Here is a 72,089-nt window from a genome sequence, read left to right on the forward strand (position 1 = left end):
GCTTTCTTGGACATGCCAGATTCTATCGAAGATTCATCAAAGATTTCTCAAATATAGCAAAGCCCTTGAGTAATTTGCTCAACAAAGGTACGCAATTTCTTTTTGATGAGTCGTGTCTAAAAGCATTCCATGAGTTAAAAGAAAAACTAGTCACCGCACCCATAATCGTTGCACCTAATTGGACACTTGATTTTGAACTTATGTGTGATGCAAGCGATTATGCGGTTGGTGCGGTTTTGGGTCAAAGAAGAGCTAAAAAATTTCATGCCATACACTATACTAGTAAAGTTTTAAATGAGGCGCAAGTCAATTATGCGACAACCGAAAAGGAGTTACTAGCTATAGTGCATGCATTGGAAAATTTTAGAGCTTACTTGATCGGGTCCAAAGTTGTAGTTTACACCGACCATTCGGCAATCAAGTATTTGCTAACCAAGCCGGATTCCAAACAAAGACTAATTCGTTGGATTTTGTTATTACAAGAATTTGATTTGGAAATCCGGGATAAAAAAGGTTCCGAAAACTTGGTAGCGGATCATTTGTCCCGATTGGTTAATGTGGAAATAACAAATAAGGAAGAAGAAGTGGGGGAAGAATTTCTGGACGAAAAGCTTTATGTGATTCAAGTGAGGTCTTGGTTTGCCGATTTTTCTAATTATAAGGCAACCGGTTTGACACCGGAAGACCTCACTAGTAATCAAAGAAAGAAATTCTTATCGGATGCAAAGTACTATGTGTGGGATGACCCGTATTTGTTCAAAGCGGGTGTGGACAGTATTTTAAGAAGGTGTGTGACACTTGAAGAGTCAAAAGACATCCTTTGGCATTGTCATAACTCTTCGTATGGAGGTCATTATAGCGGTTTGCAAACATCCACTAAAGTCCTCCAAGGAGGATTTTATTGGCCGTCCGTGTTTAAAGACGCACATGAACATGCAAAGAATTGTGACACATGCCAAAGAAGCGGAGGGATAGGTAAACGAGATGAAATGCCTCTAACCAACATGTTGGAAGTGGAAGTCTTTGATTGTTGGGGCATTGATTTTGTTGGCCCATTCCCCTTTTCCTTCTCTAATGAGTATATTCTTGTAGTTGTTGACTATGTGTCAAAGTGGGTGGATGTAATTGCTTCACCTAAGGCCGACTCCAAAACCGTGATAAGATTTCTAAAGAAAAACATATTTTCACGTTTTGGTGTGCCTAGTGTGTTAGTAAGCGATGGGGGATCACATTTTTGCAATACACCCTTGGAAAAAGTTTTGGAACATTATGGTGTAAAGCATAAAGTGACTACTCCTTACCATCCACAAGCAAATGGTCAAACGGAAGTGTCAAATAGAGAAGTAAAAAGGATACTTGAAAAAACTATTTTGAGCTCAAGAAAAGATTGGTCTTCAAAATTGGATGAAGCTTTGTGGGCGTATCGTACCGCCTACAAAGCTCCTATTGGACTAACCCCGTCTCAGATGGTTTATGGGAAGACTTGTCATCTCCCGGTAGAGATGGAACATAGAGCACTTTGGGCTCTTAAATTCTAGAACTTTGACTCCACTCTAGCCGGTGAGAAAATAAAAGAACAACTCCATGAATTAGAGGAATCACGGAACAATGCTTACCACTCAAACAAACTTTACAAGGAGAAGGTGAAAGCATACCATGATGGAAAGGTCCGTCACAAAGAGTTCAAAGTTGGACAAATGATGCTCCTTTTTAATTCAAGACTCAAGTTGTTTCCGGGTAAGTTGAAGTCCAAATGGTCGGGACCGTTTGTAGTGAAAGAGGTGCGAAATTATGGAGCCATTGTGGTTGAGGACCCAAAGTCAAAAGAAAGTTGGACTGTGAATGGGCAAAGATTAAAAGTCTACCATGGTGGAGAAGTAAACCGAGACGTCTATATCGTTTCGCTCACCGGACCGTGAAGTATCACTGAACTGTCGAGCTCAAACGATATTAAACAAAGCGCTTGTTGGGAGGCAACCCAACTTCGTAAGCCTGCATTTCAATTTTTGTTATTTCAGTTGTGCAAGATATTTTGTTTTGGTTTTCTAGAGAAGAATGGAGGTCTGTCCAATTTCCAATTTTTTTGAAAATTCCTTCAGTTCGCCTCGAGAACAGCTTTCGCCCCGCGAACTGAGCATGGTCAACCCTTTTAATTTCTGTTTTGTGTTACTTTTGTTTCCTTATTATATTTTGTAACTTCATATCTCTCTTCACCATTTTCAGTCTCTCACTTCCAAATTCAAAGTTAACCCTCTCAATCTCAATAATCCCAATTTTTAGCAAGAATCAATTCAATCTCCTTCTCTCATCAAGGTATATGTACTCTTTTTCCCTTTTCCTTCTTTGTCTCTCAGCAAAGTGAACTAGGGTAATTTATAGAGAATGATTTGTTTGTTGAAATTCACTTTGCATGTGTAGAGATGCTTCAAATTAGGATAGATTAAGAGTTTATGGTTTCAATTATGAAAAAAAATTGAGCAGTAGGAAAACCCTAGGGCTGCTGATTTTTCTGGTTCGCAGAGATCGCGACGCGATCTGGCCTTCGCGCAGCGAATTGGGAAAATTTTAGCTTCAATTTTTGTTGATTATGTATGCTGACTTCAATCTTGGCTATTGTGTGGTTGCTTGTGGTTTTATTGCAGATGTCCAAACGCACAAAAATAGTGAGCTCCAGTCCTTCAAGATCCGTGCGAAGATTCATTAGTGATGAGCACGAGGAAAGGTTTGAAAAACTGATTAAGAGGACCATTCAATCAGAGATATTTATTCGTTTGTCACCAGGTGGCAACTATAGGAAGCTGGTGGCAAACTTTGAAAGGAGAAAGTGGAGCAAAATCTGTGAGCCGGAACCGGAGATCAACTACGACATTGTGCGTGAATTTTACGCCAATGCTCTTCAGTTGGAGGAAGGAGTAGCATATCATTACCAAACCAGGGTGAGGGGGAAGATCATCACCTTCACTAGGGATGTAGTCAACGTTTATTTGGGTCATCCTCTCACTTTGGCGGATAACGGGCGGTGTGAATATCGTGCCAAAGAAATGGCCAATGATTGGGATCTTCCTACTGTGAGTGCTCACCTGTGCCTTGAGGGAAGGACATTTGATTTGAATGATCAAGGATTTCCAAAGTCTTAGAAGACAGAGGATCTGAATTTGGAAGCAAGGGCTTACTTGGTGCTTTTATTGAATAATATTCGGCCATGGAGCCATAGCACCACAATTCCACTGGATGTCGGATGCCTCTTGTATTACATCAAGATTGGGAAATCAATGGATGTGGCATCTATCATCGCGGGGGAGATGCGAAAAGTGGCGACTAGTGGAACAAAGTTCGGAGGGAAAGCCAGTGTGCTAACATATCCGAGGTTGATTATGGGACTTTGCCGAAAGGCAAATATGCCCATTCTGGATGAGGTGCAACTTTCCATTACCAGTGTAATTAATGATGCATTTTTGAACAGGTTCTGCCAGAGTCAAATGGATAGAGCTGAAGGAGCAGACATGGAGGATGTCCTTGGGTCCGTAGGCGGTGGACATGATGAGGAGGATTGAAGACTTTTCTTTGAGTAGTATTAGATTTTTATTTTTAGTTTTTTTATTATTATTGTTTTTATGTTTTAAGTATGGTTGTAATTTTGGTGGATCTCGTTTCACCGTAAACTTTGGTTTTGTTAATTGCATGGATCTTTTTGTGAGGTTTAATTGTGTGTTTCTATGAACTTTGATATGCCCCATTTGTTTGTTTAATTTTTCTTATTCTTAAGTTAAGCTTGAAGGAACCAAGTGATGCTTGCAAGGAAGGAAGCGTATGACACTTCGAGTGGTGATGATAAGAATTGGTTGTCGGCATTTCAAGGTACACTTTATCGCTTTCTAGACTTAACATGGATAGTTTGATGGTGTGTTGCAAATTTCATATCATAAATTCCTTGAGATACTTGTCAATTTTGAATTAAAGTAGAACTTAACCAATTGTGAGGTAGCTTTCCATTGTGCACTAAATGCGGGAGACCGAAAATTATTTCAATTCATTCTTATCATGCTAAATCATGCATTAGTCTATTTTTGTGAAAATTGTGAAAATGATAGATACATTGTTTGTTATTGAGAAAAACCACTTGGCCAATTTTTTTTGAATCAACTAACCTTGTGAGGAGTGATCCTTAGTTTAACCCCTTTGAGCTTGTTTTAGGATTCATTTGATTGATAAGTGCAAATTCCATTGAAAATTTTGCAAATAAATGAATCCTAAGTTCTTTCATTTCAATTGAACCTTCAACCGAGTTTTTTTGCAAATCTTGTCTTTTGCTTATGTCTAAGTAGGGAGCATTATTGCATAAATTTGGTCTTGAAATCTAAAGTTGGGGAGAGTAAATTAGAAGAGTTGATAAAAAAAACTTGAAAAAGTGATGTTTTAGAAAAGGTGAAAGTGTGAAAAGAAACAAGAAAAATAAGTCACCTTTGAAATTATAGAGCAAAGAAAAAGAAAACAAAAAAAAAACAAAAAGAGAGTTCATGGTTGTGTGGATGTTGAAAAATAAGAAAAGAAAAAAATTGGGATCAAAAACGGAATTTGTTATTGAGTTTGAATTTATGGGAATGCTCCCTTGGGATAAACATTTTTGTTTTGAATTCTCTTAATCATATCCTTTCTTTGTAACCCAAACCACATTACACCCTTTGAAAGACCTCTTGATTCTCAATTTTTCACATGATTTAGTGTTTGCTTTGATAACCGCATTATTCGAATTGATGTTGATTTAATTGTTCAAATGAGTGAAAGAAAACCCTCATGTTTATTCATCATTACTATGATGTGTGTGTAGGTTTGATTCAATTTTGACATTTATTGCTTTGAATTTCATGGTATGTCATTTGCACCCAACCATTATTCTTATTCATGTGTTGTCTAGAATTGAGGTAAGTGGATTGAGAAAGGGTTGTACACTTTTGAACCATTTGAGTGTCTTTGGTTAATCCTTGTTTCAATCTATTGTTTCATTACTTTGGTCACTTTGGTGAAAACTTTTGTTTAGGGACAAACAAAATGATAAGTTGGGGAGAATTGTTAGGGACCAATTATCACTACTTTTCATATATTATTATTGGTCCCTTTTACCATTTTCTTATTGAATTACACACTTTTATTCTCACAATTTAGTAAATATGCAATTAAGTTTAATTTAATTATGTTTTGAGTAGATATTTCACTTAATTATTAGTTTTGTAGATTTTTTGGACAAGAGAGCATTGGATTGCACAAGCATAAAATGGAAGGAGTTTGATGGGCATTTTGGAAGCATTTGAAGAACAAAGCTTAGAAGAAATGATGTGAAGGAAGCTTGCAAGGCAAAGAAGCTGAAATTGCTTCAGTTCGCGCCACGACCAAGGTTGGCGCCGCGATCCCTGCGAAGACTGCAAGCTTCCTAATTATTTTGGGCCACTAGTTATGTTTTAAACCCAACTTAAGTGTGACCGTTTTAGAACATTTTTAGATCACTTTTCTGTTTTAGACCAAAAGGAGTTATTTAGGGAAAGTTTGAACTCTTTAAACTTACAATGGGAGAAAAGGAGAGATAATCACAAGTGTTGGAGAAGAAAAACAGAGGTTATTTTTTGTATTCCATTTGCTGTCAAATATGATGATGAGAAGCTAAACCCCATTTTGTCAAGATTGGAGGTAGTAGCTATCCCTTATTGATTATGTATTCCTATTGACTTTTGTATGTGACAAAAGATTATTGATGTAATGATTGATATTTTTGCCCTATTTTAAATATTCAGATTTGAGTTATTGTTGAGAAAGATTATTCAAGTCTTGACTCAAAATATGCTTTCAAGTAGTGAATAAATTGTAGAAATAGATTTATACACTACTCTTCTTTTGTATCAAATATTAAAGATTGTTATATTAATAGTTAGGTGGAGAAATCGTCTAACGATTAATATAGTGATTATCATAATCTCATTTAGAAATAAATGTTATTGAGAGGATACTTGAATATCATCAATAATTTTAAGTCCATATCATTGTCATTAAGGAAACATAAGAAATTTGAATAGTGAACTCCAATCTTGCCAAGCCTTTTATATTTGATTTTAAAACTAATTTCATTATCTTAGTGTCATTTTACTCAAGAGATAATAATTCATTCAAAAACAACTTGATTACTTTTTAAACTTACAACAATTGAAATTATAGAACGGCGGTAATATCAACCAATCTCTGTGGATACGATATAAAAATATTTGCCGGAAATATACTTTTCAACAAATTGGTTCGCGGTTCACGGCGCAAACTTTAATTTTCCATTCAGTTCGCGGGGCGAAAGCTGTTCGCGAGGCGAACTGAAGGAATTTTCAAAAAAATTGGAAATTGGACAGACCTCCATTCTTCTCTAGAAAACCAAAACAGAATATCTTGCACAACTGAAATAACAAAAATTGAAATGCAGGCTTACGAAGTTGGGTTGCCTCCCAACAAGCGCTTTGTTTAACGTCGTTTGAGCTTGACGGTTCGGTGATACTTCAAGGTCCAGTGAGCGAAACGACATAGACGTCTCGGTTTACTTCTCCACCATGGTAGACTTTTAATCTTTGCCCATTCACAGTCCAACTTTCTTTTGACTTTGGGTCCTCAACCACAATGGCTCCATAATTTCGCACCTCTTTCACTATAAACGGTCCCGACCATTTGGACTTCAACTTACCCGGAAACAACTTGAGTCTTGAATTAAAAAGGAGCACCATTTGTCCAACTTTGAACTCTTTGTGACAGACCTTTCCATCATGGTATGCTTTCACCTTCTCCTTGTAAAGTTTGTTTGAGTGGTAAGCATTGTTCAATGATTCCTCTAATTCATGGAGTTGTTCTTTTCTTTTCTCACCGGCTAGAGTGGAGTCAAAGTTCAAGAATTTAAGAGCCCAAAGTGCTCTATGTTCCATATCTACCGGGCGATGACAAGTCTTCCCATAAACCATCTGAGACGGGGTTAGTCCAATAGGAGCTTTGTAGGCGGTACGATACGCCCACAAAGCTTCATCCAATTTTGAAGATCAATCTTTTCTTGAGCTCGAAATAGTTTTTTCAAGTATCCTGTTTACTTCTCTATTTGACACTTCCGTTTGACCATTTGCTTGTGGATGGTAAGGAGTAGTCACTTTATGCTTTACACCATAATGTTCCAAAACTTTTTCCAAGGGTGTATTACAAAAATGTGATCCCCCATCGCTTACTAACACCCTAGGCACACCAAAACGTGAAAATATGTTTTTCTTTAGAAATCTTATCACGGTTTTGGAGTCGGCCTTAGGTGAAGCAATTGCTTCCACCCACTTTGACACATAGTCAACTGCTACAAGAATATACTCATTAGAGAAGGAAGAGGGGAATGGGCCAACAAAATCAATTCCACAATAATCAAAGACTTCCACTTCCAACATGTTGGTTAGAGGCATTTCATCTCGTTTACCTATACCTCCGCTTCTTTGGCATGTGTCACAATTCTTTGCATGTTCATGTGCGTCTTTAAACACGGACGACCAACAAAATCCCGCTTGGAGGACTTTAGTGGCTGTTCGCAAACCGCTATAATGACCTCCATACGGAGAGTTATGACAATGCCAAAGGATGTCTTTTGACTCTTCAAGTGTCACACACCTTCTTAAAATACTGTCCACACCCGCTTTGAGCAAATATGGGTCATCCCACACATAGTACTTTGCATCTGATAAGAATTTCTTTCTTTTATTACTAGTGAGGTCTTCCGGTGTCAAACCGGTTGCCTTATAATTAGCAAAATCGGCAAACCAAGGCCTCACTTGAGTCGCATAAAGCTTTTCGTCCGGAAATTCTTCCCTCACTTCTTCTTCCTTATTTGTTATTTCCACATTAACCAATCGGGACAAATGATCCGCTACCAAGTTTTTGGAACCTTTTTTATCCCGGATTTCCAAATCAAATTCTTGTAATAACAAAATCTAACGAATTAGTCTTTGTTTGGAATCCGGCTTGGTTAGCAAATACTTGATTGCCGAACGGGCGGTGTGAATACCGTGCCAAAGAAATGGCCAATGATTGGGATCTTCCTACTGTGAGTGCTCACCTGTGCCTTGAGGAAAGGACATTTGATTTGAATGATTAAGGATTTCCAAAGTCTTGGAAGAGAGAGAATCTGAATTTGGAAGCAAGGGCTTACTTGATGCTTTTATTGAACAATATTCAACCACGGAGCCATAGCTCCACAATTCCACTGGATGTCGGATGCCTCTTGTATTACATCATGATTGGGAAATCAGTGGATGTGGCATCTATCATCGCGGGGGAGATGCGAAAAGTGGCGACTAGTGGAACCAAGTTTGGAGGGAAAGCCGGTGTTCTAACATATCCGAGGTTGATTATGGGACTTTGCCGAAAGGCAAATGTGCCCATTCCGGATGAGGTGCACCTTTCCATTACCAGTATAATTAATGATGCATTTTGGAACAGGTTCTGCCAGAGTCAAATGGATAGAGCTGAAGGAGCAGACATGGAGGATGTCCTTGGGACCGTAGGCGGTGGACATGATGAGGAGGATTGAAGAATTTGCTTTGAGTAGTATTAGATTTTTATTTTTAGTTTTTTTATTATTATTGTTTTTATGTTTTAAGTATGGTTGTACTTTTGGTGGCTCTCGTTTCACCGTAACCTTTGGTTTTGTTAATTGCATGGATCTTTTTGTGAGGTTTAATTGTGTATTTCTATGAACTTTGGTATGCCCCATTTGTTTGTTTAATTTTTCTTATTCTTAAGTTAAGCTTGAAGGAACCAAGTGATGCTTGCAAGGAAGGAAGCGTAGGACACTTCGAGTGGTGATGATAAGAATTGGTTGTCGGTATTTCAAGGTACACTTTATCGCTTTCTAGACTTAACATGAATAGTTTGATGGTGTGTTGCAAATTTCATATCATAAATTCCTTGAGATACTTGTCAATTTTGAATCAAAGTAGAACTTAACCAATTATGAGGTAGCTTTCCATTGTGCACTAAATGCGAGAGACCGAAAATTATTTCAATTCATTCTTATCATGCTAAATCATGCATTAGTCTATTTTTGTGAAAATTGTGAAAATGATAGAGGCATTGTTTGTTATTGAGAAAAACCACTTGGCCAAAAAGTTTTGAATCAACTAACCTTGTGAGGAGTGATCCTTAGTTTAACCCCTTTGAGCTTGTTTTAGGATTCATTTGATTGATAAGTGCAAATTCCATTGAAAATTTTGCAAATAAATGAATCCTAAGTTCTTTCATTTTAATTGAACCTTCAACCGAGTTTGTTTTCAAATCTTGTCTTTTGCTTATGTCTAAGTAGGGAGCATTATTGCATAAATTTGGTATTGAAATCTAAAGTTGGAGAGAGTAAATTAGAAGAGTTGATAAAAAAACTTGAAAAAGTGATGTTTTAGAAAAGGTGAAAGTGTGAAAAGAAACAAGAAAAATAAGTTACCTTTGAAATTATGGAGAAAAGAAAAAGAAAAGAAAAAAAACAAAAAGAGAGCTCATGGTTGTGTGGATGTTGAAAAATAAGAAAAGAAAAAAATTGGGATAAAAAACGGAATTTGTTGTTGAGTTTGAATTTATGGGAATGCTCCCTTGGGATAGGCATTTTTGTTTTGAATTCTCTTAATCATATCCTTTCTTTGTAACCCAAGCCACATTACAACCTTTGAAAGACCTCTTGATTCTCAATTTTTCACATGATTTAGTGTTTGCTTTGATAACTACATGATTCAAATTGATGTTGATTTAATTGTTCGGATGAGTGAAATAAAACCCTCATGTTTATTCATCATTACTATGATGTGTGTGTAGGTTTGATTCAATTTTGACATGTATTGCTTTGAATTTCATGGTATGTCATTTGCACCCAACCATTGTTCTTATTCATGTGTTGTCTAGCATTGAGGTAAGTGGATTGAGAAAGGGCTGTACACTTTTGAACCATTTGAGTGTCTTTAGTTAATCCTTGTTTCAATCTATTGTTTCATTACTTTGGTCACTTTGGTGAAAACTTTTGTTTAGGGACAAACAAAATGATAAGTTGGGGAGAGTTATTAGGGACCAATTATCACTACTTTCATATATTATTATTGGTCCCTTTTACCATTTTCTTATTGAATTACACACTTTTATTCTCACAATTTAGTAAATATGCAATTAAGTTTATTTTAATTAAGTTTTGAGTAGATATTTCACTTAATTGTTAGTTTTGTAGATTTTTTGGACAAGAGAGCATTGGATTTGATAAGCATAAATTGGAAGGAGTTTGATGCGCACTTTTGGAAGAATTTGAAGAACAAAGCTTAGAAGAAATGGTGTGAAGGAAGCTTGCAAGGCAAAGAAGCTGAAATTGCTTCAGTTCGCGCCGCGACCAAGGTTGGCACCGCGAACCCTGCGAAGACAGCAAGCTTCCTAATTATTTTGGGCCACTTGTTATGTTTTAAACCCAAATTAAGTGTGACAGTTTTAGAACATTTTTAGATCACTTTTCTGTTTTAGACCAAAAGGAGTTATTTAGGGAAAATTTGAACTCTTTAAACTTACAATGGGAGAAAAGGAGAGATAATCACAAGTGTTGGAGAAGAAAAACAGAGGTTATTTTTGTGTTCCATTTGCTGTCAAATATGATGATGAGGAGCTAAACCCCATTTTGTCAAGATTGGAGGTAGTAGCTATCCCTTATTGATTATGTATTCCTATTGACTCTTGTATGTGACAAAAGATTATTGATATAATGATTGATATTTTTGCCCTATTTTGAATATTCAGATTTGAGTTATTGTTGAGAAAGATTATTCAAGTCTTGACTTAAAATATGCTTTCAAGTAGTGAATAAATTGTAGAAATAGTTTATACACTACTCTTCTTTTGTATCAAACATTAAATATTGCTATATTAATAGTTAGGTGGAGAAATCGTCTAACGATTAATATAGTGATTATCACAATCTCATTTAGAAATAAATGTTATTGAGAGGATACTTGAATATCATCAATAATTTTAAGTCCATATCGTTGTCATTAAGGAAACATAAGAAATTTGGATAGTGAACTCCAATCTTGCCAAGCCTTTTATATTTGATTTTAAAACTAATTTCATTGTCTTAGTGTCATTTTACTCGAGAGATAACAATTCATTCAAAAACAACTTGGTTACTTTTTAAACTTACAACAATTGAAATTATAGAACGGCGGTAATATCAACCAATCTCTGTGGATATGATATAAAAATATTTGTCAGAAATATACTTTTCAACAGTAGATCACTCAAGTGAATCCAGTGATGAATCTATCAAGGTGTTTATTGATGTTTTTAGTAAAAAAATCACAAGTTTTAATTCACTTGAATGATTAAACTCCAAAAAATCCTAAATACACTTTATGTGAAATGATTGGGAAAGTGTGATAGTGTTGTAAGATTTTATGTTTGAATTTGGATAAAAGTTTAAAGAAGTACATACAAAAATATTTGGATGGATAAAAGAAATTAAGAAAAACTACAAAAGTAAAAAAAAATGGGTAAAGAATGCTCGAATTAAGAGTGAGACGAAAGTTTATACATTTTTTAGAAATTCTTTAACTCTGTGACTCGGATGTGTGAATTCTAATGAGAGTAAAATGAAATGCGAACATCCGTTACAACATCGAAATCTACTTATATATTAGGTACATTAATAATTGTCAACAACAGTTAACTGTCTAAAATTTGACATGTATCTTGCGATGTGGGCTTTTGTCTTCTTATGTGTTTCTATGTGTCTTCAGTTCTTTAACTGCTTTAAACTGTTACCGCCTAATCACATTAGTCAAAAAGGTCCACTTGTCGAAAACGTCTTTAAGTTTTTATTTGTCGAATTTGCAACTTGGTGTTGATAATATGACTTAGCTACCTATGCTTAGTATTTATATCCATTTTCTTTCCCACATTCATATAGAAACAGCTAAGTCAAAAATCTGAAGCTAACAAATGTCCCTAAAAATGCTATTTTCGATCATATTTACAATATAGAAGAAATATGGTGTTTTTTTTAGTAAACTCACAACACTATTCAATTCATTTTGCATATGTCATCATCATGACTACCTATACCTAGTTGTCATGTCTGCAATCGTGCAAATGCCAGCCAATATGGCTCCGATTTCCAAGGCCATCACAGGACACATAAATTAAACATATTAATATAAAAGAAAATTATTAATTATTAATTATTTAAGTCAAAAAATAAAAATGCTAGTGTTTTAATTTATAGACGGAAAAACTGAAAAGTTTCACTCCAACAACTATATAACATATGTTTCACTTTTTCTTCCACTTCACCATATTTTTCTCTCTTCTGAACCCTAAAACTCTTATTTTCTGCAACATCCATTTCACCTTCTCTTCTACTCAAGTTCTAGAAAACAAATGGCTTCCTCTTCTAGTATAACAAAATAACTTTTGATCCCTTCAATTGTTGATATTCAAGGTCATATCTATTCTAACAATCATACTTACATACTTGAACCACCAATGAAGAAAGAGAAATCTATCATTTGGGCTTCCCAGGTATTAATTCCCTTCTCTATTGCAAGTAGTGCTCATGCATACTTGTGTCTTTTACCCAAATCATCTGTAAAACTTGCTAAATTGAAAAAGTCATTTCCTTGTATACCCTATTTGCAAACCTCGTGCATTTGAGGATAAAAGCTTGGAGTTAGGGTTCATGGAGCAACTCCATCGCGTATTATTTTCTTCTCCTAACATTAACAATTAAGCATATATCAATTGTCTTAATAGAGTAGAAAAGAAGAAAGGGAATTTCTGGCAAGATCAAGGCATCTTCGACCTAATTCAGTTGTCACGGACTGGGCCAAAGTACAATGCCAATATGCTCATATATGCCCTTTATTTTTGGGAAGGTTAAAATAATACATTCCAGCTTCGTTGTGGGATGATAACCCTCACACTTTTTAATGTTGTTTCAATTACTGGTCTTCAACCAATAGGAGAAACTTTAAACCCCGGTCTCAAGAACAAAATCAAACCTAGTCTTACCTTTGACCATCCTAGCTTCACCACATACATTAAAGACCATCATGGCCAAACTGAATAAGTCTCAGACTCCGAACATATTGATGTCCTTATCCTCTGGTTATCTCATTTTGTTTTTTTGTTCTATTTCACTTCAAATAGGTAAGAAGTTCATATCTTTAGCAACTCAGATTCATGAGGGGAGGCATGTTTGTCCCGGTAGGTTGATCATGTGATGTCTTTATATTACATCTTTCCTCTCTTGAACTAATTTTTTTTCCAGCTCTAACAAAAATCTTCTGATTTCTAGTCCTATGTGGCTCTTGCAACTCTAGCTTAATTCTACTTTTGAGCCTTCTCTAAAGGTTGAAGTTCCACTTGACATGGTAAGACAAGTTGAGGGCACTATACTTACTTAGTTAACTCCAGAAGATGATGACTTATCGACTGAAGAAACCTTCAGAAAATAGTTTTTTATGTACTCGGATTGTGCCATATTCGTTTCTTCTATGGCAACATTTTTCAATTAAAACCATGAACTAGATTGGTTCAGAAGAGAGTTTCCAACTTCTTCACTTGAAAACTAATATGAAGCTCTCGACATCGGGGTAGATTTCCTTAAACCTACTATCATATCGACCAAAATTTCAATGGGGAAACTTGGCATGGAGCTTGTTAGTTATTTTCCAAATTTGGTGGTTAGATAATTTGGTTTTAGCCCGTTTTTACCAAGATCACTTTTTAATAATGAAGACGAAATCTGCTTGGCTAATACCACACTAACAGAAAGAGAATACAAAGCGTGTTTAGACTTCCATGCCCAAAAAGTCATTAATCTGAGGCTATTCAAATTTGAAGCTTCTTACCTTTGTACCAAAGAATTCGAAGAGTGGTGGTCAACATATCATAATGATGTTTCTATGGATCACTCAATTTTGTTGCAACGTCTGACCGACGCTTTTTCCTCTATACAGAAACAAACCAAAAAGAATGTTCGAGGTACGCACATCAAGGATATTCGAGCTCTTCAAAATCATTTTGAAATTGTGTATAATCCTTGTCAACTTAGTCAAATTATTCATCAGACATATTTTTCTTTGAAACAAAAAATTATCGAAAAACATTCCAAAACTTAATTTTCCCTCTTACGTAAAAGATAGATATGAATTTGCTTTGAATTTAACCTTCCCAAATTTTTATCATTACCAACTTTCGAATTTGGCTTTGCTTTCCAATTGCCACTTCCAAAATGGTATTTTTTTTTTGTGTTATGAAGACTTACAAAACGCATTGAAAAAGCTTGCCTGGAGAGTAATTTCGACTAAGTAACATATAAACAATTATCCATGGCCTTCTGAGAGTCGATCTCGAACACGTTCGAGTCAGATCCGCCATTTTAGAAGGTGATATATATGGACTCTCTAAACTCACTAACTCCTCTTTTGTGTTCATATTATATACTTGTGTTAAAATTTTGTAGCTCGAGCTCTTGTTCCTCCAAAAGGGCCAAAGAAAAAGAAGCTTGAATTAGTTGGAGAAAGTGAAGAATCTGGCCCAGTGCTTGGCCAGTAAAAAGAAACAAAACAAGTATTTGAAAATTATCCTTTGAGAAGATTAAGGATAATAATAATTGAAAGTAAAGTTTTTCGAATGAGTTCTATTCAAAACCATCGAGTACAATCCTTTCATTGTATCTGACATCAAGGATTTGTTGAGGCAACTTAATGGTCAAGATTTTCCTGATACCACTATTGATTTCGTCCTAGAGTTTGAAACATTTCTCGATCAAACCACTCAGAATGTAGAAAGGAAGAAAGAGTCTGCAAGTAATCTTAGGAAAAATAATGATGATATATCCCAATAATGGAACCTAGTGGCTCAGTCTCAAAACTGAGTTGATAATTTGGAGGCCCAAACCACAAAGAGTAAATACCAGACATCGGCCTACAATGAAAAATTTTCAAATAGGATGAAACAAGTTAAAGAACTCCAATAGAAGATTGAGGACGAGCAACGAGAAAAGGCTAAAATAAAAAATTCTTGACTAGTTTCTCTTGAAGAAAAGATAGTTCAAGAAGTCAACATTGGTCTTTGGTATACTTAGCTTGCTTGTCTATTGGAAGAAGAAATTCAAGCTCTAAAAACAGAAGATTAAATGAATGACACGAGGATCAAACTTGCAAAGAAGCACTTGGAGAAGATTAAGGATAATTTTCCTTTTTGAATGATCAACTTTGTGTTTATTAGGTAACTATGTGATGACAATATGCCATTTTGGCACTTTTAATTATAATGCCATTTTAGCACTTTTATTTCCTATGCATTATTCTCCTGTTATTTGAATCTTCTGCAACATAGCTTTGTACTTATTTAAGTACTTACCATTTATTCTTAGAGTTCGAACTTCAGGACCCAACTCTTTAACTTTGTAGGCATTATTTGAAAATACTTGGCTGATTCGAAATGAACCTTCCCAATTTAGTGACCATTTACATATAGTTTTATCTTTTCGATCCATAGGCAAAATAATTTTCCAAACGTAATCAACAATTGTAAAGGATTTTGACTTAACCTTCTTGTTATATGGTTTTAGCTATTCATTATTTTAGTCTTATGAGAACGTTCATGGCAGCTAATCTTTCCTCGTCCAAATCAACTCATTCATCTAACATCATGTTCTAATAATGGTCAGAAGGAGTTTCAACTTGCCTTTGAATTCTAGTTGACTATAAATAAATTTTGAGAGACAAAAATGAATCATGACCAAATGTTAGTCAAAGTGGAGTATAACTAGGTGCCTCCTTTAGGAGAATTTCGACAAGCCCATAATATTTTGTCTAAAGTCTTATGGAAATTCTTTAGCTTTTGACCCACATGTTTTTTAATCAGGACAATTATAATTTTGTTAGTTGCTTCAACTTAGTCATTTTATTGAGCATAATAAGGAGTAAAAGTTAAAAGTTTGATTCTTTAGTTTGAAGCAAACTCAACTATCTTTTAACCACTAAAAAATGTGCCTTGATTAGTGGTTCAAGTTTCAGGAATTCCAAACCTATAGATAAAGTGATATTGAATAAAATTAGTTATTGCTTCCTGATCTATATTGATCAAAGGAACAACCTCTATCCATTTGGTAAAATAATCTATACCAACCACAATGTATTGTGACATTTGAGTGATGTAGGTTGAGTCTCACTAATTAAATTTAAAGCCCAACCTCTAAATGGCCAAGATTTAACAATAAAGTGTAACTCACTTGCAGGAACATGTTGAATACCTGCATATTTATGACATTCTTGACAACCTTTCGCAAATTCAATACAGTCCTTCGACATAGTTGGCAAGTAAAAACCTTGTCGAAACAAAATTCATTTCATATTGTGGCCTACTTGTGATGCCACATGACCCATCATGGACAACAAAAGTTTCTAAATAAGTTACACTCTCACTAAGGTATTTAAGAAATATTCCATCAAGAGTCTTTTTAAATAATTTGTTCCCAATAATAAAATAACTTAAAGCCTTATATTTGATTTTCAATCTGTCACCCCTATTGGATTTTTCAAAAAAATAAACAATTGATTTTCGCTAATCATTTGTCGACAGATTTTCAATGGAAAAAATTTCTATAGAGTTTTACAATTCATCAAACCCTTTTACCCCCCCCCCCCCCCCCCCCCCCCCCCCCCCCCCCCCCCGTCAATTTTAACTTTGACAACTCAAAAGGAAAAGGATTGGTCAAAATTAATTCTCTTTTACCTCGATTAATTCTTCTAACCTTTCCTTAGAAACTTTGTAACCATAAGCAATTTGTGATAACTCACTAGGTTCTTGGTTTTCGATTCGAGGAACATGTTTGATGTTGACTTCATCAAATCTTGTTAATAATGAATTGGTCTTGACAAAGTACATCAACAAGTTCCCTTGATGCATTTTTACTCTTTTGTCAGTTGTTTCACAACCAATTCTGAATCACCTCTAATTTTGACTCCGTTTCACCTAGGTCCAAAATAATTTTGAGGCCTGCAATCAATGCTTCATACTCAGCCTCATTGTTTGATCAACAATCTATAATTATGAATTTGAACTTAGTTGTAATTTCTTTAGGAGAAGTGATCGGAATTCCAATATCAATTCCTTTTTTTTTGCTTGGAACCATCAAAGTATAATTTCCAAGGTTTTAGACTGACATAACCTTGTATTACTTCGACTATTGCATGATCAACAATAAAATCAGCAACATCTTGGCCTTTCACAACCTTCAAATGTGCATATGTTAAAGAACATATCGTCAAGGCTAAATCCCATTTCACAATTCGACTCTATAAAATAAGGTTTGATAACATATGCTTAATAACATCAAAATGGGAATAAACAAAAACATCAGCAGGCTTTATATAACATTTCAATTTAGTACAAAAGAAATACAAGCAAATGCATAAGTTATCTATTTGGCTATACCTAGTTTCTGGTACAAATGGCTTTGCTTTGACAAGGCTCACCGTTGGTGTTGAGTTTGAGGTTGAAATGAAGGTTTCAGTTCTTGACATTTCTCATTCACAATTCATAGTTTTATTTTTGAATAAAAAAAAATAGTTGGTTAATGTTGATTATTCTTACTTTTTGTTATTTTTTTGGATGCAGGTTGAAGATTTAAACAATTTTAACCATGAGAAGGATTTTTAGGGAATGGATGAATAACGGATCTAAGGATTGGGGATCAACCATTTCCCAACGAATTGGCAGTCCAAAGAGAGAATGACTTGGAGAAATTGAATAGGAAAGGGCGAGAGTTTAAGGGAGTGGGTACAAATGAGCAACCAGTAGAGAAACAATGTTTCTTCTGAGGAAAACAAGGATCAACCATGTGCTTGAACTTCTGGGATCATCCCTCATGAATTTACTTCATCACAACTTTATGGTAATATTTGTGGATCAGTATCTCATGCTGCTTTGAGATGCATTGATGAAGAGTTATTGCGGGTTGATCATGTGGGAGCCAACATGAAAATATGTGGTTGTACTCTTAGAACCTCTTATGGTTTTCCTTGTGCTTGTGAGTTAAGAAGATAGACATTTGATAGTATATCGACACCAATAGATATTGTTCATGTTCATTGGAGGAAACTAAGCATGGAGGTTGATTTGGAGGTAAATGTAGATGATGAATCGGAGGTGGATATGAGTAATGCAATAGATGAATTGTGGAAAAAGTTTAGGTCACTAGATATTGTTGAGAAAAGATCATTAAAAAGTAAGGTTTGTGAAATTGCTTACCTCACAATGACTTCAATGTGCCCACCACCTGAGAAATTAAAAATCAAAGGAATGGTGAAGAATAAAGGGAAGAAACCAATGGGATATGATGTTTATAGGGATCTTTCATATCGTAAGTGTGTTGATCAATCAGCTCAATCTTCAAAGAGACCACATACACAATTATCTCAATCATCCCTGACTTCAAAGAAGCAATCACAATCAAAGGAGCAACCAACTTCAAAGAACTAATTCATTCATCAATTTCCTAATCATTGTAGGCCATATATTAAAGATGTAGTTAATGTTGCATCAGATGGAAATTGTGGATTTAGAGTCATTGCATTATTGCATGGATATAAGGAAGATAGTTGGCCAATGGTTCATCAAGACTTGGATAACTAAATAAGAGACTATGAAAGATCAAGTTTATATGAGAAATTATTTAGAGCTTGGTTATCAAAAGTGAGAGAATATTTGATGATATGAACTTTAGATCCTCATCCACTAGAGAAATGGATGATGCTGTCCGATATGGGTTATTTAATAGCGAATCATTATAATGTCGTTCTTGTCTGTTTAGGCAATCATTCACTCCAACTTATAATAAGCACCCCTGCAAGAAAGGACATGCGATGTTGCCTTACTAAATGGTAACCCCAAGTAATCAACAACAAGACCGAATAACCTTTTTTAAGACTTCTAGCGGCTTTCAAGAACATGATAACTTACTTGCATAATTTTCGATTTGATGATTGTGGACTGGATAACATGGTTAAAGTGTTTCGATATATGAATTTTTTTAAGGCTCAAAAGACTTGTAAAAGCGAACGAGGGAAAAAGAAAAAATTGAAACAAATAACTATTTAAACATTGACATTTTGGTCAAAGTGGTATAATGCATGGGTAAGGGGATAAATATTTGGGTATGAGGTAAATTTTTTATTTTTGGACTTCCTTATTAACTTTTTAGGCATAATATTAGACAAGTAAATCATAGTCGAGGAATCTTCCTACCACCCCCCAAATTGAACCTGACACCCACACATTTTTTCATAATGGCAAAAATACCCTTGTCAAAATTTAACAAAAAAGAGCCAACAAAAGATCGATAGTACAATTCGAAAAATCCAATACGCTTTATAATTTTTCGATTTTCTTGAAAAATTTGGTAGTTCATTTTGATAGGCGAAAAAAATTCAATAGTGTATTTTAAAAAATCCGGTAAAAATTTGATAGTGTATTTTAAAAAATCCGATAAAAACTCATAGATTTTTTAAAAAATCAAGTTAAAAACTCGTATTTTTTTGAAAAATTCGATAAAAACTCAGAGTTTTTGAAAAAATCGATAAAAACTTATAAGACTTTCTAAAAAAATTGTAAAAACTCATGATTTTGAAAAGTCCGATAATATATTTGAAAAGTCTAATAGTTTAAATTCAATAAAAATTTATAAAATTTCCCAAAACCAATAAAAACTCGTGAAATTCTTAAAAAATATGTAAAAACTCAAAAAAAAAAAAAATACACAAAATTTAAAAATAATTTGTTGAAAAGACATAGGGTGTGTGGGTGTTAGATTAAATTTAGGGGTGGCAAAAAGATTCTGGTTATTCTCTTTTGACAGGAAAATAAGAAAAGGACATATTCTCTTATATTATGGATACTACTAGAACATTTGAGTTTTATTCTCGAAACTCCTAGATCTCCCACGTTTCTTCTCAAACTTCCCATATTCTTTCTACCCCCTAATAAATGCCAATTGTTCTCCATTCTCAATCCATTCATAACAAATAAGCAATCTGAAAGAAAAACGTGCGACAAACACAAAATATTCCTCCAATACAAAAGAGCAATGGATTTCAGGCTAATGGGTTTGGATTCTCCACTGTTCAACACTCTGCATCACATAATGGATCTCACAGACGACACAACCGATAAGAACTTAAACGCTCCAACAAGAACATACGTACGCGACGCAAAGGCAATGGCTGCAACTCCAGCGGATGTGAAAGAGTATTCAAATTCGTACGTGTTTGTGGTGGACATGCCTGGGTTGAAATCTGGTGACATAAAGGTTCAGGTGGAAGATGAGAATGTGCTATTAATAAGTGGCGAGAGAAAGAGAGAAGAAGAGAAAGAAGGTGTTAAGTATTTGAAGATGGAAAGAAGGGTTGGAAAGTTAATGAGAAAATTTGTGTTACCTGAGAATGCGAATGTTGAAGGTATCTCTGCTATTTGTCAAGATGGTGTTCTTACCGTTACCGTTAATAAATTGCCTCCACCCGAACCTAAGAAACCAAAAACTATTCAAGTTAAGATTGCTTGATCGGTGTTCGATTTCATGTTTGCAAATCAGAAGGAATGTATGTTTTTTTAGTTGGTTTGTGTAGCAGTGGTTTTGTGTGTTTTCTTAGTTGCCTTGCACCTATAGGATGCGATGTAATCTGTAACAATATGAATCTGAATGAATTTTAATTACCTTGGTTTTTCTGCTAGTAACATTCTTGTGTTTTAAGTGTGGGAACTTATTCATTTCTGGTTTGAACCTATTTGGATATCTGTTAATATAGATCAAATAATCCTCTACAAATATTGAGAATATCAACATTTGTGGCCACTATCAATGTTTTGGAGACACATTGGTTGATCCATTTGAACAACCACTTATTGTAACTTTTTTATTATACAACAAATCGGCACCGGAATACCTGATATCGTATTAGTACTCAAATTGTAGAACTTGTGGTGACAATTCAAATCAAGATGACATTGTAATCTAAATTCATTCATTCCTTGCTGCGGTTGAGTTTTCACATGTTCATATGAGTATACATATATAGTTATTCATTAAATTATCAACCTAGTATTAGGGGTTCACTTTTAAAAATCTAAATTAAATACTAATGTGAATATCTAGTTTTTATCCAAATAAAAACCAATAACTATATATTTGTTTCATGTTGATATACATATTTTAAATTAATTTTATGTTTTGAAGTTTTAAAAATTTATTATTTAAAAATTTATAAAAAAATTTATTTTAAGAAGATTCAGGATTCTTTTTTTTTAAATGATAGAAAAAATTACAAAATATTCTTTTTTCTCTTTTTTTTTATTTGGAATAATTTTTTTATTTATTTTCAAAAAAAGATGACAAAGGAGCGTCAAGAATGGTGAGCAAACAATCCATCAATGGCAGCAGACCATTATTAGCAACAACCACCCTAACCTCACCAAGCATCTACACTACGAAGAATTTCTTTAACTTGAACCCATGAGTGGGGGCCTTCAATGGAGTACAGTTCTACAACAAATAAAACATAAATCATCAGTTACTTTTAATTAACCACTAATAAATAAAAATAACTTAAATTAAAATATGTATATTTCTTCTTGCCTTAATTTAAACGCCATATGATCGGAGTACCTAATGAGTAGGGTAGGATCAGAGGGTCCTCTAGAAAACCCCTCATATGTATCAGCTTGAACATGAACTTATGTATCAGTCTGAATTGGCACCTTCGTATCAGTTTGAATCGAAACCTTTGTATTAGTCTGAACAGGCATCTCTGAATCAATTTGAATTGATCGCTTTGTATCGGTATTAATCGGCACCTATGTATCATCCTGAAGAATCATTTTTGTCTCAACACCATCAATAATGAAAACATCAGTCTAATCATCATGATCTTTGGACCGACCAGTTATACCTCTTCTATGGTAGAGAGTATGTAGTCCACGAGAATGATTAATCCTCTTGCGGCGAGAACCGGTGGTAACTATTTTATCCCCTTGCTTGTAGATGATTGTTTCCATCATCTTCGTTGTCTCCACCATAGCACTCTACAGCATGTCTCTCGCTCAATCTATGTATGATTTTTCTATTTCTTCCTCTTCTCCTCACTAAAAAGATAAAAGATCAAAAAAATATTTTAAAAAAGTATTGGTCTACCGAATTTTAGAAAAATTTGACCACAACACCATGTCTATCAAATTTTTTAAAAAATGGTAAAAACTCATAGTATTTATACCAAATTTTTAGAAAAATAGGTATAAATGTATCCAAAACTTTGAATTTTATTAGATATTCTTAAAAATTTGGTATAACCTCACAAATTTGATACCGTTAATTTCAAAAATCCAATAAAAATATAGTTTAAATGAAAAATCTGATATATTTGCAACAAAAAAATGCAGGAGAAACACATAGATTTTTTTTTCAAAAAAATCCAAAATAATCAATTATTCAAAAAAATTATCAAAATAATTAGGTTTTGTAGAGGACGCGTCAGATGATTTGGCGCATCCCCAATGCATAAAGAGGAGGCGTCAATAGCATTGACGCATGCATTGGGCTTCTCATGAGGAGGCGCCAATGGTAGTGGCGCATATGTGCATTTGGTTGGTGTATGCGCCAATTCATCTGGTGCATACACCCCTTGCTGTTTTTTTTATATATTTTTATTTTTTTTAACTTTTTAATTTTTTTAATTATTAATATTTAATTTTTATTATTTAATAAATAAGAAATAGTAATAAAAAAAATCATTGATGATGTAATAATTGGTTACATTGGACTGACAATAAACTAATGACCGGCCCGATTATAACGTCCTCATGTTCCACATCTCGGTGTGTTAGTTTGTCTCCGAGGTCTCCCACGATTTTCTTGAGGTGTTTGGGGTCTTTGTGTGCTGACCTGATCGTGTGATGGCTGGTTGAAAGGTCCAACGGAAGTTCCAGCGGCATTTGACAGATGTGTCATCATTTGCTCCCAATATCCGGAGGGGCTATGGCCAACGGCGCTTCCATAATGGAGTTCGGTGCCCATGCCATCGTAGTTAGGGCGTTGGGGTTGGGTGAATTAGGGACGGTATAATTGCCCAAATTGGGCCATTTAGTCGTTTTGAAAACGAAGCAATGGTTCCTGGGGCGTACTATAGTTAAATAATGGTTTGGTATTATGTTGATGGGATGTTTGGGTGGTCATTGATGGGGGGCTACGATGAAGTGACCCATATGAATCATCTGGGCTATAGACGGTTGTGGTTGCGGGGTTTGATTCTTGGTTTTGTGTTTGAGTGGGTGGTATGAATGGATTGCGACGTTGGATGGTTGGTTGTTGGGTGGTTGGCATGAACAGGTTGTGATATTGGGTGTTTGGTTGTTGTGTGTATGTGGTTGGTTGATGTTGTGTGGTTGGTTGTTGGGTTTGGGCGGGTTCACATTGTTGTTGGATGGTGAATTGTTGTGGGGCGTACGATGACGAAGCAAGTTGGCGTGGATCCATCAAATATCGCGGCTCAGATACAAATTGCTGAGTTGTTACCGACCTAAACCATGCCATATATTGTTGAGTCGGTCTTGCACCATGGATGACTGGTTCGTTCAAGATGTGTTATCGTCGATTCCTCCATTGACGACACATCTCTTTTGCAAAGTCTCTCCAGTCAGAATAATCTCATTGTGCATCAATCTTTTTTTGATGCCAATCCCCAACCACGTGGGAGATTTTGGAATCTATTGTAGCATTCTGAACTTCAGTTTGACCCGGTCACTCTGGTGCATTTCCACCGTAGTGAATTGGATAATCAGTGTCTTCGCTGTCCAAACTGCAGCATCGTCATGATTCACATCATGATCCAGACCCAGATATGGCCTCTAGACAAACTGTAAAACAATACGAAACAATTAGATGGAAAATAATTTGAGAAGTATTTTTAAATTAAAATATGGTTGGGTAGGATTATTACATCGTCATGTCCAATGTGGTCCAATAGATTGCGATAGACTACAATAGCATGTTTCGGACACCTGCTGTAGTTCATTCCCCTTACTTACCACCTAAGATAAAAAAGAAGTGAAAATATTATTTACTGTTAATTATAATATAAAATATAATTAACTAAATGGTGAACGATAAAGTGTTAGACTTACTTGGCTGCAAACGGGAACACGAATGGGCGCTCATTTATCGGGGCAAGCGACGGCATTCTTGACCAACCCCAAGCTTGAAGCAAATACGCACATGAAAGAAAAGTACAAGTATTCTTTTTTGCAGTTCTACACATTGCACTATATAGATGGGCCAACACAGTTGAACCCCAACTATAAGTGTTTACCTTATTAATGTTGCGTAATAAAGGTAAATACATTATATTTACAGAATTACATGTACTTTCTGGAAACAAAAAATTACCAAATAAAATCATAATGTAACACCGAGCTTTTATTATTTTCTCATACTCGGTTGAATCTTCGGACAATACTATACTGACATAATATTGTTTAAGGTATTTTAAATTTATACATTGCCCCCTTGCTTGACCGGATGTGTCCCCCTCAGTTTCGTCGTCTAACAAAGGGGTCCCCAATAATTCATTGCAAATATTATTGTCTTGGTTAACTCGACCATTCACTGCCTTTCCGTCTATGCGGAGACCCAACAACATGTACACGTCCTCAAGTGTGACGGTACACTCACCAGTCGGAAGGTGAAATGTGTGGGTTCTCGGGTCTCCACCTCTCCAACAAAGCCAGAATAAACTTGTAGTCCACCGAGTACAAAACAATGTTGAGTAGATTTCCAAATCCATATCCTCTAATATATGGTTCTATTAAAGGATCGTGGGGTATATATTCATGTACACGACATTTAAACCGTTTCGGATCCTAATAACAAAAAAGTAAGAAAATACAATTAGAAGAAGAAATACATAATCAACAAACACAACTCTATAAGAAATAAGAAAAACATAGATAACAAAGGTATAATACTAAAAATAGAAAAAGTAAAAAGAAAGAGATAACATACAAATGCCGGGATATTCTCGAGTGTGCCTTTATGTTCATCGCCCATAGTCAACAAAGACATGATTTGATTTTGCAAAACTTGAGTGTGGTAGAGGAAAGAAGTGTGGTAGAAGAATATAATTGAGTATTGATGAAGATGATTTGATATTGTTGATATGAGAGTCTATTTATAGATGAATAAGTGAGTAGGTTTGCAACCTAAAATGAATGTGATTGGTTGCATGGAATGGAAAGAGAAGACAAGGGAATGACAAACTTCAGAAAGCATGTGAGGAATCTCTCTTCTAGGCGCATGTGAAGAACCATATGCAAGGGAAGAGGCACCTTTCCTCTTAGCGCCTGCATGTGATTCTTCACATGCAAGGAAGAGGTGCCCTTCCTCTTGGCGCCTTAGTGTAGGGCAATGGGAAGGGGCGCTCTTCCTAGTGGCGCCTAAGTACAATTTTTGTGAAGAGGCGCCCATCCTTTTGGCTCCCCAGTTACTTTATGGCGCCTACGGAATGGGCGCCTAGGTGGGAATATTAGGGATCAGGGTTCAGAGATTCCTTGATTCTCTGGCGCATGTGTGTTCTTGTCACTCTTTTCTCTGCATGTTTGATTCTTTCTACTGCATGCATGGTCAAGTCTGTACAGACAATGACCAAGTTATCAATGCAACGACCAAGTTAGCAATGCAACGCTATTTATGTTGTGCAGATGAACAACTTAGCAATGCATTCAATTCCATTAAAGCTATCTACATATTTAATATTTGAACTTAATGTCTTCCACACAACATTACATGATCAGTGCCTATGTCGAAGGTGAAATATTTGATCATCAGTTTTTAGGGTTTTGTTTTCGAAACACAGAGGTAACTCGGTTTACAATAAATCGACGATCAAATTTTTCACATCTAAAACAAAGAATAGAAAAGAAATTGCAGTGCAGTAATGTGGGCCAAATCATCTATAAAAATTCGGTTTGGTTTGCAGAAAACCAGGTAAAAATTTATTAGAAAAAGATTCGAGATGATGATGATGTTCAGCATATGTTTGTCAATCACGAACAATCCGGTTACAATGATATAGAGTTGTATATATTACCACATCAACAACAGGTGTCTCAGTACATTGATCAGTCACAAGTGTTTTATGAGACTGATGACGAACAAGCTGAGGTGAATGTTCCAGATGACGAAGAAGAAGAAGCTGAGATCATGGTTGATTCGATGGTGAACGCTGAAGAGGAAGAGGAGCCAATACCAGCAAGTCATGTATATTGCCCACCCCAACACATGACAAGGTTAAATTTGGGTTCAGATGAACCTTCAGCAGATGTATGGTACAATCCTTACGTGTAGATGCAAGGATCTTTGAAACAAGGAGACACATTTCACACAAAAGAGGAATGTGTAAAAGCCATTAAGAAATTCCACATGCAACTATCAGCTGATTTCAGAGTTGACAGAACTGACGCATCGAGGTATAAAATTTATTGTCCGAATGAGCACTGCCTTTTTAGGTTGTCAGCTTCGTATCGGAAGAGGAGCGAGTCTTGGGAGATTGGATCAATGAGTCCAGATCACACATGCATGCTGACAAACCCAATGCAAGATCATCGTAAATTAAGCTCTCAGCTAATATGCGATGAAATATTGTCTGTCATTGGTGACAATCCGTCGTTAAAGGTGAGTACAATAATCTCGCATATTAGGGTAGAGTACGAGTACACTCCATCATATAGGAAGGCATCGATAACTAGGACAAAAGTTGTTGAAAAAGTGTTTGGCAATTGGGAGGAATCTTACAAACAACTTCCAAAATACCTGTTGGCTCTAAAACAATATGCTCCCGGGACAATTGTCAAGATGGAAACATTGCTCGCCTATACACTAGATGGTACGTATGTTGTTGGAAATAGAATATTTCACCGTCTATTCTGGGCGTATCAACCATGTATCATAAGTTTTTCTTTTTGTAAAACAATTATACAAATTGATGGTACATGGTTGTACGGAAAATACAAAGGAAAGTTACTGATGGCAGTGGCACAAGATGGGAACATCAATATTTTTCCAATCGCCTTTGCCATAGTTGAAGGGAGACTGCTGAGGGATGGAGTTTTTTCCTAAGAAATCTCTGATTACATGTTTCACCTCAGCCTAACTTATGTTTGATCTCCGACAGACACCCTTCAATCATCAGTGCATATAATAACATTGACAACGACTGGCAAAATCCTCCTTCGACGTATGTATTTTGTATTAGACATATTACTCAGAATTTCATGTGGGAAATCAAAGATAAGACGTTGCGGAAGAAGGTTGTCAATGCAAGTTATGCATTATTAGAACCTTCTTTCAAACACTACAGCAAGGAAATAAGATTGTCAAACGAAGATGCGGTACGGTGGATAGATAGTATTCCATTGGAGAAGTGGACTAGGGCATACGACAACGGTCAGTGTTGGGGCCACATGACAACAAATCTTGTGGAATCAATGAACTCTGTCTTCAAAGGCATCTGTAACCTACCAATAACTGCTTTGGTGTAGGCTACATATTTCAGGCTAGGGGCGTTGTTTGAAACCAGACGCTTAAAATGAAGTTCAGTGTTGCAATCTTGACAGTTGTTCAGTGATGCTTCAATGAAATTCATCAGACATGAAGTTGCCAAAGCAAACACACACGTGGTTACGGTCTTTGACCTAAGTAAAGGTTGGTTTAGTGTTGTCGAGTCCATGGATCACAATGAAGGCATGCCGATGGGACAATACAGAGTCGAACTATATAGAGGTTGGTGCGACTGCGGAAAGTTCCAAGCCTTTCGTACCCCCTGCTCCCATGTCATTGCGGCATGCTCAAAGGTTCGAAGGGATCCATCCTACTTGCTATCTGAAGTTTACAAAGTCGTGAGCCTTTCAAATGTTTATAAAATTAGTTTTTCCGTAGTGGCAAAAAAGAATTATTGTCCAGAATATCAAGGGGACATCGTCTGGCACAACGAAGTTATACGAAGGAAGAAAAAGGGTCGCCCAAACAACACCCAGATTTTAACCGAAATGGATACGGCGAACAAAATGGTTAGACTATGTAGTTCATGCCGTCAACCAGGTCACAATCATAATAATTGTCCTAGTGTTGGAACGAACACAACCAGATAAATTTACATGTACCTCTATTGTAATATATGAAAAACTAAATTTATTTCATATTAGACGCCTGTGACGAAAGTACCGTTACATAAACAGTAACACAAATAATTATAACAAATACAATACAAGAACTATGCAATTACAATCATCAAAATAATTTTGAACATGTAATGCATCATCCTACGAGCGTCTTGGTCGGTCTTAATATCCACCCACCCGCGCACTTCTCCGTTTGGTTGAACGTGGACACAAACCATTGTATTCTTCTAATCCGCTCACCCTCTCCAATTTCTCCCTCTAACCAACTATACAACGTTCGATTAAGACGTTCAGACGTATCTGTGTTCCAAAGTCGAACCTGTGTCGGAACGACAACGACATAAAATATTACATCAGTATTTCGTTTCTGAATGTATGCAGACATTGTTGAAACAAAGAAAATTGAAATTGATGGTGGTTGAACTAGACAAGTTATGGTATTATGAGATGAGTTTGAGTGAAAAATATTGCATCCAAGACGTGGTATTTATAGAGACGAAACATCAATTGTACAAAACACATGGGCACCTGAGGGATTGGCGCCCACATGACCATGACATGCAGGCGCCAGATGAATGGGCGTTCACACAACCAAATACACATAGGCGCCAGGAGCATTGGCGCTTCCTCATGAGGCTCAATGCATACGCCACTAGCATTGACGCCTCCTCATGAGGAGCCCAATGCATGCGCCAATGCTATTGGCACCTCCTCTTCATGCATTGGGGATGTGTCAATTCATCTGGCGCATCCTCTACAAAACCTGATTATTTTGGTAATTTTTTTGAATAATTGATTATTTTGAAAACAAATGATTATTTTAAAGAAAAAAAATTCGAAACACATAAGATTGAAAAAATAATGCTACTTGTAATAATTCGGTATTTTCTAACAAACCACTTAGCAAAAACATTGTTTTATGAAAAAATCTAAAATATGTGATTTTGATTGGGAAAATATGTTTTTATATGTGAATTTTTCTAAAGGTTTGGGCTTTCATATTTACTAGGGCTTTGAGGCCCAATAATAGCCGACCAAGTCATAGTCTGATAGACACATTATTCTATTTTGACAACAACAAAAAAAAACATTACAATATTCCTTCTATCCTGGATCCTACTAGAAACATTGAGCTTTGTGATCGAAACTCCTAGAATTTCCAATGCGCTCTGTTTTCTCTTGAACCTTCCATAATCTTCCTACCACCCTAATAAAAGCCAAACATTCTCTATTCTCAATCCATTCACACAAAAGAACAATCAAAAATCAAAACGTGCGACAAACACAAAATCATCCCACAAAGAAAGCAATGGATTTCAGGCTAATGGATTTGGATTCTCCACTCTTCAACACTCTCCATCATATAATGGACCTCACCGACGACACAACCGAGAAGAACTTAAACGCTCCAACTCGAACATATGTCCGTGACGCAAAGGCAATGGCTGCAACTCCAGCGGACGTGAAAGAGCATCCAAATTCATACGTGTTTATGGTGGACATGCCTGGGGTGAAATCTGGTGACATAAAGGTTCAGGTGGAAGATGAGAATGTGCTATTGATAAGTGGCGAGAGGAAGAGAGAAGAAGAGAAAGAAGGTGTTAAATATTTGAAGATGGAAAGAAGGATTGGTAAGTTGATGAGGAAATTTGTGTTACCTGAGAATGCGAATATTGAAGCTATCTCTGCTATTTCTCAAGATGGTGTTCTTACGGTTACAGTTAATAAATTGCCTCCACCTGAACCTAAGAAACCAAAAACTATTCAAGTTAAGGTTGCTTGATCGGTGTACGATTTCATGTTAACAAATCAGAAGGAATGTTTGTCTTTTTAGTTGGTTTGTGTAGCAATGGTTTTGTGTGTTTTCGCCTAGTTGGCCCTATATGATGATGATCATCATGCGATGTAATTTGTAACAATATGACATGAATGAATTTTAATTACTTTGGTTTTTCTGCTTGTAACATTGTTGCGTTGCCCCCATGATAAAATTGAGAAACTGAAGTATTAAAGAAAAGAAAATGTTTCATTTACACTTTTTTTGACACCTAATTAAATTTATGTTTGGAAAAAAAAGTTAACAGTTGGTTGGAATTGATATGGCAATACATATCATATATTAAGTTTTTCAACAACTTAGCTCAAATTGTAGAAACTGTGGTTCATGATGAGGTTTAACCAGTCAATAGGCCAAATGAACCAATTATGGTGACAATCCCAATCAAGACGACATTGCAATCTAAATCAATACACATGGAACTGGTGATCTAGTCAAAGAATATCAAATATCTCGTCAACAAAAAGAGATTCAACATTAAAGTATTTATATTATTAAAAGCAATTTAGTAAAGAATATTAAAATCACATATAAAGTATCAAATTTATGAGGTTATGTATATCTTTCTAAGTGGTCTGAGTTTTGTAAAAATAAAGGAATAATTTTGAAATATATGAAGGCAACTCTAACACACATTGGAGAGGGACTAATCAATTAAACAAGTGATTGGAAGAGCACATTAATATTTTTTATTTTGGACATGATAATCGATTAAACATCAATCGATTGAAGTTTTATGTCAAGCGATTGCCTCATCAATTTCGCTCGTGAATAATTTTATTTTTTGGTTTCTCCAACTCCTATATAAAGGATATATATATATATATATATATATATATATATATATATATATATATATATATATATATATATATATATATATATATATATATATATATATATATATATATATATATATATATATATATAAAGAAGGCTCGCCTTCTCTTCATTTCACGTCATTTTTCAATTATTTACATTTTCTTTAGAATTTATCTCTCTAAACTTCTTTCGTCTTCTCTCTCTTTCTTTCACTTTAAATTGTCTTAGTGCTTATAAGTGAAACTTTATTTTAGAGGAAGAATTTTTGTAAGTGATTGTGTTATTTGTTTAATTCTTGAGAGTGTAATACTCTTGAGAAGATTGAGTCTAATTCGTGAGATAAATCAGTTAAAATCTTTGTTTTGATTTATTGAGATTTATCAGAAAAAAATCATGCTTTTGGTTATTGAGATCAGTTTGAAAATCTCTAACAAGATTCTAACTTAGCAAGTGGTAAAAGCTATTTGTGGTTGGAGATAAACCTGTAAAAACCTCAAGATCATCTTGTATAAAGGTTTGTGAGCATAATCTTCAAAAGCTCAAAGTTTATATTCAAACTCTCAACAAGACCTCTTGGGGACAGGACTAGTCCAACGTTCGGTCAAACCTGTATAAATCTCTTTCTCTATCCTTTTAACTTTTGCTATTTACTTTCAAAATTTATTTTCACTGCAATTCACTCAAAAGAAATTACTAGCACAATCTTAATTAAGAAAAAAATAAAATCAATCACGAATTTTAAATACCACAATTTACCACTAAGAAAAAACCACTCAAGTAACGAGGACAAGGTTGGGCACATTAACCCATGAGTGTGAACTCTTCAAAATAAAATTTAAAGAGAACATAAGTCAAATGAAAACATGATTCACCCAATATCGTGAGTCATATGAGAACTCTAGGGAAAATATTCTAAAATGAGGAATTAGTCATAAAAATTATTAGATGCCTAAACCGTAGTTGACAACTCAAAGTCACTGCAATTTTTGAATCTAAGAATTTAGCAACTATGGACACACATACTCTCTTCAGTAAATTGCAGGAACATGAAATGAAACTCAAAATACTTGTCATAGATGAAGAAGGAGAAAATAAAAATAAGACTCTAGAACTTTAAGCTGGGGAATCTGATTTTGATGGTGACATGACTCTCATAGTAAAGAATTTCAAGATATTTATGAAGAATGAGAAAAGGCAAAAAGAAGAGTAAGAAAAAGATGGAAAAAAAACACCACTCATTCCAACTTGCTGAAAGAAATGACACATCAAACCATATTGCCCCATTCAAGAAGGCAAATCAAAAATTCAAAAAAAAACTCGGGAAAAGAAGAAAGCTTAAGTCGCATGGGAAGATAATAATATGGAATCCTCTGACGATGAAGAAGAAAAGTCAACATTTGTCTAATGGAAAATCATCAAGACAATGAGATAACCTCTCCCTTATCTTATTATGATTTATTTAGAATCTGTAAAAAAACTAACAAAAGAAACAAACAAACTAGAACAAATTATCTATACATCTAAGGATAATATCTCCTCTCTTGAATCTAAAAAATTAAATTGTAGAAAAGGAGATAAAACTCCTCAAAGAGAAACAAAAAGATTATATTCAAAATTCTTCCACTTCAAACGAAGATGATGAACCTAACAAGTGCGATAACTTTGACATTTTGAAAAATGGAATTTTTTATCTTCAAAAATCACTTGTCAAGTTCACCAAAGGAAGATATAACTTCAAATTTTTATTAGGGAATCAAAGAGCATCTTCCAACAAATGGATTAGGCTATGAACCAAAGAACAATACTAGAACATTCGAAAACATTTGTAAAGCTAAAAACATATCTCACTGTAAAACTTTAAAATGCAACTACTGTGATAAAGTAGGTCACATTACCATATTTTGTTTCATTAAGAAAAGTCATGAAAGTAAAGAATGACATCCTTATTCATACTTCTATAACAAACATTGTGAACATAAAACAAAAAAATTGTCTAACCTGAGAATGCATATATCTCCAAAACATAAAGAAAAAATACTTATGAAACTAACAAACAAGGAACCAAGATGATATGGTTACCTAAAGTTAAGAATTAACATTTTCTTTGCATGAATAATTTACAGTCTCAAACACCAAATAATATCTTGATAGCGGTTGTTCAAAGTATATGACAGGTGACAAAATCTTAATCTCCACTTACTTTCCTAAAGAAGGAGGATTTGTCTCCTACAGGAATAATAATAAGGGGAAAATTCTAGCTTTTGACACCATTGGTAAGCCCCTAAATCCAATGATTGGAGAAGTTTTCTTGGTAAAAGGACCTAAGCATAATTTGCTCAGCATAAGTCAACTACGTGACAAAGGTAACAATGTAATATTTGATTCTTCTGGTTGTAGTGTCATAAAATATAAATCAAATGAAACTCTATTTACTAGCTCAATAAGTGGAAGTACATACACAATGAATCTAAATAAGATCTTTTTAATATATGTATGTCTCTTAAGTAACGGGGATGAATTTTGGCTATCGCATAGAAGAGTAGCTCACATCCACATGGATCTCTTGAACAAAATGGTCTATGCAAGGACCTCATACATGGCCTGGAAGACTTACATTTTGAAAAGAACGGATTATGTGATGCGTGCCAAAATAGAATCAAGTGAGGACTTCTTTTAAATCTAAAAATATAGTTTCTATTGATTGTCCCCTTTGCAACTGCTTCAGATGGACCTTTTTGACCCATCAAGAACCGTAAGTCTAAGTTGAAACTTCTACACCCTTGTAATTATGGATGACTACTCTCGCTATACCTGGACATTATTCTTATCTCAGAAAAGATATGTGCTTGCTACCTTTCAAAAATTAGCCAAGTTATTCTAAAACGAAAAAGGTGTAAGCATTGCATCTATAAGAAGTGATCATGACAGAGAATTCCAAAATGAGGAATTCAAACAAATATGTAACGAGAATGGTATTCGGAACACCTTTTCCACTCCACGAACTCCCCAATAAAACGGGTTAGTAGAGAGGAAAAACAACTCCCTAGCAGGACTTGCAAGGATGATGCACAATGAGACCAATCTTCCTAAATACTTATGGGTTGATGCTGTAAAGATCACTTGTTATGTTATGAGTCATGTCTTAATAAGACCAATTCTAAAGTGAACTCCCTGCGAACTATACAAAGGAATAAAGCCGAATATCTCTCACTTACACATCTTTGGGTAACAACAGGAAATATAACTTTGAAAAATTTGATGCAAAAACTGATGAAGGTGTATTCATAGAATATTCCACTTCTAGCAAAGCTTTCAGAATCTATAACTAGAGAACTGCTACAATATAAGAATCATTTCATGTTACCTTTGATGAATCTAACCCTAAATCTATAGAAGTAGAAGTTGTTGATTGTGCAGGTATATTGGAAAAGACAAGTCTAAAGGATAATTAAGAATCGGACCAAGAGAAAAATGAAAATCAAGTCACAAAGGAAGAACTAGCTCAGGATCAAATCCCAGACATTCCTTCATAATATCCAAATCTCTCGAGGAAATGGATACAGACAAAGGACCATCCCATTTAGAATTTCATTGGAGATATCTCCAAGAGAGTTACTACTCGGCGGTCCCTTAATAAGGTATGTAACTTTGTGGCTTTTGTTTCACAAATTGAAGCAATGGGAATTGACAAAGCTATAGTTGAAGAAAATTAGTCTCTTATTATTCAAGAGGAGTTAAATCAATTTGAATGAAACAACATTTGAGAACTCATTTCTAAAACTTCAGCTAATATAATAATTGGTACCCGATGGATCTTTCACAACAAGCTGAATGAAGATGAAAATGTTTTAAGAAATAATGTTGGACTCATTGCAAAAGGATAAAGTCAACAGGAAGGAATAGATTCTATGAAACTTATGCTCTTGTAGATAAATTAGAAGGCAAAAGAATGTTATTAGCTTTCTCTTGTATCATGAATTTCAAGTTATTTCGATTGGATGTAAAAAGTGTCTTTCTAAATGGTTACATTCAAGAGAAGATATTTGTTGATAAACCTCCAGTTTTATCAACCTAACTTTTCCAGACCATGTTTGCATGCTTAATAAGGCATTATATGGGCTAAAATAAACTTCTAGAGCATGGTATGATCGTTTAAGTAAATTCTTGCTTGAAAATAAGTTTCAAAGAGGGAAAGTTGATAAAACTCTTTTCATCAAGAAAACCGAGCATGACATTTTATTAATTTAAATATATATCGATGATATCATCTTCGGTGCTACTAAATCTTTGTGCAAGGAATTCTATGAAATTATGAAGAACGAGTTCAAAATGTCCATGATGGAAGGGTTAAAGTACTTTCAAGGACTCTAAATACATCGAACTAAAAAGGGAAAATTCATAAGACAAGCTAAATATTGTAAAAAGTTTCTAAAAATATTTGATATGGAGAAGTCCAAAGAAATAACAACACCAGTGTCAACCTCATGCAACCTTGACAAAGATGAAGATGGGAAACCAATTGAATAAAGGAAGTATCGAGGTATGGTAGACTCTTTTATCTATCTAATTGCATCTCGTACTAATATAATGTTTGTTGTATGTATGTATGCACGCTTTCAAGCATTCCTGAAAGAATCACATCTCAGTGTTGTCAAACACATTATGAGATATCTCTCTGGAACACAACAAATGGGTTTATGGTACCTCAAGGGAGCGGATTGTAACTTAGTTGGATACTTTGACTCTGATTTCATTGGGTGCAAATTGAATAGGAAAAGTACCAGTGGCACGTGTCACGTACTTGCGAACTCGCTTGTCTCATGGCATAGCAATAAACAAGAAAGTGTCACGCTCTCAACAACTGGGGCAGAATGCATTGTTATGGGTAGCTGTTGTGTTTAACTTATTTGGTTAAAACAACAACTCAGTGACTATGGTGTAAATATAGAGTTTCTTCCATAAGTTGTGATAACACTAGTGTCATAAACCTCACAAAAAACTTAATACTTCACTCTTGGACTAAACACATTGAAGTTGAGCACCACTTTATTAGAGGTCATGTTAAAAAAGGAGGATGATCTAATCAAAGTGGATAGTATGTTTTTGGACTGAACCATGATAAACGTCATGTCAGAACAAATTTCTTCTCTTCAGTATTGAGATGGCATACAAACAAATGAGCAACTAATTTGTGACTCAAACCATGATCATCTACACCACAAATCACATTACATGTCCATGTCCATGTATCATTTTCCTTATGGTACCCACGCAACTTAAAATGACATCCACATTTCCTTGTTATCGTGTCATCGCATTTCAATTTTTAGATAGGTTCTTATACTGATCACTTCTTTCTCATCTCATCCTAACAAATGTGTGTTTTCTTTTAGAATCAGAATCCAACCTCTCGATAGTAATGTCAAACCCTAATTTGACAGCCTATATGCGGACTCATTCAAGCATATGTGCACGTGAAGTAAACTCATTTCTATTGGTCAATTGTTTTCAAACATCAACGTGGACAACAACTTCTTGGGATAATTTTTTATCGCCATCCTTAGACGTGTTAGCTTTAATCACAACAACAAGATCTATGATCTTTGCATCAGGGTGCATCATAACTACAACCAATAAAAAATAAGACAATTACAATCAACATTGAATGACTCGGATTCCAATTTTTAGATTATGCGTTCATGATACATACTCTTATATAATCTAGATTTCAATTTTTAGATTATGCATTCAAGTAAATACAGAAAAAACAGATTATCTATATGATGATCAATGATATAAAATATACATTGTCTGTAATTTTAACGAATATTGTCCCTTTTGATGTAGAAATACAGTTGAATGATATTTGCAAGTGGAAATCTTAATTAAAAATGCAAAGAGATTTTTTTAAGATTTTGAGTTTTGTGTTATGATCATAGAGTATAACACACACATACAATATAATGTAACTTTCTTTTTCCTGTGTGATGTATTCGGATTCCAAAATCCAAAAGATATATCCAGATTTCAAAATCCACTCTATTTTTTTAACATTTATTTGGGTGCATTTTTTATGAAGATATTGATGTGTAATTGCTGCTTCCGGATTTCAAAATTCGAATGATGCGAAAGGCATATTTGAGTTTTCATATGGTTAGTGATCAGACTACATAGGATGCAGTGAACACTACCCTAAAATAAACAATTGTTCTGGCTTAGCCTAAACTTGTGTAGGCTAGGTTAGGTTGTAGATCCTAGGAGTTGGTCTAGCTTGTTTACACCTCTAACATCTGTATCTTTTGAATGTCTTGGATCCTTGCATCTTCTCAAGGTTCTGTGCTATATACGTGACATTATCAGTTAGATCAATGATTATTGTTGTCCGAAAGTTCTGTATCACAACCCCGTGTCTTCACAGTTCACAGCCAGGGGGGCGAGCAAAAAATATTCAATGCAATTAAAAACAAAGATTATAATTTTATCCCTTACATTTTGTAAATGTGGGAAGGGAAATTGTAAATATGCTGCAAACAAAACATCTCGTCTATTTTATGAATGTGTTTTACAATGACAGGAAAGAAAATAATTATCTTCTATCCCTCCAATTTTGATGCTGGTTCAATTGACCATGTAACCACATTTTGAACATATTAGTATGAATGAACATTGGTATCTTCCTTCGCACGTTTCTAGCTCTAGCTCTGGTAGAATTGTGGAGAGTCCTATTATCATTTTTATGTGACCTCGCCGAAAGGTTAGCATCTTTCTTGACAAACAAGGCAATGAAGAAACCCTCTCCGTGCTTGGCAGGATCTGTTCGAACCAGGTTTTCAGCTGCAAGATAAGAAAACAAGCAATCTTAAAATCCATCAAAAGTGGTACAATGCAACAAAATAGACCAGAAACTGAATAATAATAATAATAATACTTACAGCCTTCAAACACCGGAAGACCGCGACACTGCCACTCAGGAAAGGGCTTTGCGAGTTGGAATCCATACGACTCTGCTATGGGCAGAAGAGACTTCACTACATCTTCGTTCTCAATTTGGTTTATTGAACATGTACTGTATACAATTCTTTCCAAAGCCGGAACTGCCAAAGAAACAATTCTTTTAAGTACTGTAAGGGAACAAAATAAAAAATTGAATTGACAATGAGTTACAAACTAACTCACAAAGAAAGGCATGCTGAAGAGCTTTTCTCTGAAAAGCTGCAAGCTTGTTCAATCTTTCCGTGTCAATATCACCTGCTGCTTTAGATGGAAGCAGATGGTCTAGTCGAGAAGCGGCAGTACCAGAGCCAGAGCAGGAAGGATCCAAAAGAATAGCTTTTAACTGCAATGACAAATCTGATAACAGTTACACACAAAACGAACAAGTAACACTTCAATCTGGCAGACGGAGTTACTATAGCCACAGGACAAGTCAGGAACAAGAAATATACGTTACCTTAGAATATGAAGGGTCCTTGGGATTTATGTTCAAGAAATCCTCATTGAGAACCTGTATGTCTGAACTTAGCGTTAAGTTAGAAGCATGGCAATACAAACTGAAAATTGACAGAACAAATGATATCAAAATTTACAGCGTGCTCCTCTGCTCCAGAGGCATCACAGTACAGTATGCAGAAAAAAGATCTGAACAACTACAAGCGTGTATGATTAAATAAAACCAAAAGTTGTGATTATTGTAACACTGAATTAACTATTGGTTGAAAAGCATCTCGATATTATAGACACAATATTGGATACTGGAAGCTCCGGATAGCTTTATGGTGTCATTTAAGCGCTTAATCCTTTCCTTTTTCAGCTCACATGCTATAATCCTACCCTTTCTCTTCATAAGGGCGGCAAGGTGGACAGTTTTGTTGCCTGGTGCCGCGCATGCATCAAGAACCTTGAAATACATTTAGAGTGAAAAACTAATAAGAACCGGAAGAAGTAAAACATAATCTAGACACCTTATAATTATGTAGCCCCAACACTCTAAAGTAAAGCTGTGTCGTAGCACCAACACGAGATTAACGCATTAAGGAACATACGATCATTTCCATTTTCTCAATTATTATTGGTTTCTATGTGTCAATGGTTCATCATTACAATTGCTTAAAAGCAATTTAGATATATACTGGTCCTGGTTTTCTTTCTACTTAGTTGCCATACCTCTTATTTGATTACCTAACAATTATGAAAAAACTAGAAAGACATAAAAAGAAAGTGCTACACAATGTATCCATAAACAACATACTGCCAAAAGCAAGATATATCAAACTTTTTTAATTAGGACTGTTCTTTTGGGATATACAAACAGAAGGAACATGTGGCAGGTCACAATGTAAAGCTCTAGACCCAGAATAGTAAAAGAAATTAGAAATTAGACAGTACAAAGTTATGTTTACAAGAGTTATGAGGAGCTAAAGTGGAGAATATCTATGAAATGGATTATCTTAAATCAGATCTATGTATAATCATATGTACTAATGCAGCAATAACTCACCTCCCATCCTGGTTCAGGGCTAAGAGCCGGTGCCACCATTGAACTCGCCTTACCCTAAGTTAATGAACAACAAACACCAAGAAATGTCGTCAGTAAATTTCTTAAATAGCAAAGAAAAATCAGTTTTCTAATCCCTTAATATCTATATATAGATAAAGGAACAAAGGAGGGTTGATTCCTACTTGCAGAAATATGCTTCCATTCTTGACAAGAGGATGATCGTGTAAATCAGTCCCGGGAGGGAGTACTAGTAAGTCAGGCAGTAAATCATCCTTTTGAACCTATTTGACACATCAAAAATATAATCTCATCAAACAAAACGTAGAGCACTAGTTTAAATCAAGGATGGACACTCTTAGAGGCTTTTACAAATTCATTTCCATGAAGAAAAATAACAATGTAATGTGCAATATGATAATCAGAAATACACTAACAAAAATACCGAGTATTTTTTCTGAAGTTCAACTAAAGCAGAATCAACATCCATTTTAAGAGTATTCACACGAACATTTCGAGGTACAGAAACATCTGCACAAGAAAATTTGAAACAATTCCCCAGTCATTATGACAGTAGAACAGTAAACCAGAAACAGGCACAAATAAAGAATAATATCTTCGAAAAAAACATCCATTGAGAAAAATGAAAATGAATCAAATTTAAAAAATGATCATTTATAAATTATAAGCTATGAACCCACAATGTAACAAAATATGAACAAGTAAAGAGTGAAGACTGACCAGGAACCTCTTGTAGAGCAAACAACTCTTTAACGGTCGTCACATTCTTCCGTGACAAAACCTTTTTCAGATGTAAATGTAAGGGGTCCTTGTGGCGCATGAGGTATTTCTCTGCATCACCAACCAGTGGAACTCCCTACAACAACCAAACCTCATTTACAGTTCAAAATTTACTAATGCTGAGGAACACAGTTAGTTTCCTTAGAAACTATGACGGAAATTCAATTCACTAACCTGACCGAAAAGGATATCATAGACAATGATATAAACCAATTCTTGTTGCTTCTGCAAAAGCAAAAGATTTTATGAGGTTGTTAGTATTGTGATATAAACAAAAAATAACAAAATGTGAACAAATTCAAAGTTATTTATTACCTTCCACTTGGTGTTGAGAATAGAGGCAGCTTGCAAAACATCGTTGATAATGGGAAGATCTGAGAATGTAAAGAAAACGAATGAACATCATAATTATAAGAAAATGAAAGAGAAAAAGTGAGCTTGGTAGTTATTTAGTTACGTTTGAGGGTTTGACAGATGAGAGCAAATGTGGCTTTCTTGTTTCTGACGGAAGGATGATAAACGAGGGTTTTGATGGAAGCAAGAGCACGGCGGTTAGCGTCTCCTTCGAGTACAGTTCTCAATATCTTTGCTGCTTCTCTCCGTGCGAAATATGCTGACCTCTCTGCACCCTTCAATTTGGCCGTTTTTACTTCGTTTTCTTCTTTGCCGGCGGCGGCGACATTCTTCTTGTTCTTCTGAGTTGGCTTTCTGATTCGCATCGCAGGGTTTAGGGGTTTTGGTTTAGCTCAGCTTAGGGAACACTCGCATACGGATACCGTATATGTTGTTATGTTTCGTGATATAATGTGTTTCGTGTCTTCGTGTACCTTTAACTCTTGTTTTTGTTTCGTTTTATGTAACAACTCTTGTTCTATGCTAGTAGTGTTCACGACTTTTTTTTTTAAATAAAGCCACATCTAAATTTTCTATTCACCTCTCAATTTCAAATATTTTAGGATTCTTAAATTTCTAACCTTACTTTCAATGAAACAAATAAATTTTCTTTTTAAAAAAAGAGTGGGGATCAACTTATTTAAAGAGTACGATTTTTTAGTTTATTCTAAATCAATCTAATTTAATGGTTAAATTAATATAATTTAACTATTAGATTATATTTAATTCAAAGGTTAATTTACTCTTTGATTAAGTTATTCTCCACTCTTAAATAAATATGATTTTCATTGGGTGTTCAAAACCGAACCAACCCAATAAAAAATCATAAACCGAACCAATCCAAACTAAAACTGCAAAAAACTACATTTGATTTAGATGTGCTTGGACCATCTTTTAACAAAACCGCATGGTTCGGTTCGATTTGCGGTTTATATTTTGCAAACCGAATCAAACCGCATTATATTACAATCTAAATTTCACTTAACTCACATTCAACCCAAACCTTAACCTATTATGTCTTAGTCTTACAATTATAAACGGTTTTCTCTTCCTCACTCAGGATTTCAATTTTAACTTTCTAAAAGCCAACCGAACCAAACCAAACCGCATATTCTTTCTTTTGCGGTTCATTTAACTTTTTGCGCCAAAATTGTCCAAACTGCACCGCAAACACCCTTAATTTCCACTTTTCAATCAAAATTATTGTCAAGACAATAATAGTGTTAATTTAATAAAAATGTAGTTCTTTTGACAACTCTATTTTTCTGAACTCTTATTCATTTAGTCACTATTATAAAAAAAACGTATTTAACCTCACACGTGAAGTTGATTTAACTTCGATTACAAAGACGGGGTGACGAATGACGTAATGAAAACTCTCAATTATATCTCTTAGTTTTAGAATAATCAAGGAGATAGCAGAATGACCATTGGTTCAATCTCCAAGAATAACTTTTTTATATTTTTAAAACTAGCACCACATACATCTTGGTTTATAACGAAAACTAGTGGAAAAGATAATTTCTTTTGTTTTTAAAATACTCATTACATTGTTTACGCATAATATTAATAAATTAATTTGTTTACAAACTACATTGTTTACACAAAATATTACAGTATTTACACTTAATATTAAAGTAAAAATATATAACAAATTTTGAATTTGATTCATCGTCATCATTGTCGGTGAAGAATAAATGTTGGATCTTGGGGAAGAATAAATGATGGATCATCATTTCATTGAATCTTGGGGAATATCAAATATTGGATGTTTTTCATACATTTGTTTCTGATATAAAACAAAAAAAAATAGATATGTTGGGTTATTCCTCCTATTTGAAATGACACAAATGAATATGGGTTAGTAGCCAATATGCGTGTATGTCTTTGTTATTATCCAACAAAGAGAATTATGTCATCCAATTAAGTGCGTGAGGGGAAAAGAAGAAAACCTATAGAGGATACATTATTTCTGCAGCCTCAATTCAGCACAGACCAGTCCCACAAGATCGAAGTTTTCTCACAATCCAATTGTCTTGAGTTTTTATGAAGGTGTTTAGAACTCATAAAGGTGCATTCTGAACGGTCGAGATCAGATTTTGAGTTCTCTAGACCTGTCTGCCGAGTGGTTTTCTGAAGTGCAATTTTTGTGGTTGTCTTGGTTGATTGTATCTCTTGTTTCTTATTGTATTCCGATTGATTGTAAGTCTTGAGTATGTTGATGTATGCCTATAACTAGTATTAAAGAGAATCTTGATTATACTCATTGTTTGATTATAGTGGAGATTTAAGTGGCCTACGGGTCCCGTGGTTTTTTACTCCTAGTTAACGAAGATTTTTTCATGCTAAAATTGTGTTATTTTGTTTGGTGTTGTTCCTCGCGACAATCTCTAGCCTTCCTATAGAGGTTTACTTGCAGGACCGGCTACAAAGTCCTAAACTTATATGTGTTAATTATATGATTGTTTCGTTGATAGAGTGTTTGGAATATTATGGGCAGTAAGTGATATGCTTTGCATATTAGAAGTGCAACAAAAGTAAGGCAAAATAAAAGACAAGATACTGATGTAAATGAACAGAGCAAAATAAAAGACAAGATACTGATATAAATGAACGGAGCAAAATAAAAGTAATTTGATAAGTTAAATGACTTGATAATAAAGGTGGAAGCAAAAGTACATTTTGTAGGAAGATGACTTTTTTCTCTCAAACGCTTGATACTTCAAGTGTATTCCTATTATAATGCTAAAAATGCCACCTCTTGACATGAAAATTACATCTGCTTAAATAGTAGTAAAAAAACTGTAAAAAGGTTATGACTCATTCATGACGTGCCCCGTGTCGGAGCATACCACCCACGTTGCTGGTAACTACCCATGCTCTACTTCCCATGATTAATCCCCACCATGGTAAACTGATCTTCGACTTCGACAGGCTTCCTCTTTTATCGACCCAGCGTTCTTGGCTTCATCCCTTCGTCGATCCAGCTTCTGACTGTCCCTTGGTTGACCTGGCTCTGTACCTCTTGGGTCGAAATTTTCCAACTAACAAATTGCCTCCCAAAAAGGTTGGTTTTGACTTAAGCTCTTTGACCGAGAAACCTGACTTTTGACTTTCCAAATTTCGATTGGCCATCTAATCATTAATGATGTTTTTGTGTGCAATGATGACTTTCCTATGCTGCAATTTCCCAGACAAACTGTCACCATTACGAGCTACTCTCTAGGTCGTGGGATCTCAGTCGACTGACGCTTGATTTTCCCTTGGTTTTCCTATAAATAGCCATTTTTTACCCTCAGAATTTTCTTCCTGCTTCTTCCTCTGTGTCTCTCTTCTGTAAATTTCACAGCAATCCTAATTTTACCAGATTTTCTTCAACCTTCATAACAATGGCTTCCTGCACTCGTACCAAAGGCGTTATCTCCTTCAACACTGGCGGCAACCCCATTGCATTTCAACTTACTGCAATGGAAAGCACGAAGCGTATTTCTCAACCTGTTTCTGCTGATGAAGCAGTGATAAAAATCTGGTAACGCCAAATGCTCATTCCCTTTGTCATTGACAAAAAACTGGTCGCATTTCATGGACTTTCCCATACTCAAAATCTGTACCAAAAGCAGTTCAAGGCTATTTTCCTGGTTACGCTCCTGCTGCTCTTCTAGCTTTCGACAAAGATGGAATTATCGATGTCAGATTCATGGATCCAAAGGCAAGGGTCTTTAGATCGATGCCTACCCCAGGCAACAAAGAGTACTTAGCTTGGCTCAACAAAGTCCAAATAAAACTCCAAGATCAATGAAGAAGTGTGGGGATCTTCGACGCTATCCAGATCTCCAGGTATTCTCACCGAATTAATCCTTGTATGTTGCTGGCCTCGATGTATTTCTAGGAAGGTTCAACCAATACTTTCCAACTTCCATGTGGCATATTGACACCAAACTCTTCGACGTGGCGACCATCACAGGTTTATCGCTATTGGGCGACACTTTCGACCCCACACTTCCAACAAAGACCACTTTTTCGTTTGGTTGCGCTAGTCTCTAAAACTACATCGAGGATCACTATGACAAGGATTCTGACAAATTTTCTGACAAAGAGCATATCGCTTTTCTAACACTATGGCTTTCATATTACGTATTTTGTCCTGGCTCTTTACAAATAGCCAAAAGTTACATAAATCTGGTGATCCAAATCCATGAGGGTTGACAGGTCTCTTTGGGTAAGCTTTTACTGGCTTCCTTGTACCAATCCTTGGGGCTCGCAACCCTTAAATTAAAATACCTCCATTCTACTACTAAGTCCATGAACTTGTCGGGCCCTATGTGGCTTTTGCAACACTGGTTGAACGCCACTTTTGAATATCAGTTAGGCTACCCAGTATCGGAGTGCATACTTCAGTTAAATGAGGATCGACCGATCAGAGGAGCAAGGATTACCCTGATGACATGTCAAGAAACCCCCAACAAACACCTTTTCATAAATTACCTTAATATGTTCATCGAGGCTGACAAGTTTGCCCCTGGTATGGCTTCATTCGTGGGCCGGAGCTTTGGTCTGAAATGGTTCAAAGATCCTTTCCCAGTTGAATCCCCTCAAGCTGCAGCACAGTCAAATGATGTATGGAGGGCGTTTTTGACCCCGATGCTGCTACCCTTCAAGATCGAAGTGGGGTCAAAGGGATATGGCTTTATGAGTTACCAACCCAACTTGGTGGCTCACCAATTCGACCTTAGTTAAATGCTCTTAAAACCTTTGGTGTCACATTCGACCGACATCGTATGGTTTGGTTGATATTTAAACTCTGATGACCATAAAGCTTTCTTGCATTTTCACAAATCCACTCAACGCTTTGAACTACCCGTGTTCAAGTTCCAACAATCTTTTTGACAAACGCTGATTTCGACGAGTGGTGGGCTGACTACCAACGTCAAGCTTTTTCTAGTGATCTCTTTCTTCAAAATATGATTGATGCCTTTTCCATTCTCACTAGCAAAATACCGCCTCCACCACTACTTATCGATGCTCCCGACATAATAATCCAAACTACCAACGCTGGCGAAGTCCCAAAAAATGTAACTATTATTCTTTCACCTTCCTTATCTTTGCAGAATACGAAGAACAAACACTCCTTTTTCGCTGTTGTTAGGGTCGAAAAAGGGTTCCCCCAGCTGAACCAGTCCCTGGCAAACTTTCGAAAAGGCAAAGGGCGCCATCGACTTCGAAACCGAAGGTACTTAGTGTCAATGTCCTCAAGAGGCTATATATTTTAACAATTTCATCACTCTTTTACTAATCTTATGACTCAGGTTCCTGAAGAGGTCCCTTTGGTCGACAATGAGGATTTTGATGACAATGTGCATTTGCATATTTTCCCAACGTCGAAGGTGCCACCGACAAGTCCCCCTACTCCAACGCAAAAAAGGAAAGTCCAAGCTAAGAAAAAACCCTCAAGGGTTGCACCTTCGACCACGAACCCCGTAGTTCCAGATGACCTTGATGAGTTTTTTGCCCCTCATGGTCCAGAAAGAAGTCCTCATGTTTCTTCACCTCGCGTGACTTCTCAGGTATTTGTCTTTCTTTGTTTTTTTACCAACTCACAAACTTGCTTTCCGACGTGGGTTATGACTTTTTATCCTAGGAACATGTGGCCGACTCGACTCCGGTTGAGCATATGGTAGAAGCGAGGGTCGACAATCAAACCGATGAGGCTATTTTAAGCCCTAAAAAACAAAACGAGTTTCAAAGCGTGTAGCCTAAGGCTCAACAAAATCATGCCTATCAACAAACTCAAAACCCTTCTATTGTCGTTGGCGAAGGAGTCTCTACCGGTACTTTGACTCTGGATGAGGTCACGGCTATAAAGTAACGGAATCCAGCAGAGGCTTTAAGAAAACCGCAGCGACTACGTCAAATTTCGATTGAGGCACAACCTTTTTCTTCACCTGTTGCACCTCCGCCAGAGATGGATGATTTCGCCACTCCCAAACTCCAACAATTGAAGGACCTACTATTTAAGCGTAAATTCTTAACCGTCCTCGACTGTAAGACCCCAATTTTGACCCTAAGATCCCTCATGCAATTCCATTATAAGCATTAGCATTGGGATCATGTCTTGGCATTCTCCTTACCCCTCTTTCATTGGGTTTGTTTTGAGAGAGATCACCAAGCACTTTGTGATTATATCATGCTTGTATATTATCATTTTACTAACCAAAATACCAAAAAATATGTCTTTGCATTTGTCTAACTATTTTGTAGGAAGGGCATGATTCCATTGATTCATCAAGTCCATATATAGGGTTTGAGACCCTCGTGAACAAAGAGCACAACTAAGAATTGATTCAAGAATGGTTATGAACATCATATATGAGTCTAAATGTTCTCTACATGTTATATTGGTCAAGTTTGCTTCAAGAGCTTGAGGGTGATTTGCCTTGGAAACCCTAGTTTGACTGGGTATCTTGAGTAACTTCTCCAACAAGATATCTTACCAATTGATCAAATTTCTCAAGGTACACTTCAAAATTCATCATATTATGCATACATGATCTACCATGAGCCAAGAAAGTCAAGAGAATTGGAAGTTAGCAAGTTGGTTGATGGTGGTTGGCCAGATGGATTCATCTGATCAAAACTGGGTCTCCTTAGACCCTATCTCCTACACTTTTCACCATATGAAAATGATTCCAAAAGAAAACTTACTCTAAATGACATTCCAAACAACTTTCATGTTGATACCTAGAGCTAGTTTTGCTTGGAAAATTATTTTCTATGTTGAAACATTATAGGTCATTTTGTCTAAACCCTAATTTGAAAGTCAACTTCCCAAGGCCATAAATTGCTCAATTTTTATGAGATGAAAGATTTCCAAGTTTCATAATCAAATTCAATGTGTCTACTTCAACTTTAGTGTTTGGAGTGGGAGCTAATTCAACTTTTTTGAGCATGTGATATGATGTTACATTATAGGTCACTTTTGACTTATACCATTGATCAAGTGATTTTTCCAAACTTCAAAAATGCATAAATCTATCATTTCAAATCCAAATGACATGAAATGGGTGACCATTTTGAAGGTATTTGAGAGAGCTACTGAAGGAGAATTGCCATCCAAGGCGCAGCGGAATTTAAAATTTTCTCCATTTAGTGATCCTTACGAATGGGCATGATTAGTGATAGAATCGTTACCTCTTGTGGCGATCACGAACCTTTGGTGCAGATCTCTTGTAACGATCAAAACCTTGGATACAAATCCACGGAGCGATCACGAACGTTGAACGATGACAACGTCTCTACTCAGTCCACACGAACGGGTTCCTTCAATCTCAGTGCTAGCTGGTACGAATGAAGGCTTTGAGTGAGAGAGAGAGAGGGAAACGAAATTCCAAGTCTTCACTTGAGTTTTAGTCTGAGTGACAATGCTTCTACCCAAGGGTTCAATTTATAGAACCACTTGTGTGGGCTTCAAGCTAAAAAGCCCACTTAAGTGTATTTTGGCCCATATCTCATAGTATGCCAAAATCACTTAAGTATTTGGTACCTTACCATATTTCGTCTTCCACTTAAGTGCATCGTACCTTACGATGTTCCTTAGTTACTCTATTTCTCATCAATCCATCCTTTGTGTGTGACCCTGTAGGTTTTCGCGATGTTGGCAATTATATTAAATCACGCATTTAACATAATAAACAGTGAGCGGTATCTAGCAACACATCACTGCTACCCAAGTCACGAAAATGTCATGTGATCTGACAAAACCTCCTATGATAATAATTATGTGTATAATTACCCCTTTGACCTTATGTCTATATTGAACACAAGGTATAGACTGTGTCATCCTTGTCCAGTTCAATATTGGGTCCATAGACATTTATCTTGTTACGCAGGATGGGCAAATTCCATCTAGGACACTCATGTCCCTCAGCATGCTTTGTGGAGTACCCATCAACTGCCTTTATGGTTATCCAGTTACGGACAACGTTGGATCAACAATAGAGCACTCGACTCTACATCTAGGATCCATAGTGGTTTTCAGGTCGAAGAGTGGTATACACCATTATCACCATGAGAATAACTTATGACACTTTGCATAACTTTCTATATAGTATTCTCATAGTGGGTCAATCCGGTATAAATATTACTCTTAATATTCATACTTATGTTTAAGACTTGATAACTCTTTATCCATGATCCATGAGATGTGATCATCAGTCTACAAACATAATAGTCTTAATGCTTTAATGTTATCCCACTTCACAATAAAGCTCGACTACGGATACTTTAAGAATAGTGTCCCTATGTTTAATGTGCTCTCATGATCAAGTCACACTTGATACATTAAACGGACTATCTATTCCAGGGACTTTATTAAACAACCATAATAAAGAAAAAGCCTTTTATTATTAATAAATAATTCGATACAAGTACCAAAAGTATTGGCCTATAGGGCTTACACCAACAATCTCCCACTAGCACTAGAGCCAATCAGGCATACCCCTAATGCCCATTGATCTAGTATGTCCATCATGCTTCTGCTGCGCAAGAGGCTTTGTCAGTGGGTCAACAATATTGTCAAGTGTAGGTACTCTACATATTTTCACATTTCCTCTATCTATTATCTCTCGAATGAGATGATAACGCCTAAGTATGTGGCCTAATCAACTTTGATGAAGACACTTTTCTCATTTGAAGCTCATATAAAAAGTTAAGTAAGGTGGAATATTGAGACATATGGCTTGACACTTAGAAAATTTTTGATATGTCAAAAATTTCCAAACTTCCACCTCAAATTTCTCCAAGTTCCAAGCTCCAAATGAAAAAGTGTTGAACATGAAAGTTGTTCCTCTTGATCTCACTTTTCCAAAGAGCTCAAATTCATTCATTTTGGACAAGGAATTCATAGGCTGCGCATGGCATGAACATCGTGACATCACTTGGCAAGGATCAAACTTCAAACATCAATGCACACTTGCCTTGTAATCCAAGCTTAATTCAGACCATCCAACATTCATTTGTGGACCTCAAGCAATGATTTCATGGGCCTGTGTGCGCCCATGCACCCTTGCATCACCATTTGCCAAAATCGGAAAGTGATTTGAAGTGTGCAATTATCAACTGTTTTGGCTATAAATAGAGCTTCAATTGCTCATAAATGAACACACATTGGCGCCAACTTTGATCCCCCATCTCAAACCCTCACTTTGCAAAGGATAAGCCTGAGAAATTCTCTTGAATTTGAGGTTGAATTTCCACTATTTTGAAATTCAAATCTCCAGGAATCCATAGCCTTTCAAGGATCTAATCCTTCTTCTGCAAGCAAGTGGAGTGAGATCAAGCACAAGCAAGATCAAGATCAGTTGAATCCAGACCTCCATTGAAGGTATTTTCCAGAAATTTTGAACTTTTCGATTCTCTTAAATTCTTGCTCAATTCTATTGATTCTTTGGTTGTCTGAAGTCCTACCAATGTAGGCAAGAAGATTGAGTTGCTTTGAGGCCAAATCAAAGTAACTCAATTCATGTACCTCAAAATTCAACTCCATGTATCTCTCAATATACTTGGAGTTAGAGTGAATTGAGGCCAGATTCGAGCTCAGTGCCATTTTTACTTTAAAATCATGTCCTTGTTTTACATTTTGGTGATGGTTGATGGTGGACCAGTCCAGTGAGGTCCACCGGAGAAGATGACCGGAGCTCTGGCTCCGGCGATGCGTTGGCAAGTCTCTGAACCACATGATCCATTCATTATGTTTTAATCCTGAGTGTTCTTTTTAATTACCACATGTGCAGCGCAGTTGACTAATTACCACATGGAACGCGCTAGGGACCATCTGATCTGCCACCTCAATTAATGAGGGAGATCAGATGGTCCACGTATTTTTGATTTTCTGAATTTTCATTTTTAATGCATTATTTTCAATAATTCATATTAAATTCAATATTGATCCAAAAAATATGAGACTTTCACAAAAAAAATCAAATATTTTTCTCTTTCATATTCTGAATTAAATTTTTTTTTGGATATTATTAATATTTTTCATGAATTAATTGATTTTACATTTGTTTTTAATTATTTAAAAATATTTTTAAATGTCCAAAAATTATGATTTTTTTCTCCAAGGTCCTTTGACCTTGTTTGACCTATGAAAAATCTCAAGGCCATTTCTTTGGTCTTTTGATGAGATTTTTGGAATTGGATAAACCATATTTAATTTAAATGCACTATTTTAGTTTTTTTAATTTGAATAAATGCCAAATAAATTTGTTGATCAATTGTGATGACTTTGTTTATGTTTGACTATTGTTGTTAGGCCTTGGTCAAAGTTGATTTAACTTTGTCAAATTAATATCATTGGATTTAGGGGATTGATGGAATGTACATTCCATCTCCCAAAATGAATGGATGATATTAATTTGATAAAAGTCTTCCTTTGACCAATTTGTGATTTCATTCATTCCCCTCCCACTTCATCTTATTCCCCTTCTTCATTCATTCAATCCATTTGGCCTATGACATCTCAAAGTCCTAATGCTAGTTGATTAAAAAATTGACATGAGTATGGATGAGATTAGGCCACACCTTTTGCATATTCTTTTTGTGTGTGGTATGTTTCATGAGCATAGTCCATTATACTATGTCTCTAACATGCATTAACACCAAAATTCTATTGCCCGACCTCAGATAGTTGTGACTTCTACATAAGTCCAATTACGATTGCTTAACATAGCGCTAAATTTGTGACATAAAAGGCATAAGCATTCTAGTTAGTGAGATTGTAAGTCTCCCCTCTTTTATAGTATTGTGTGGAAACTTGGCCTTCTTTCCTTCCATTGGAAGATGTTTTGGCTCAAGGATTCATGCTTGTGATAAGTGGGTTAAGTGTTCTCCAAAGAATGTCTTGAAATGAAAAGAAAAAGCAAAACAACACTAACTTCTAACCAATTAACTACTAACTTTTAATTTCAAGCTTTTACTTTAATGCAATTTACTTTTAGCACTCTATTTCATTTGTCATTGTTCATATCATTCTAATTGTTTATGTTAATGCAATTTTCACTTTGTCCATTTGGACCATATTGTGTGATATATTTTGTTTGTGTACTTTGCTTGTTTGTGTGGTCTTTGACCATTAATGTACATAATAATAACAAAAACCCTAGAAAAACTTTTGAGTGGACTGTTGACTTGATCTTAGACAAATGGACTTAGCATCTAGGCAACCTTCCTAAGCTAAAGTACTTGGCCAATGCCAACTGGTTGAAGAACTTAGTGTTTGCAAATTTGAACTTCATCTGATACATCTTTGAAGACCTCTCCAAATTCATCTACAACATGATCATTATGAAGTTGTTATTTTGAACCTGTGACTTGGGGAATTCATCTGTTACATGTGCTACTTTGAAGAAGATCATGGAATGGATAAGCTTGGATGGGGCCATATTTATTTGATGTCTTTCTCTTCAAGATAATATAATTGTGCATTTGTGTGTTGCTTGATTCTAAAAGTCCAAGGGAATTCTGGGTTTCTATTGACATTCTTGTCTATTGGCTTGCTACCCACTTGGTCAGATCTTTTCAACTCTAAACTTTTAAATTTTGTACATAGGATAGTCTCTTCATCTTCTCCCCACTTATTTAATTTCAAAATCTCTCCCTCCTTTTTTCAAAACATTCTTTGTGTGAACTTATTTTGTTCTAAATTTTGACCACTTTTGCAAAAAGATAGAAACTTTGGCCTTATTCCATTGCATTTTCAAACTCCTTTTCTAAATCAAACTTGTAAATAGACTTAACTATACTTGACTTAAACTTTCAAAAATCCAAAAAGAATTAACTCATTCAAACCATTTTTAGGCCTTTGTGCCTTTCAAACTTAATTTTTGTTAAAAAGCAATGCATCTATTTTGAAATTTGTATCACGAACTACGAGGTTTTGATCCCTCATTTTTATGTTGGTACGTAGGCACAAGATCGAAGGTCTTGTCAAACACAAAAATATAATTAATGAATTCTTTTCTCATCCCCCCATTCTATTTGTTTGTAAACATCACTTTGTACAAAATAAATATGCACACAAAAAGGGATCCCTAGGAATACCTAGGACACTTTGGGTGCTAACACCTTCCCTCTGTGTAACCAATCCCCTTACCTGTGATCCCTGACTTTTATTAGTTTTTATTTGAAAACTTCTTAATTTTTGGGTTTTGTTCGTACTTTTTCCCTTTTCCTTTGGAAACAATAAAAGCCCGGTGGCGACTCTTGTTATTTGATCTCTAGCTTATCCATAGCTTGATGATCATGAATTTCCCGCTACATCGACGAAGAAGAAGGTTTGGCTCACGACGTATTTAAACTTCTTGATACATTTGCGCTTCATGAGCTTCCTACCCCAACTGTCAAATACTTAATTGAGTTTGAGGCTTTCTTTACTCAACTGGTGTAGCGGTAAATTCATGACCATCAAGTTATGGATAAGCTAGACGTCAATTAAACCAGAGTCGCCACTGCGCTTTTATTGTTTCCAAGGGAAAAGGGAAAAGTATGAACAAAACTCAAAGATAAGAAGATTTCAAATCAAAACTAATAAAATGTCAGAGATTACAGGTAAGGGGGTTGGTTACATAGAGGGAAGGTGTTAGCATCCAAAGTGTCTTAGGTACTCCTAGGGAGCCCTTTTTTGTATGCATATGTATTTTTGTACAAAATGATGTTCGCAATAAAGTAGAGTGGAGGGACGAGAAAAGAATTCATTAATTATATTTTTGTGTTTGACAAGACCTTGACACTTGTGCCTACGTACCAACATAAAAATGAGGGATCAAAACCTCGTAGTTCGTGGTATAAATTTCAAAGTGAATGAGTTGCTTTTAACAAGGATTTAAGTTTAACAAAGGCATAAAAGGCCTAAAAAGTTTTGAATGAGTGTTAGTTATTTTTTTCTTTTGAAATTTTAAGTCAGGTATAGTTAAGTTCATTTACAAGTTTGATTAAGAAAAGAGTTTTTAAAATGCAATGGCATAAGGCCAAAGTTTCTAATTTGCAATATGGTCTAAGTTTAGAAAAAAATAAACACAAGCAAAGAAGATTTTAAAAGGAGGGATAGATTTTGAAATTAAAGAAGTGGGGAGGAGATGAAGAGACTAATCCTAAGCAAAAATTTAAAAGTTGAGAGTTGAAAAGATCTGACCAATGGGATGCAATCCAATAGACAAGAATGTCATATAGAAACCCAAATTTCCCTTGGACTTTTAGAATCAAGCTATATTAAGACACAAATAGCAAGATGAAGAGCAAGGCATCAAATAAAGATAGCCACATCCAAGCTTAGCAACTCCATGATCTTCTTCATGATTCCCCATGTATCAGATGACTTTAAAGAGGAGTATTAGGCATAGGTTCAAAATAACAGCTTCAATATGATCATGTTGCAGATGAACTTAAATGGATCTTCAATAATGTATTAGACTAAAATTCACTTCACAAGCACTTGGTTTCATGAAAGTTGGCATTGGCCAAGTCCTTTTGCATAGGGAGTGATGCCTAGTTCTAAGTCCAATGTCTCAGATCAAATCCAACAGTCCACACAAAATATCTTTTAGGGTTTTTGTTCTTATTATGTACATTAAAGTCAAGAGACCACAAACACAATCAAGTATATACAAACACAATATATTCACAAGATAAGGCTCAAAATGAGCAAAGTGAAAATGACATTAAGTAAACAAATTGAATGGTATGAATAATGACAAATGAATAAAGACTTGAAATTAAAGTGCATAAAAGTAAATAGCTTAAAATTAAATGTTAATTGTTAGTTGATTAGAAGTTAGTATTGCTTTTGCTTTTGTTTTTGTTTAAGTCATTCTTTGGAGAACACTCAACCCACTTATCACAAGAATGGATCCTTGAACCAAGACATCTTCCAAAGGAAGTAAAAAAGGCCAAGTTTCCACACAATACCATGAAAGAGGGGAGACTTACAATCTCACTTACTAGAATGATATGCCTTTTATGTCACAAATTTAGCACTATATTAAGCAATCATAATTGGACTTATGTAGAAGTCACAACTATTTGAGGTCGGGCAATAGAAATTTTGGTGTTAATGCATGTTAGAGACATATTATAATGGACCATGCTCATAAAACATACCACACACAAAAAGAATATGCAAAAGTGTGGACCTAGTCTCATCCATACTCATATTGATTTTGCAATCAACTTAGCCATCTAGAGATATCATTGGTCCATGACATGAATGAATAGAGAAAGGGAATGAGAAGAAGAGGGAGGGAAAATGGAATCAACACAAATTGGTCAAAGGAGGACTTAATTAAGATCATTCATTCATTTTGGGAGATGAAATATACATTTCATAAATCCCCTAAATCCAATGATTTTAACTTAACAAAGTCAAATCAACCTTGACCAAGGCCCAACAACACAAGTCAAACTCAACAAGTCAATATTAGAAGCTAAACACAATTTATTTGGCATTTAAATAATTAAAATCAACTAAAATATGCATTAAATTAAATTATGGTTTATCAAATTCCTAAAACCTCATCAAAACACCAAAGAAATGGCCATGAGATTTATCATAGGTCAAACAAGGTCAAAGGACCTTGGAGAAAAAATTTCATCATTTTTGGAAACTTAAAACTATTTTTAAACAATTAAAAATATTCACAAAATCAATTAAATCATGAAAAATATTAATAATGATCCAAAAAATAATTTTAATTCAGAAAATGAAAGAGGAATTTATTTAATTTTTTTTTATGAAACTCTCATATTTTTTGGATCAATATTAAAATTAATATGAATTAATGAAAATAAAACAAATAAAATGAAAATCAAATAATCAGAAAAAACGTGGACCACTTGATCTCCCTCATTAATTGAGGTGGCATATCAAGTGGTCACAAGCGCGCAATCCACGATAGACCTGAGTCAGCGTGCCACAAACATGGTAATTCAAACCAACGCGTGAGATTATTTCATTTCAAATGGATCATATGGTTCTGAACCTACCAACTCACCACCAGAGCTACAACTCCGATCTCATTCTCCGGTGAGTTTCACTGGACTGGTTCAATCACAACCATCACCAAAATTAAAAAGAAGGACATGATTTTAAAATAAAAATGGCACTGAGCTCGAATCTGGCTCAATTCATCCTAACTCCAAGTATATTGAGAGATACAAGGAGTTGAAATTTGAGGTGCACGATCTGAGTTGCTTCGATTTGACCTCAAAGCAACTCAATCTTGTTGCCTATATTGGTAGGACTTCAAACAACCAAAGATCCAAGAGAATTATGGAGAATTGAGTGAGAATCGAAGAGATGAAATTTTATGAAGAATAACTTCAATGTAGGTTTGAACTCAATTGATCTTGCTCTTACTTGTGCTTGATTTTACTCAGGATACTTGAAGGAGTAAATTAGAATGATAAAAAGGCTTTGGATCTGATCCGCTGTCGCGCGCGGATCAAAACGAGTAATTTTGTAAAAACGTAATACAGCGACAATTAAACTCGGATATCGTCTCAAGGATTCTTGTTTGTAATAATTAAACATAATCGAATGGGGGGTTGATTTGATGTTCAATTACAAAAATGCAGAAAATAAGTGATTATGAAAAGTGATTATTTGAATAAGCTGACACGAATCAACCCACTATATCATCTTCCGACTTATCATTGATCCCTATAAAATTCCAATTCCCTAAACGGGTCTGATCCTATTCGATTACAAAAGCTACTGACAAGTGCAATAACAATTATACGAAGTCTGTCCCTGAATTCCGAGTAAAGCAAACGGATTAAAACTATTGCGAATTAAGCAAACGCAATATGATCGAACACGATAATGCAAAAGCTACACTAATCACGAAATTGATTCAAAAGCAGACAACAATCAAATTAAAGAATTCTATCATGTAAAAACAATTAAATTAAGCAAGTAATTATGATTATAGATATAATTCAAAGGAACAGATTAATGGAAAATTATAAAAGAACCTCAAAGTGGCATCCGATTACAGTGAATTGATTCTTGGGAAATTAGTTCTCCATAGTCATTCTTTGCAAGCTCTCAAATTCGTACATGAACTGTGATTTTTCCTCTTCCAATTCCCAATGGTGTACGGCTGCTAGACCTAGGGGAAAACAAAGACCCGTTTTACAACTCAACTGGGTCGACCCAGCCCACTACAAATGACCCAATAAAAATACAAATAAAATTCTGCAACTTCAACAGACTTTCTGGCCCTGCTAAAGTCCGATTCAGCTCTCGACTTCTGAACAAAAGTTGTAGATCTTTTTCTTAGCTTTCCATCGACTGGTAGCATGTCTCAATCCGATACTCCTAGCTCAAGATATGATTTTTCTCGCGAAAGCTGCTAATGCTGAAAATTAAATACGAAAATTAAATAAGTGCAAAAATAACATAAATTATGAAAACACATTAAAACATAAAAATAATCAAAGCAAACCAAAGAAATGCTTGAGTACAAACATGAAAGAACGTGCATCAAAATGCACTGATCAGGATCCCTGGAGATTTGAATCTCAAAATAGTGAGATTCAAACTCAATTTCCAATGGAAATTCTCAGGTTTATCCTCTCAAATGGAAGGGTTTGAATGTGTGGATTCAAAGCTAGCGCGTGGGGTCCTCATTTATGATGCATATAGCCTCTATTTATAGCCAATTCAATTGATATTTGCACACTTGAAGTGAACTTCCAAAATTAGCAATGTGTGATGCATGGGTGCATGGGCGTGTGCAGGCCCACGAAATCACTCCATCTGATCCATAATCATGTATAAGCATTGTTGAAGTCATGTTGGAATGCTAGGCAATTATGCATGGAAGTGTGAAGTTCAATCTTGCCAAATGATGATGCAATGTTCAAGCCATATGTAACCCATTCAAATCTTGTCCAAAATGGATGAAACTAGACTTGTTGGAAAGGTTAGATCAAGAGGAACAACTTTCATGTTGAACACTTTTTCATTTGAAGCTTGTATCATGATGAGTTTTGAGGTGGAACTTGGGAAAATTAAACATATCAAAAAAATTGCTAAGTGTCAAGTCATATGTTCACTTATTCCACCTTGGCTAACTTTTTATGTGAGCTTCAAATGAGAAAGGTTCCTTCATAAAAGTTGTAGCTATCTCAAAGTCCTTTAAAATGGTCACAAATTTGACATCATTTGGATTTAATATGAAGTAGTTATGCAATTTTGAAGTTGAGGAAAATCACTTGTTCAATGGTATTGGTCCAAAATGACCTATAATGTATCCTCATATCACATGCTCATAAAAGTTGAATTAGCTCTTACTCAAAACATCAAAGTTGAAGTAGACACATTGAATTGGATTGAGAAACTTAGAAATATTTCATCTCATAAAAATTGAGCAAGTTATGGCCTTGGGAAGTTGACCTCTAAATTAGGGTTTAGACAAAATGACCTATAATCTTTCACCATAAAAAATGCCTTTTCAAGCAAAACTAGCTCTAGACCTCAACATGAAAGTTGTTTGGAATGTCATTTAGAGTAACGTTTCTCTTGTAATGAGTTTCATATGACAAAAATTGTAGGAGATAGGGTCTAGGGGACCCCATATTTGATTAGATGAATTCCTCTGGTCCACCACCATGAACCAACTTGCTAGCTTGCAATTCTCTTGACTTTTGGGACTCATGGAAGATCATATATGCATAAGATGATGAAACTTGACGTATCCCTTGAAATATTTGATCAAAAGTTGTAGAAGCTTGTTGAAGAAGTTACACAAGATACCCAGATGAATTAGGGTTTCCAAGGCAAACCAACTCCAAACTCTTGATGATTTCTTGATAAAAATAACATGTAAGGTTCATGGGGATCCATATATGATACCTAGAGCCATTGTAGATCATTCTTGATTGAGCTCTTATCAGTGAGGGTCTTGAACCCTAGATATGAGTTTGATAGATCAAAGGTGAGCATGTGCTCTACCTACAAAAGAGTTAGACAAATACAAAGGCATATTTTTGGTATTTTGGTTAGTAAAATGATAAAAAATACAAAGTATGATACAATCACATGATGCTTGGTGATCTCTCCCAATGCAAACCCAATGAATGAGGGGTAAGAAGGGTGTCAAGGTGTGATCCCAATGCTAAGGCATATGATGAGATAGCATGAGGGACCTTAGGGTCAAAATGGGGTATTACAGTTGCCCCTATTTAAGGACGTTCTAACTGAGGAGATGAAGGTTAAAATCTTCGTATCGACTCAGTAGAATGGGTTTAAATAACAACATATAGAAACAAATTCTGGTCCCTAAGAGACCTTATGATGCATATGATATGAATGTTAAAGTAAATCTCTGTGGGGAAATGATTGCCACAAAGGAAAAAAATCCATAGAGACTGAAAGTCCGCAGGAGCATAATGCATTCCATAAGGAAAACTCATCGGGGAGACAAAGACTCTGAGGGATAAAAGGGTTCTACGTAGGCCAGGCTATGACTTCAAACTGCAGGGGAGACACGAGGGATTCCATGACGATAAATCGATGGAAAGACTCAGCCAGGGGACAAAAGGAACATCTGCAGGGGAAACGGGTAAATTAGAACAAAGCTGAAATACTCGAACAAAGCAGGGAACAACGATCTCATTAAGGAAATGCACACTCAAACTCAACTGGGAAAGAAAATATCTTCAACAGGGGAGAAGCAGAAATATATCATCCGCTACCAGTTACAGGGTACGGGGATAACAAAATTTGACAGAGAGGACATCTGTTACCGGTTAGGGTAAACATATCAAGGATGACTCGTTGAGGGCCGCCATGAGGTGTGTTCATTACCGTTTACTGGGTAAGAATATACTTGCTGGGGTAAAAAATATGATTTACAACTACTAGTTACTGGGCAGAAGACCAAAGGGGGAGAATATCTGTCACTGATTAAAGTGAACATATCAAGGATAGACTCGAAGGAAAGAAAATTCGTCATCGGTTAAGATGAACATATCAAGGAAAGTCTTGCATGGGGATGTTAAGGATGATACCCGTCATCAGTTAAGATGAACATATTAAGGATAAACCTCCAGAACAAAGTACGAATTACATCTATCGAATGCTGGATAGAATACCATAAAGAGAATATCCATCACTAGTTAGGATGAACATATCAAGGATAGACTCCGAGGGGAAGAATGAGAATTATATCTATCAGTTACTGGATAGAAAACCACAAGAAAATATCTGTCACTAGTTAAAGTGAACATATCAAGGATAAACTCTGCAAAGGGGAGAAAAGCAGGATTTACAACTACCGGCTACTGGGCAGAAGACCACGAAGAGAAGGAAACTCGTCATCGGTTAGGATGAACATATCAAGGATTAACTCTCTAGGGAACAAAATGGGGATTACAACTATCTTTTTACTGGGTAGAATACCAAAAGGAGAATATTTGTCACCGGTTAAGATGAACATATCAAGGATATACATCCTGGGGAAACGTGAAAATGAACCCGATGGGGGAAAAAAAGGGTTACTTTTGCCTGGTATTGGGCAAGAAGTAACAAACTCCAAACTAAAAAGAATATTACCAGTTATTGGGTAATAGACTCTTAGAGGACCAAGGACATCTATCTAGGCAAGATCTAGAAAGAGACGGTCAATCACGACTCAACCCAATGAGGATATAACTCAAGGGGAATGGTTCCATCCAAATAATCAACTAGGGAGGAAACTGAAATAATAATCATCCACGAGGAAATAACTCAGTGGGGAATAGGAGAAAGGTTAAAGTCTTTCTACTTAGGGGGATGACGCTCTACCGTTGAAGGAGGACAGACACACTGAATCTGCATGGGGATAAAGTACCATCATAACAGAGGATCAAAATAACGATGAATCACAAAGTGAAATGATGCAATAATGAAATTTCTGAATGTATATGTATATGTACGTGTATATGTGATAATTATGCTGAAAAAATGATCGCAAAAGATATAAATGTCACTGATTTGAATCATCGATACAATTCCTAGCCAATCCTCACAGGAGGGAAACAACTGCTTGAGAGAGATCAAACATCCCGAAGGCTCGACCCTAGCTGGGGAAGAAAGGAGAATATCTGCTGAGGAAACTGCTGTCAATCCTACGGTGAATTTTAGGTCAACACCATATCACATGGGAGACAACCCTACATGGGATGAACACAAATAGCTGCTCAGAAAATCCGACTGGGGACGAATCTGATGGCGATTTGTGGGAAAACAAAGTTCTACCGAAGCTATGTGAACCGCTGCAATGGAATGCCTACAACTCAAGGGAGGCCAATCACAAACTCAATTGGATAAGATGAACAACTTGGCTGGGGAAATCAACAAACACCGGGTGCTGACATGCTGCCGGGGATGAAACAGGGATCACGCTAACTGCTTGGTGAGAACCAATAATGCTCCACATTTAGGGCTTACTGCTTTCAAACCATCATTGATACTCCTTTTAAATGAAATCGATTGCTTAAAATTAATGCTTTTATATGTTTAAGAAAAATATGATTTTTATTAAAAAATTTATTTAAAAAATGATCATAATAAAATTCAAATCTATTCGGCTGAATTAAACAAGAGTATAAACAATTGGATAAAAGCTCAACTTTATTTAATAGAATGGTAGTCTGTAAATGACAAGACTCCATAGATCTTTACAAAAGTTGAAAAATGGTAATTTACATGGAAATGGGCTACATTGAATACAATGATCACTAATCCTTCTACCAACTCTTGATATCCATTGTGCTTTTGGCGACTGCTGGAGATAATGAACCAAAATCTGACAATATGCTCAAACAAGTCTTCAAAACTGAAGATCAGTAGGATGTAGTTACTTGCCATAATCCCTAATTTTTGCATAAATTGCGCCAAGGTGGGGTACTCAATTTATCGGGATAATTCTTTCTATTTATGTCTCTAACTTTTGCCTGGATCGCCCTTTCGGGTTCGATCCACCGAGACGCTCATTTTTGCCTAAGTCGCCTTTTCAGGTTTTCAACTTAGCGAGTTATTCTTTTCTTTTTATGCAAAGTATTTCTTGACTACATCTGTGTTCATAGGACGAGTGAACTCTTCACCATCCATAGTTGTAAGAATCAAATCACCGCCTGAAAAGGCTCTTTTGACAACATATGGGCCTTCATAATTAGGAGTCCATTTGCCCCTAAAATCTGGTTTGAAAGATAGAATCTTCTTGAGCACAAGATCACCTTCTCTGAACACACGAGGTCTAACCTTCTTGTCAAAAGCTTTCTTCATCCTTTGCTGATATAACTGTCCATGACACATGGCAGTTAACCTCTTCTTTTCAATCAAATTCAGCTGGTCAAAGTTGGTCTGACACCATTCAGCCTCAGTTAACTCGGCTTCCATCAGCACACATAATGATGGGATCTTGACTTTTACTGGGAGCACAACTTCCATGCCATAAACAAGTGAGAAAAGGGTTGCTCCTGTTGAAGTGCGGATGGATGTACGATACCTGTGCAAAGCAAATGAGAGCATCTCATGCCAATCCTTATACGTTATAACCATCTTCTGGATGATCTTCTTGATATTCTTGTTTGCAGCTTCAACAACCCCATTCATCTTAGGTCTGTAGGGAGAAGAATTATGATGTGTAATCTTGAAGTCTTTGCAAAGAGCTTCCACCATATTATTATTCAAGTTCGATCCATTATCAGTAATGATCTTACTTGGCACACCATATCAACATATGATCTGATTCTTGATAAACCTCACAACAACTTTCTTGGTTACATTCGCATACGATGCTGCTTCAACCCACTTTGTGAAGTAGTCAATAGCCACCAGAATGAAATGATGTCCATTCGACGCTTTAGGCTCAATCATGCCAATCATATTAATTCCCCACATGGAGAAGGGTCGTGGGGAGGAAATGATGTTTAACAGTGTTAGAGGAACATGAATCTTATCTGCATAAATTTGACACTTATGACATTTCTTCACAAACTTGCAATAGTCAGATTCCATTGTCAGCCAATAGTAACCTGCTCTCAACATCTTCTTTGCCATAGCATGTCCGTTGGAATCAATACTAAAGGAACCTTCATGGACTTCAGTCATCAATAAGTCTGCTTCTTGTCTATCCATGCATCTGAGCAGGACCATATCGAAGTTTCTCTTGTAAAGCACATCACCATTTAGGTAGAAGTTACCAGCTAATCTTCTCAAAGTCTTCTTATCTTTCAAAGAGGCCCCAGGCGGGTAAATCTCACTTTGGAGGAAACACTCGATATCAAAATACCACAGCTTTTCATTTTTAATCTCTTCAATAGCAAACACATGAGTTGGCCTATCAAGACTCATCACAGTCAAGTTGGGAACTTCATTCCAATACTTCACTACAATCATGGAAGCCAACGTTGAAAGAGCATCTGCCATCCGGTTTTCATCTCGAGGGATATGATGAAACTCAACCTTTGTAAAGAAAGTTGAAATCCTCCTCGCATAGTCTCTATATGGTGTCAAACCGGGTTGATTCGTCTCCCATTCACCAATCTATTTCACAACCAAAGCTGAATCTCCATAGACATCCAAATATTTGATTCTGAGATCAATGGCCTCTTCAAGCCCCATAATGCAAGCTTCATACTCAGCCATATTATTTGTACATTTGAAAGTCAATCTGGTTGTAAACGGGAAATGCGTTCCTTGAGGAGTAATAATCACTGCCCCAATGCCATTACCGTACTGATTAACAACTCCATCAAATACCATGCCCCAACGGGAACCAGGTTTTGGCCCTTCTTCAAGCAATGGTTCATCACAATCTTTCATTTTCAAGTACAAAAACTCTTCATCAGGAAAATCAAACTGCATTGACTGGTAATCTTCAATTGGTTGGTGAGCCAAATAGTCAGCCAAGACATTACCTTTAATCGTTTTTTGAGATCGATATTCAATATCATACTCAGGTAACAACATCTGCCAACGGGCAATCCTCCCAGTTAAAGCAGGCTTCTCAAAAATATACTTGATTGGATCCATTTTAGATATCAACCAAGTGGTATGATTCAACATAGACTAATGCAGACGCTTAGCAACCCAAGCCAATGCGCAACAAGTCTTCTCAAGCATAGAATACCGAGTCTCATAGTCGGTGAACTGCTTACTGAGGTAGTAATTAGCATATTCTTTCTTTCCAGTCTCATCTTGCTGACCAAGAACACAACCCATACTTTCTTCAAGCACAGTCAAATACATGATCGACGGTCTTCCTTCAACAGACGGAGACAGAATCAGAGGCTCAAGCAGATACTCTTTGATACTGTCAAAAGATTTCTAGAAATCCTCGGCCCAATTGCAAGACTGATCTTTCTGAAAAGGCTTGAATATAGGCGCACATGTGGCAGTCATGTGTGAAATGAATCTTGAGATATAATTCAAACGGCCGAGAAAACCTCTGACTTGCTTCTCAGCTTTGGGCGCAGGCATCTCTTGTATTGCTTTGACCTTGGCAGGATCAACTTCAATACCATTCTCGCTGACAATAAAGCCCAACAACTTACCATAACGAACCCTAAAAGTACACTTATTGGGATTCAAGCGGAGTTTATACTTCCTTAAATGCTGGAATAGCTTCAACAAATGCTCAACATGTTCCTATTTATCAATAGATTTAGCAATCATATCATCAACATAAACTTTAATCTCTTTATGCATCATATCATGAAAAAAAGTAGTCATTGCTCTTTCGTAAGTTGCACCAGCATTCTTTAAACCGAAAGACATCACTCTATAATAGAATGTTCCCCAAGGTGTAATGAATATGGTCTTCTCCATATCTTCGGGTGCCATCTTGATCTGATTATATTCGGAAAATCCGTCCATAAATGAAAAGACTTTGAATTTACCTGTACTGTCTACCAACATATCAATGTGTGGCAGAGGGAAATCATCTTTCGGGCTGGCTTTATTGAAATCTCTATAATCAATGCACATATGGACTTTTCCATTCTTCTTCGAAACATGCACAATGTTGGCCACCCACTGCGGATACTCAGCAATAACAAGGAAACCGACATCGATCTGCTTCTTCACTTCTTCTTTGATCTTCAGTGCCATATCAGGACGAGTTCTCCTCAATTTCTGCTTGACTGGCGGGCATTTTGGCTTCAACGACAATCTATGCTCCACAATCTCATAACCCAAACCAGGCATGTCTTGATAGGACCAGGAAAACACATCTGAATACTCTCGGAGAAGATCAATCAACCCCTTCTTCACTTTGGGGCACAATCGAGACCCCACCTTGACTTCCTTCACATCATCCTCGGAATCCAAGTTGACTAGCTCAATCTTCTATTCGAACGACTAAATGGCTTTTTCCTCGTGCTCAAGAAGACGAGACAATTCATCAAATACTTCTTCATCACTTCCTTCCTCGGCCTCAAACACAGGGAATTCAAAATTTGGCGAAGGAGTGGGATCTTTGTATTCAATGGGTTTAGAAACCAACCTGCATAATGATTTGATATTTTGATTTTAGAGAAGTGAATTGTGACCAAATATTATGCAGATGGACAAATTATTATTTATTGATTTATGTTTTTTGTAATTACCATTTTCAGAATAAAGCAAAAAGTGCAAATAAAACATCATAGATGTGGATGAATAGAATTATATTTTATTGATGATCAAATTTGGAAATGCCTAAACAATGTTCACTTCTCCCTTAGGCGTAGGAGAAGGATTTTCGAAAATAAATAAAAGCAATTACTTAGATCGATGCACAATAACAGGAATATCAACAACAATCCAATTGTTGCAAGCTTTTCCATGCGTCACAAAATTGGTGCAGTCTTTGTCTTCATCACCCTCGATCACAACAACTAAGTGTTGTTCACTATGAATGAACCCTCTGCTACGAAAACTGGGTTGCACACCTTCAGCTCTAATCACAGACGATCCTCGTTGGAAACCCAAACCAGTTCTGCTCTTGTTGTTGACGACCTCTACCATTTGGCCCCACTGATCAGAATTACCGTCTTCAATAATTCTCTGTGCATCTTTGAATGAGGACATAGGTGCCCCAATTCTCTTTTCCTCAGCAATAGGTAAGGCTTAGAACGAAGTTCCAACCTCATCCTCAGCTTCTACATAAGAGAAAGATGACAAGTGGCTTACTAACAAAGCCTTCTCCCCACCAACAATAACAAGCTTTCCATTTTTTGACAAATTTCAATTTCTGATGTAGCATTGAAGTAATAGTTCCCACCTCATGTATCCATGGCCTTCCTAACAAGTAGCTATAGGCCGGGTGGATATCCATTACTTGGAAAGTAATGTGGAAATCACTCGGACCTATCTTAACAGGAAGGTCCATTTCACCGATCACAATCTTGTGAGAACCGTCAAAAGTTTTGACGATCACGTCATTATATCTCATTGGAGCTACTTGGTATGACAATCTTGACAGAGTTGATTTCGGGAGTACATTCAATGAGGAACCAGTGTCGACCAACACATTCGACAAAGCATCCTCCTTATAATTCATTGAAATGTGCAGAGCCAAATTGTGATTTCTACCCTCCTTAGGGAGTTCCTCATCACAGAAGCTAAGATCGTTACAGGAAGTGATGTTAGCCACAATATGATCATACTGATTCACCGTAACATCATGTTCCACATACACTTTCTCTAACACCTTCTGCAGTGCTTCTCTGTGCGCTTCAGAATTCATAAGCATAGACAACACTGAAATCTTCGACGGAGTCTATATCAGTTGCTCCACCACATTAAATTCACTTTTCTTTATTAATCTCAGTACCTCATCATCATCGTTAGGCTTCAAACCGCTGGATTCACCAGACTGACATCTTGGAGCACTAAAAGGATCTACCACAGGCACATATACCTTCTTACTGACAGACATATCTTCCACATTCTTAGGGAACACTGGCCCAAAGACACGACTGCTACGAGTCACCTTAGTAACATCAGCTATGCTCACAACAGAGTTGGTTGTAGGCAAAGGAACCTCTTGACCATTCTCTAACATAGTCACATTGTACTGATATGGGACAGCCTTATCGGATGCATACGGGACGGGGCCCTCTAACCGTATTACCAATGGCGATACTGATATATTGCTGACGTTGTTACTACTGCTGCTATCATACTGGATCACCACTCTCTCTGGTGTCTTGAACACCGGAACTATTACATTCATATCGTCATCCACGTGACAGGACTGGAGAATCTGAATCATACATGCATCCATCAACCTCTGGATGTCTGTCTTCACAATAATACAACCTCTAGGATTGACACTGCAAATTGCACAACCATCATGGTCATGCTCACAATCGCTAACCAAACAGATATCCTTGTGCATCCTCACCAAGGACCTTCTAATAAAGCGGACATCAAATACCTTGAACTCCCCAGGATAGCCATCCACCATATTAATAAATGAATTACCATGAGCAGGTAGTGGGTTAGCTTTGACATTCAGCGCATGGTCCTCAAAGGACATCATTCCACTATTGACCATCTTTTGGACTTCATACTTCAGGGGGTAGCAATTCTCAATATCATGACCGGGAGCTCATTGATGAAAGGCATAACGGAGTTCCAGTTTATACCACCTTGGAAGTGGTTCAGGGATCTAAGGCAAATTTCTTGGTTGCAAAAGGTTCTTGAGAACCAATGATGGATACAGTTCAACATAAGTCATAGGAATTGGGTCAAAAGAGACCTTCTTCCTCTCAAAGTTTTGTGGTTGTTGATGATTGTTGATATTGTTGTTGTTATAGGTGTTTGTTCATTGTTGTGGTTGTTGTTGACATTGTTGTTGAATTGGTCTTGATTGATTGTTAGAAAATACCGGAATTACAGATGATACTTGATGATGGTGTTGACGGGGTTATTGACTTCTTCTTACATGAGGCCTCCTCTACCTCCCAACAGATACTATATTGGTCTTATTCTCTTTCTTCTTGGCAAACCCATTGCCATACTTCTTGCTAGATGAACCTTCCTGCCTAGATAACTGTCCCTCTCAGACACCTTCTTCTAGCCTCATCCCCATGTTTACCATCTCGGTAAAATCACTGGGGGCACTGGAAATCATGTGCTCATAGTAAAATGAGCTCAGGGTCTTGAGAAAAATCTTGGTCATCTCCTTTTCTTACAAAGGAGGGTTAATCTGAGCGGCAAGTTCTCTCCATCACTGAGCATATTCATTAAAAGTCTCCTTATCCTTCTGAGACAAAGATCTTAATTGGTACCTATGCGGCGCCATATCCACATTACACTTGTAATGCTTCACAAAGGCTTCACCCAAATCGTTGAACGTGCGGACACTCGCACTATCCAAACCCATGTACCACCTCAGAGCGGCACCAGTCAGATTGTCTTGGAAATAATGAATCAATAACTGATCATTATCAGTTTGTGTCAACATCTTTCTAGCATACATGACGAGATGACTGAGCGAACAAGTATTCCCTTTATACTTTTCAAAGTCCGGGACTTTGAACTTCATCGGGATTTTCACATTAGGAACCAAGCAAAGTTCCGCAACACTCTTACCGAACAAATCCTTTTCCCTCAAGGTCTTCAACTCCTTTCACAACTCAAGGAATTGGTCTTTCATTTCATCCATTTTCTCATAGACGTCCGGATCCTTAGACGGCTCAGAATGATAAATGGTGTCTTCAACACGGGGCAAAGTATGCACAACTGGTGGTGGCACAGACATGACCGTGCTAGATGCCGGCATGGAAGCAAAGGTAGGTGCGAAACCCTCGGGCGCAAAATTGGGCGACATTCCCCACGGGAATCCGGCAGGCATGGCAGGTGCAAAGTGAGTGGCAGTAGCAGGAATGGTAGAGGTAGAAACCTCGGAAATAACAGTCCTCTGAGGAGGAGGAGTTGCAGACGTTGGAGAAGATTGACTCTGACCAGCTAACACTGACTCCATCATGGCAGTCAGACGGGCAATCTCATCCTTCAAATCTCTGTTCTCTTGCTCTAGATGTTCTATGATTCTTGAGTGATTGGCGCGAATATTGTATCGATGAGTCAACTTAGCTGAAGCACAGAAAGAATACCAATAAGACATCTGGCGAAAGAGAAACCTGCTTATGCAAATGATGCATGAAATTCAATGCTTGATTGTTTTTATTTTTCAAGGAACTTACTATATTATTTGCAAATATATATATGTTTATAACAACAATTGCAACAATTTAATATGACCATAAAAAATCTCTTTTATTCATATAATTAGAAGGATTACACTGAGTATAATTTCAGAAACCAAAATACAAAATACAAGAGGAAAAGAGACTAGTCATCCTAAGGATCCCTAATAACAACATCAGCAGATCTAGCTACAGGCATGTACTTCCTTCGGATGTGTCGAATCTCGGATTCAAAAGAAGTCTTCATCTGAGTCTTCTCAAGGACGAGCTGATCAATAATCTTCTTCCAAGCAATGGAAGGCTGAGGCATACTGGAGGAAGATGAAACCTATGGCTCTCTGTGTCTCTTCGTTACCCGATCTTCAAGAAGCTCAATAAGTGCATCTTTGTCCTTATACTCAAGCTGCAACTCCTCATTCTTTATGCTCAAATCATGGAAAAGTTCCTCCCACATATCTTTTTCTTGCTTCATCCTGGTGAGTGCGTCTTCCAACTCCTCTACATCTCGGTTAGGGAGAGTTGATGGCTCAGCCACAACCATAGACATATGTCTTTCACAAGCATAAAGCATATTCAATTCCAAAGTTATCTTCTTCACCCAAAGAGTGTAAGCTTCCAAAGCTACACAATTGCACGAACCAAGCTCGGATCTTCCTTTCCTATGCATATTATGCCAAGCATGAACAATCTTTTGCTTCAAATGTTGGGGATCTTTACCCTCTTGATAGAAAAGACCTTCTAACACAGTCTTATTAGGTTTTCCTCTCAAGGGGAACCCAAGTTGACGATGAGCCAAAGCAGGGTTGTAGTTAATTCCTCCTTGTGTATCAATGAGAGGCACATTAGAGAATTCACCACAACAATCAATAATCTCCAAGATACTCAATGAAGAATCATACCAAACTATATCATCATTAGTGAGAGACATAAGTCTCTGAGACTACCTTATACATTGTTTGTTCTCCACAAAAGTAGGCGTCTGAGGCAAGTGCGAAATAAACCACTTGTATAGAAGAGGAACATAATATACGATAGTTCCACCACTTTTAGAATTTCTTAGATGCAAAGAGAAGTACATATTACCAACAAAGTAGGCACAGAATTCCCAATCAAGAAAATTCTAATGGCATTAACATCAATAAAACCGTCAATGTTAGGGAACAAAGCCAACCCATAGATGAGCAACACAAAGATGGCTTCAAAAGCATCCACACTACCGGCTTGAGCAAAGGCAGTAGATTCCTTGATGAGGAACTCAGAAGTCAATCCAAACAATCCTCCTTTCTTCACCCAATGAGCCTCTATCTCAGACATCTTCAAGTGAAGAGCTTCAGCTATAAGATGAGATTTGGGAATCTCTTCCAATCCACTAAAAGGCACTTTGCTAGAAACAGGTATTCCTAAGATATGGGCATACTCCTCCAACATAGGCACAAGCTGATAATCAGGAAAAATGAAGCAACGGTAGAGAGGATCATAAAACTGAACCAACACGCTCAAGAGTCCTTCAACCATATCAGCCGACAGAATAGACAGAAGCTTCCCATGATGTTGCTTAAAGTCCAAGGGATCTAATACAAAAGATGTTAGCTTCCTTAACTCTTTCAAGTCGAGACATATGAAATTGTACTTCTTAGTGTTCCTTCGTCCATAATCCATGGTCTGAAAATATTTGCAAATAAGACCTCAGTTCCTTGAAATTTTGTGTGATGAATGTTATGATGCGCATGAATGCATGAACGCAACAATCACAAATAAGGGATCACATACAAGGAAAACAAACAAAGGTCAAGGGATGAATCGAGTCATTGTCAAGATCAATCGTCCATTTTGGTGGATTATGGTTTTCACCTTATCAACACCCAAGTTCCATTGATATTGACAAGACTTGATTGGATCAACCAAGAATCAAGGGTTTGTTGCAAGTCACGAGCATGGAGTCTGGGTAAGAACCATCCCAAAGGAGTGAACTAAGGATAAAAACCTGTAGATCATGTTCTAAAAAGTTCCCAGAGTCTTAATTCCATATATCGGACATTACAGGTTAGGATGACTGACGCATTAACCTATAATATTCTCAAGAGAAACTCGTCTGAGTGTAGTATCATGTAACAACTGTTAGCAAGTCTACACTTGAACAGTCTCCGCACTACGTCCTAAATAGGCCAAGATGGATTAAATGTTCTAAGATCCTCAGCTTCTCAGACCCCAAATTAGAGAAAGTGATGCCTAACCACAAATAACTTGTGTGACATTCATAACTCCAAAAGGGTCTCCACTGAGTAGATGAGTCTCAATCCAACTTGTTAAGGACTACTCCACACAAGTCGAACATGACTATACCATCCTCCTATCTTAATTGCACTCAAGTTCGGGTTAGAACTTATCTCACCACTCAAAGATCACCAAGCATAACAAGCAGATTATATCATACAAGCAAATATACAAACATCAAATATATAATTATATACACATAAAAAAGTAGGCTAAACCCACTGAGGACTACTCCCCAACAGAGTCGCCACTTAATTTATGTAGCGATAAATTCATGACCATCAAGCTATGGATAAGCTATGCGTTAATTAAACCAGAGTCGCCACCGTGTTTTTATTGTTTCCAAGGGAAAAGGGAAAAGTACGAACAAAACCAAAAGATAAGAAGTTTTCAAATCAAAAATAACAAAATGTCAGAGATTATAGGTAAGGGGGGTTGGTTACACAGAGGGAAGGTGTTAGCACCCAAAGTGTCCTAGGTACTCCTAGGGAGCCCTTTTTTTTTGTGCATATGCATTTTTGTACAAGATGGTGTTTGCAATAAAATAGAGTGGAGGTGTAGCGGTGTATTCGTCGCTATATGATTTATTGATTAAACCATAAGCAAAGCATACAATGAATCGAGTCGCCACCGCACTTTTATTTATCCAAAGGACTGGCTAAAAAGCGAACAAAAGCCTAAGAAGTTTTACGCGTAGAAAACTAATGAAAAGATCAGAGAGTCTGAGTAAGGGGTAAATTACGCAATGGGAAGGTGTTAGGCACCCACTACGTCCTAGGTACTCCTAGGGAGCCCTTTTCACACTTGTTGTACTAAATTGTCATTTGTTATGAAATATTTATTGTGCAAACATGAATGGGATGATGAGAAAAGAATATACAATTTTTTATTGTTTTTGTGTTCGAACGGATGAACCCGTTGCCTACGTACCTTCCA

At 36.2% G+C, this 72,089-nt stretch overlaps 3 protein-coding genes across 3 annotated transcripts; 2 read left to right on the forward strand and 1 right to left on the reverse strand.

Annotated features, from left to right (window-relative positions):
• The first annotated feature begins 20,042 nt into the window (after positions 1–20,042).
• LOC127087893 (17.1 kDa class II heat shock protein) lies at positions 20,043–20,808 on the forward strand. The gene has a single exon (XM_051028812.1). It carries the CDS (start codon positions 20,162–20,164, stop codon positions 20,633–20,635), a length of 474 nt encoding a protein of 157 aa, XP_050884769.1. The 5' UTR covers positions 20,043–20,161; the 3' UTR covers positions 20,636–20,808.
• An 8,608-nt stretch (positions 20,809–29,416) lies between these two features.
• On the forward strand, positions 29,417–30,265 carry LOC127087892 (17.1 kDa class II heat shock protein). Its single transcript, NM_001426943.1, has one exon. It carries the CDS (start codon positions 29,606–29,608, stop codon positions 30,077–30,079), a length of 474 nt encoding a protein of 157 aa, NP_001413872.1. The 5' UTR covers positions 29,417–29,605; the 3' UTR covers positions 30,080–30,265.
• A 7,147-nt stretch (positions 30,266–37,412) lies between these two features.
• Positions 37,413–41,109, reverse strand: LOC127087894 (25S rRNA (cytosine-C(5))-methyltransferase NSUN5). The gene is made up of 12 exons (XM_051028813.1): positions 40,708–41,109; positions 40,566–40,624; positions 40,425–40,475; positions 40,191–40,326; positions 39,895–39,980; positions 39,635–39,733; positions 39,453–39,506; positions 38,708–38,852; positions 38,406–38,467; positions 38,132–38,291; positions 37,888–38,049; positions 37,413–37,789 (listed from the first exon to the last, which is right to left on the reverse strand). Exons 1-12 carry the CDS (start codon positions 40,967–40,969, stop codon positions 37,542–37,544), a joined length of 1,524 nt encoding a protein of 507 aa, XP_050884770.1. The 5' UTR covers positions 40,970–41,109; the 3' UTR covers positions 37,413–37,541.
• Positions 41,110–72,089: the final 30,980 nt, after the last annotated feature.

This window comes from Lathyrus oleraceus, chromosome 5, assembly GCF_024323335.1.
Source record: "Lathyrus oleraceus cultivar Zhongwan6 chromosome 5, CAAS_Psat_ZW6_1.0, whole genome shotgun sequence".
In the NCBI taxonomy this organism is placed as follows: Eukaryota; Viridiplantae; Streptophyta; class Magnoliopsida; order Fabales; family Fabaceae; genus Lathyrus; species Lathyrus oleraceus.

What these genes read in the sequence shown, in the direction of transcription:
- LOC127087893 (XM_051028812.1), top strand. Translation starts at nt 20,162, where the DNA reads ATGGATTTCAGGCTAATGGGTTTGGATTCTCCACTGTTCAACACTCTG.
- LOC127087892 (NM_001426943.1), top strand. Translation starts at nt 29,606, where the DNA reads ATGGATTTCAGGCTAATGGATTTGGATTCTCCACTCTTCAACACTCTC.
- LOC127087894 (XM_051028813.1), bottom strand. Translation starts at nt 40,969, where the DNA reads ATGCGAATCAGAAAGCCAACTCAGAAGAACAAGAAGAATGTCGCCGCC. An exon ending in TGCTCTACAAGAGGTTCCTG is followed by an intron (nt 39,981 to 40,190) that starts GTCAGTCTTCAC and finishes TTTCTTGTGCAG; the next exon opens with ATGTTTCTGTACCTCGAAAT. An exon ending in AGGACCCTTCATATTCTAAG is followed by an intron (nt 38,292 to 38,405) that starts GTAACGTATATT and finishes TTGTCATTGCAG; the next exon opens with TTAAAAGCTATTCTTTTGGA.